General features: G+C 40.3%; 1 pseudogene; it reads left to right on the plus strand.

The window, feature by feature from the left end:
* The first annotated feature begins 22756 nt into the window (after positions 1–22756).
* Positions 22757–24461, plus strand: LOC147463276 (uncharacterized; annotated as a pseudogene).
* The last annotated feature ends 47628 nt before the right edge of the window (positions 24462–72089 follow it).

The following is a 72089-nucleotide window of genomic DNA, read 5'->3' on the forward strand; positions in this document are numbered from 1 at the left end:
CCAAGCACTCTTGTAATTCTCATTAGGAATGTATTATAATGAAATGCCCACTATGTTCATGCTAATTTCTGCTACACACAAGTTTTTAGGCCATTAAATGTTAAAGAATTAATTATCTTTAGTCATTTCAAATTTGTCATAACTGTCAGTATTTCAAATTTGCCTTGTGGTTCAATTAGTCGCATTTGTTGTGGTTTGATTGAGTGGATTCCACGCAGTGTCCCAATCAGTGAGAATATATATTTGACAATGATATTGAATATTTGTCTATCTGTTGTCTGCAGCTCTAAGAGAAAATGGACGGTGAAGAACAAGATATTGGCACCCAATCACTGTCTGATGATCAACAACAAGCGGCTGTTAATGTATTTCAGCGCATGAAGTCTCTGGCATGTCCGCACAACAAGCGATGCGTACTGCTCGCCGACTCTCAAAGTGGGCAAATCCAAACCATATGCAATGGAAAGAGATCAATAAAGAAGTGACAAAGGATATGATCAAGACAATATGGCCATGTGAGGATGTAGAGATCAAGAAAGGAAGGTGGAAGGTTTCGAAGTGCAACCATGATGCGATCAAAGATAACGCTGAGAAGATTCATTTGGAGGTTTATGACCATCCCCTGCACAATGCAGATTGTGTGCTATATTTTACAAAAATATTATATGTTCACTTTGTGCAACAACGACTAGTAGACTTCTCGTCAAAGGAGACAACTGCTGCCACTCATGATTTAAGGGAGAGTTGTGTCACTTTCACCCGAGATAAGCTAGCATTGATAGTGGAATGTGCCGACCTACAATTAAAAAGAGAGAAGGATATTTACAGGCACAGTTGGCAGAGAAAGATGAAAAAATAACACGGCTTTCTATAGCCACCCAGACACCCCAACCCTCACAAGTCCGGATGGAGAAAAGCATTCACCGCTTAAGTCAGGACGTTCAAAATCTGGCACAGCGAGTGAATCCAACACTTGTACAAGGGACACACATCAGCCATCTTGTCATACATCTGGAGTTGGTCCCCTCGTCTACTTCAGATGAATCCTCATCTTTCCAATGTCCAGTTTTCTACAAGAATTTTGATGGATGGAGTGGATACTATACATTGACATGTGGTCATTATTATCATTTAGTTTGTCTGATTTGTTTAATGCAAAATAGTAGTCTATACGCAATCTATTCACAAGATATTCCACAAGGAATATATATTATGTTTGGCATGGCAAACAAATATAAATTCAACCAAGCACGCCCAGATACCCCTAGCACAATTACAAATCTGTTTGATGAGCAAGATGGTGCTTCAGGGCAACACAATTGAGATCGACAAACTATACACTATCGCGAACATGAAGCATTATAATTACTCAAAACACATTTGAATATAAGGTCTTTTACAATGGTTTTTGATATTTACTTGTTCTACTCTCAAGCTATATTGAATCAGTTGAGTTGTTATTTGGTTCTAAGTCTGAGTGTTGTGGTTCTCCTTGTAATTCAACCTCCACATCTATTATCAAATTCTCTTCTATTTCGTCTAGACTGCATTGAGAGACACCAACATTGAACTCTTCTTCATCTTCGTTTTGACAATCATACAACCAGGTTGGCATTTCCTCCTGGTATCCATCACTTTCGATGTGATTCAATATCTTTTTGCTGCAAAACATATACACTAATTTTTTTGCTCTGTCTGCTAATAGTCTGTTGCGAATAGCGCTGTGAACATACTTGTACATACTCCAATTTCTCTCTGAACTTGAGTTTGTTGCACATTGTGCGAGTAATTTCATTGCAAGGGGACGTAAGGTAGAGTAATGCTCTCCACCATTCATCATCCACCACTTCCATGTAGGTTGCTCTTTTGCCATTACTTGTACAAATGTTTTTGCAAAAGGACCTTCTTTTAATCTAAATGCACTCATTTCTTTGATGCAATCAATTTGGTCCTTAACGTTGGAGTAGAACGTATTGACCACGTGATAGAAATCACTTACCACCTCTGTATTGGACATCAGATCTAAATTCCAATACTCTGGATCGAGCATGTAAGCAACGCTATGGAGTGGACTATGAGCGCTCTTCCACCTTGCATAAAAATACTTAGCCAAAATTTTTTGCTATTTGCCAGAGAATGGTAATCGCCATGCCTTTTCTACTACAAACTCTTTCAGCTCTTCAAGATTTTCAAGACTCTATTGGACTGACCACCATGTCATCCACACTTTGCCCAAGTTTGGCGCCCTTTGATCAAGATTGCGGATCGCGAATATAACGGACATCATTACATGGTATGCATCCATTACACTTCTCCACCAAGCAACCTTGTTTACATTGCCACGTAGACATGTAATTTTATCTTTCACTTTTTATTTCTGCTCAAGCTACCATTCATCAAAGGCCGCACAATTGAATGCGTCAATCACAACGCATTTATTATGGAGAAGTGATTCCAAGGTATAAAAGTGTGTGCAAAACCGAGTTTCAGCAGGAAGTTTCAACATCACTGACATGCGCATTCTATACAAATCGAGCACTCTTTGTTGTTTCAAGATAAATTTCACAACCTGATGTGCTGTATCAATTACTTTGGTGAACCATGTGGTTTCTTTGCTAGTGTACCAATCTTTTAGTACCAAGTTCAAGTTGAGCGTATTACAACCATTGGCAAAAATGTGTGGAAAGCACTTCTTTATTAATTTACTGGCATTTTTACAATTCTTTGCGTTGTCCATGACTACTTGAACGACATGTTCAACACCAATTTATTTAATTACATTATGTATTTTCCACTTTTAATTGCACTAGAACTATCAATCAAATTTATAAACGTTTCTCCCTTTGGAAAAACCAGCATTATATTGATCAGCGGTCTTCTTTGAACATTTGACCAGCCATCACTCACAATCGTACATCCTGAAAGCAAAATATTCCCAAGTATTATTTTGCCAACACGCTCTTTGACTTTGATGTAACATTTGTCCAAGAAAAAATTTCTTATCATGTGATAAAAAGGAGCTGAAAATCCTGGACCAAACTCACCGATTTTCCTCGAAGCAGCCTTCCAATGATTGCTGTCTACCATGACCAAAGCACTTCCAATAAAGAATATTGCTTTGACGCGTGCAGTTTGTGCTTCTTCTAGAGACTGCACTCGAAAGCTTTGATGTAATGATTTTTGACGCATTTGACGAAGTCCACCTTCATTATGACGTTCAAAAGGAACACTGCCTAGAATTTTCTCTCCTTGTGCAGGTTGTTCTCCAAGGTTAGTTGGCGTCACTACAAGATCTGTGGAGTTAATATTTGGCTCTGGGAACTCTTGACTGGAAGTACAAAGCTATATATATGTTGTCTCTTGCCACCCTTTTTGGCGAGCTCTTCTCTCAAATGCTTTGCAACTGCAGGTGCCTGAGGATGTTTACATTTCTTACAACTGTTTTTAGCGTTACCCAGAAAATGATCCCTAATACGTGGTGCACCGCCTGATTTTGTTGTGTGACAAAATTTACATTGCCACTCCATATATTGGCCGTATATGTTGCGAGCATAATCCCACTCTTTGCAAGGAGCTTTTTTGTTCTTTGGCTTCTTCGTACCACTTGTACCCACATTTTGCTCCATTGCTTTTAAATTAAAATTGAAGACAAAAGAACAAGATGTTCAATTTTTGAAACATTTTTCTTATTTTCAATATATATTGTAATTAAAAAACCATTCAATATGAAAGTAACCATGATGCACAATATGAGATTTCCAATGCACGCTAGTCAATCCACATATCGATCACCTATATTGTGAGCAACCATACACATTGCAATGTAGTCTATGCATCCCATAATAACTATAACAATGCTATGAATCTCTCTATGCAATTATTATTATAATGATTATTTATATGTCCACTTTGATTTGCAAACAATAAGGCACATCTAATTTCATTTGCTACAAAAAAACAAACGAAAGCAATAAAATATATGATTAGTCATTTCATGCACTAATAATCTATTGTAATATATAATGCACTCTTTGTATAAACCAATGCATGAAATAATGCAAATAAATCTTCAATATAATCACTCAATTGATGACTATTTGTACCCAGTGAAGGATTCTAGCCCACCCATGCAACCAATTCAATATATAAAAGCTATTTTAACCTAATCAAGGATTATAGCTTTTATATTGTGGAGTGACAAATGTAAATATACTCAAATGCAAGACTTCAAGGATATTTATATGCCCGGTACACTAGTATAGGACATCCAACCCTTGACTATCGACTCGTCATTTACATATGCTCATCTTCTAAAATCAATTACGACCCTCATTTGGACCAATGGCTTCTTTGCAATGGGCATGATTCTCCAAGTTTTCAATTGTTTTGGTTTTGTACCTTTATGTCGGTAAACGGATTAAAACATTTTAGAAGTGGTTACCGAATTAAGAATCACGTTCGGCCCAAAAAAAGGACCTATGACTCTGTAAGCTTAGGTCAATTCACAAGGAGATGACTATACCCGGCACTCCAATACACTCCCCAAGGATTTGCCTAGCTAAAAGACCGCGGTTAGCATACTATTTACTATATATAATTACTCCGTCGGGCTTTTTCATTTTCCCGGCGGGCCTACCGGGCTACTACATATACCAGGCGGGTCCGCCGGGAAAATGAAAAAGCCCGGCGGGCCCCGTAGGAAAAAATGGAAACCCTGGAGGGCTAACCAGCTCTATAGGTTTTGCAGGTCAAAATCAAAGTCACGTTAACAATTAACGTGATCACGTGATTTTTTTGTGTAAATACTAGAGTTATTGACGTAATCACTCGATCGTGATTACGTTAATGAAATCCCTGCTCGCTTAAGCCTTGCAACCAACCCTATGTTTATGTCCGTCATGATGCTAGCACCATCAATGGAAATTCCAATCCTCTTCTGTGACTAACAATTATTCTAGGTTGGTAATTAGAGTTAATTCAGACCAATTATGAGACTTTAGATCAGACCGAATATAAACTAAAAGATAAGACTAAAACTCGACATTGGAACTAGAAAAGAGAATGACACTGGAACTAGGAACTGAAGCTGGAATTGTATATTTAGATTAGATTAGCACGGACAATACAATGATAAGATAAGCTCAGTGTGTGATTTTGATTACAAGAGCATTAACAACTTCGAGATACACAATACAAGGGTTTAGGATTTAGGAATAGTCATCATAAGTTAAGGCCAGATAAGATAAGGCAAGATAAGAATGAAGTAATGGCCCCTATTTATAGGCTTCTAACTAAGATCTGACTATTTGTATATTACACCAGTTTACTATGGTAAATTTTTGTAATTACTATCTCTGGAAGCTTCTAGTCTAGTCGTATATCAGCCGCCTGTTAAGGGTCATTCCTGCCATCTACATTCATTCCCTCCTTTCTTGAATTTTGGTGTATACCAAAAATTTTAGCAATCTTCAACAATTATCTAGTGCTGACCTGATTCTTCTTGTATAATGCCGTCTTCTTTGGCGGTTTGTGTGGTAGTTTGAATGACCATGTAGTACTTGGACTAGAATTCTCCTTTTGAATTAATTGATACATGGCCTCTTGCTCTAGTTGACCCTTTCTGATAGTCTTCATTTCAAACTTGCATGGAGTGAGAGTATTCCAGGTTTTTGTGGCAGGGTCATACAATATTTATTTGCCTCCCTCGGTGAGCCGGGCTCTAGTTAGCTTGTGACAATATGATGTAGTGTGCATCCATACCTAAGGCAATGGATGATGATTGCATTTAATTTTGGTTTCAAATAGTATTTCACCCATCTCTTTGAATTTGGGTTTAGAGGATGGTTTTTAGCTAGTTCCTTCTCAAGGATCTTGGAGGCTTCTACTAAAAATAAAAGTTGGTTTGTATTCTTTATCAACCAGCAAAATTTGAATCTTCCATTGGTCCATTTTGAATTGGAAATTCTTGAGTCCTTTAATCAGGTTAGCTGGCTGGTCCTTCTTCAGAGCGTCACTGGCCACCTGATTCTAGGCTTTCCACTCAGTGTTGGCGAACTCATATCAGTCTTGGAGCTTGTCCATGATCTTGATATAACTTTCTTGATCTGTTGGTTCAAGATGTGCACAATAGAGCATTGGGCTTAGATGGAATGGCATACACCAGCACTACAGAATCTGGAACAACCTCCAAAAAGTTCAGGACCATCTAGTTTTCCTCTTGCATCATTTCCTAGTAATGTAGACCAAATGAAATAAACTCTTGAGGTTTATTTCTTGTTCCCTTAGGATCATCCAAGTCTTTGGCCCTCTACTATTGGTAGCATTATTTTGAAGCAAGGCCTTGATCCATTAATCTAACACACCTCTGACATTTGCATTTGAATTAAAATTTCTTTGATTTTTACCCACATGTCCTTTATACATTGGTAAGTGGGTTTGGTGCTGAGTAGTATTTCTAACTGCAATCCCAGGGATTTCAGCTTATCACTGATAAAGTTGTTCAGAGCAGGGTTAATTGCCACATCATCAATGGTGATACATTAGTCTAGGAAGTTTTCTAGTACTTGTACACAGCTTGGATGTGGAGGCAATCTGCATACATGTTGATTGTGGTAGCTCATTGCCTTCCAATATGAATAAAAAATCTCATCATGTAGAAATTCTTGGATCTAGAGAGTTTTTTGTTTTCTCAAGACTTTGTTGAGTGTCATCATTTCAGTAGAATACGTATGATCATACTCAAAGTTAGACTCAAGGACAATATTCTTACCCTTGTCTACTAGATGATAGTGGGCCACCTATTGTCTACCCTGTTGGAGTTTGCTCCTAAGAATCAACACCTTCAGGTGGTCCTTGACTATCAGTGTAGTCATCTTCGCTTGATCTGAGCTTTGAACTCCAATGGGCACAGAACCTCTTGCAGCTGAGCCTAGAGCATCATCATTGTCATCATCATCATCATCCTTATGGTGATAATGGTCCGCTGCTTCATCCTTCTGCTTGTACTCATCTTTATCATAATCTTCATCATTGTTTCGCTAATTCCTTAGATGCTCAAAAATGTTCTCGTTCACCAGTGTCGTTGTGTACTCCTTGGCTTTATCTTGTATATCTGATTGGATGGATATGATGACCATTTACTTATCATTCAGATTTAGAGTAAGATTTTCATCCGCATCTACTATCTGGACCAGAGAATGATAGATATATTTTTCAGTGATGGCCTTTTTCATTAAATCATATTATTGATGAAGGCTCTTATAGTCCTTTTGTTTCACATTCAACATAGATTTGAAGCGTGTAGCTACCTGTTGAGAAATGCTATTTTCTTTGTCCATGACATCATTCTCAAAACTTAACTTATCAACTTTGTTATGGAAAGTTGCTATCTCTCGATTATGTTGTTGTTGTTCAAGCTATAAATTTAAGATTTTCTTATCCTATTTGTTTCTAAGTGTTTCCAGCTCAGTCTTAGTCTTTTGTAGTTCATATTTCAAATTATCCATCTTTGCACTAGAAACAGACACCTGAGCCTCCATCATCTGGCCAATGGAACTAACTATGGTGCTCTAGCCAAACTGTATCGCTATTGCACATCCTTGTGTGATGATATTGGGGTATGTCTGGTTAGTCTCATATACTATCATAGAAAATGGATAAGGCAATGAGGAAATTGATTTCTTTGACAAAGATCTCATTACTTTATACATGATATGTTGAAAGTTTTCCAACCTAAGAATTGGGATTTTCCCATCTTGGGATTGGGAACTCAGTTATCGATCCCCAAAAGTGAAGTAATGGGTCATATTTATAACTCTCTACTGGCTACTGATTGATTGATCCTTGTGTTGGTTAATTTAGTAATTGATCCCGATAATTACTAGCCTAGGTACCCTAGTATGGTAGCCTTTCCCACTGTTTACACTCTTGTCGATTGTCACCATCTTTCTACTTGAAGAATGAATTTGTGACATCATATTGTGCTTGATTACTCTCATGGAAAACTCCTTTACAAAATCGTGTAACAATGCTTCTATGTTTCTATATTATTCCTGAGGTTGGAAATAAGTAAGGGCCGTGCCTTCCAAGACTAATCCAAAACCTTCAAACTGGATGTGGAAATTTGTAACGTACTTAGCTCTCAATACCTACTTGAATGATGATGAATGTTAATGGAGATCTCTAGATCTGTTGTACTTTGATGCCATGCATTTTGCAACTTGAGAAGGACGCATGGGCCTCGGCTCAACAACCTATCTCATCACCCTCAAAGCTCTTGAAAAGTCTTCCTTGTATGGAGGTGCTGACATTCTAGGTGTAGCTATCGATATTTCACTCATAGTAAAAATGGCCTTACTCGCTTAGTATGGTGTGGCATAGATGGCCATGTAATGGTCGTGTAAATACCTCTAATAGGTTTTGGTTCTGACAAGTGACTCCTTCTCATCCAAGGGTGTGTAATTTTTGGTGCTCTAGGTCTTGCTCTACGGGTACTCTCTACAAGGGGTGGAATTTTTTGAATCTATCCATAAAACTTATTTCTTTCTCAATCAGCTTTTTCACAGGGGGTGGAATCTTCGTGACTCTATCCATAAAACTTATTTGTTTCTCAATTAGCTTTTTATGGACCATTTGGTTCAAATAGATGACATAAAACGGTTCTTCCCAACAAGACATCTTTTCCATGTCTTTCATATACGCATACCTATACTCATGCCCCTTGTTGTCCACTAAAATAGGTCGTTTTCTTGTTTCAAATTGGTAGACACAAGTACATATGATTGGTGTCAATAAGTTCTATTGGACTCACGTCTTGCTGATGTAATAGTTTTCCCCTTCTTTGGTAATTAGCTTGTATAACCCCACTCTAGGATCATCTGCAAGCACTCTAAGATCCTAAGATAGGCAACCCCTCTCTCGTCAATGTATTGATCTCCATTGTCTACAACCTCAACTTGCTTTCAAAACTGAGGGTTTCCGAAGTCTTCGCTAATATATCATTTATGATGGATGAACACATAAATCCATGCTCCCTCGCCGTTTTTATAATGGTAGTAGAGTTGCATGGTTAGTGGGATTTTTGATTCTTGGAGGTACCAACTTCTCATCTCTGCTTCTCTTTCATCCATAAGGATAGTGAAAGTTTGTTCAAAAGAAGTTTCAGAGATCACCTCTTCTTGAATGGTCAATAAGTGTTCTAAGTTAACCTGATTGACACTCTCTTCAGTAGATCCACGACTCACTTAATCTTTTGGTAGTCTAACATCTGATCTGTACCAAGCTCCTGATTTCAAGAACATGAACAATATGGGAATGAAACTTGACCTTTTACTTGGAAAACTTTGGATCCCTTGGAACTTCTACTGGGCTTCAACTCCCCTCGTGCACCAATCTAGTTGCCTATACAAGACTCAACATAGAGTAAAGCACTGATGGAGTTATGTCAAGCTAGCAACTGATGTGTACACAAATTTAGTGAAAACAAAAATTCATGCTCAATTTCCTTCTTATCAGGGCCTACTAATGCTATACAAATCTCACTTCAGTGTGTGGAGTGGAACCAAATTTTGTAAAAAAAATTGTGCTCTTTGCACTTTGTGTGGGAAAATCCCAATTTTCTCCTCCCTATTGGATTTTGAAATAATTTTCACTCCAATTCTCTCACATGTATACTACACACTCCTAAAAATTCAATCAAGCAACAATCCTAATGTTTAGGCTTTTCCAATAGTCTCAAGTGGTCACTTGACCCACTTTTGTTCTACTTCTCGGTTAGAAATTGGTCTGATCTCATGCACACCAACTTAATTCAAGATCTGACTCTAGGTATGTGTTCCTTGTATTGAGGTCTCCCTATGGTGCAAGTTTTAGTCCAAATTGTTTAGATAGAAGAAAATCAAGAGAAAATCACAATTTTCTCCCACCCTCATTGAAAAAATTCTCAATTGCTATGACAGCTGAACATGTGATTTTAAGTCTTGTTTCTTCGCATATGTTGAACTTGATCTTTAGAGGAGACAATTGATCTTCTTCACTATCCTTGTTATTCTCCTGATCTTGCGTTTGTTGAACATTTGATTTTGAGCAGTGATTTTCATATATGAAGAGTTTTGTGTGTATGTACTAACATTTGGATTTAATTTCTCATAGCTTGTAGTCTATGATGATGAGTTCATTCCTCATTCTCGTGGATGAGGCAAGGGAGATTTGGGAAAGAATTCCCAGGACCCTTGGATAGGACCTAGAAAGTTGGAGAATTTGAGCGCCCAAGTTTCCTTTCCTTTCATTCTAGCTTCTTTAAGGACAAGGCTGAATTTCCTCTTTTTGTATTGAAGACACTCTCAAGATATCTAGGAGGTGTGTCTATTGGATAGAACACAGACAAGGTCATGTTATTAGAGAACCAAGCAACGATTTCAATGTTTGAGGTTAGGCGTGACATATATGGCTGCCACAGTCTCTACTTTTGGACACATGTTGTGTATGGTCTAGCTTGTGGAATCACAAACCCATGTCAATTGGCACAATACGGAAAATATGATTTGCTCAAACATAAGCAGCCAGTACTTCAACTTATAGAAGAGGCCCCGCAATTTGAGGGAAATGAGGAGATTAGATTGCCCAACCTCAACGTTCTCATCGCAAATTGCAATAGATGTTGATGATGAAACACGGTACTCAAAAAGAGCAAGGCACAAGGAGGAGGGCCCTTTAGATAAGATCAAGAGAACATAGTAATTGGTATTGTTTTTTTATGCCTAAAATTAGTCAAAAATGTATGTATTTCATGTATCAAAGTGAGATTGATTTTGTATCAATATCTTGCAAAGTATTTTATTTTGTTGCAACCATCATTCACTTTATGAAAAGTTGAGATTACATAAATTCTTCTAGATACATTAAGGTTTTGTGTATGGAGTTATGGCACAACTTGCAATGGTGTTTTCCAAACCCTTTTTCTCACGTTGTTTCTATAGCCGCCAATCTACATGCCATCTTGTCATAGGGGATGACTCCCATATCTCCCTCCTTTGTCTTTTTTAAGCCAATCTCAATGAGTGGACAATTTGAATGTCTTTGAATTTCTCCTTGTGATGTGAACTATGTATAAGTTTTTGATACATCCATTGACGTAGCTCCTCTAAGCTATTGTCTTTTTCTACACCACCTCCATGCCGCGAGTATGGTTGAAATATCTAGTACGAGATTGGTAGTGGGTTTTCTCCATGCCCTGTGTAGACCAGATACCCAAGCTACTATATTTCCTTGCATGTAATTACAAATACCTTGTTATGCACATAGCAAGCACAAACATTATAAGGATACATATGTGTAATTCCAAATATTAGCATATCATCAAACCAATTACATTACCATGTAGTGAGTGATCTGCTGATTTGTCCATGGACTTATGAATGTCTTGTGAAATGTCTCCACAACTTCTTGGAAATTTACATAGTCAACTTCAGACAATGAGTTCAATTTACAAAACTTGAATATTGCATCCAAGGTTTTCCATACCTTTGCTTTGTGAGTCCTTGCTACACCAATAGAAAACTTCTTTAGAACATCCCTACCATTCTTAGACCTCTTTTCATCCTGATCTATCTTAACACGTCCTCCATGAAAACCCATCTCTGAGAAGAGTGTCTCCAAAGCTAAGATTTCTATTTGCTTTGTACGGAGAGGTTGAGTGGTCTAAGAAAAATAGATATAGAGAAACATTAGTTTTTCTATTATCCTACAAAGTGCATGTATTGTGCATATGTGCACTCTAGAAAGTGGAATATCCAAAATGGGTCAAAAGTCGGGGTCACAAAGATGCCTATCCAGTGATCTTCTCCAATATGTTATTCTAGGATGTGAACCCCTCCCATGAAATATAAGTAAGGGCTTTAGCTTGTTGCTCCTTTGGAGAAATTTTAGATGTATTTCAAGTTCTTTAGTTCCCACCATGTGCCACTCCACTATGTAGGAGCCCATGCCCTCCACATCCAACTTCTTTTCATTTCTTTGTTTGCTTATAATTTTTGGGATGCTAGTTTGATAGAAAACCCAATTCAAAATATAAAAGTTCTCAGTTGGCACCTAGAAAGATAATTTAAGCTTTTTGAAATGCACATTTTGAAGCAAACAAGTAAATCATAATTTTACTTGATCTTCAATCTAATGTTAGCTCATCTTGAAGGTTGCAAGAAAGAAAATGTTGTTCTCATATTGGAAACTAAAGTTTTTGGGATCATATGGTCCAATGCTTGCATCCAAAGCTCTATTCATGAGTGTGATTGCGACTTGCTCAACCTTCATCTCCTTTACAAGCTCACACTCATCTAGCTTGATGACAAACTTTAGGACACCGTTGCACTCTTTGGGAGTAACATCAAACAACTTCATGACGTATAATTGCAAAGCGATAAAGTCATTAAAAAATATCGTTATACTTTTCATGTACCATCTCCTCCCCTTTTGGCGATCTGCATGTAAATCAATGTGAAAAGGCCACCCAAAGTTTAAAGCACCTCCTCGTTAACTTCTCATCTTGTTTTTGGAATAGAGAAAGGGTTTAGAAGTAGGGTGTACTTGATATGAATATATTTAACTTGTTTCTACACAAACCTGAGTACTGAGGTGGTCCGGGGCGGGCAACAAGAGATTCAACATCTAAACACCCCTCAAAGCTCCCGTGCTGCTCAATTGGGACTGGGGAAACCACAAGCAAAGAACAACGACAAACCAACAACCAAACAAGTGAAGGGGCACCACCTAGTTATGGTATGCGAGCTAAGATGCAAGAGAGATTTTTTCACACCCAAGAAGATGCGGCACAAAACACACACAAGCAATCTCACACCAAGACACACACCAAATGGAGCAGAGAGAGCTAGAGAAAAGGGAAGAGAGAGAGAGAGGAATGGAACTTCCGTAATACCTTGTTTGTGACTTGCAAATGGAGATGGTTTGTTATGACGCTATCGTAGAGCTTGTACAACACTAACTCAATGCTTAGTGAATGCTAAACATTGCCAATACACACACACTGTCTTAGGGTGTGGGAGACCTCTCACCACAATACTCTCTTATAATGGACACAAAATTGGCAATAAAGACACACTAAAACACTTTCTTAAACAATATCAAATGATAGAAACTCAAAATACATGTCATCTTGAATTCACCAAACCGTATTGCATAAGTAGAAGGACGAAGATTTGAATGTCAAATCATGCCTTTGATACACCAAACCTCAATCATTGATGATGGAGGAACATATACAATAGTGGTCTTGAGATTTTGAACTCACTCTCTCTCACTTGCAATGTATATCTTGAAAGCTTCTCTCACACCAAAAGTGAAGCTCTTAAAGTGGTTGCTACGCCTAAGTCTCTCCTCACGCATAGAGTGTTGGGGTGCTATGTGAGATATTGGGGATTGTTTACAAGAAGGGGAGGGGCCTATTTATAGGTTGGATACCCTCGTTAAGATGATTAAAAATCCTAAATTACAAGCTAACAAATCGAGATTATAATTTTTTTTTAATATCAAAACATTGCGGGCCTTCTTTGTATGCTTGAGTCATGGATGTGGGCTCAAGAGAGTGCATTATTGATGGTAGATAAGATGAAAATAAAGTGTTAAGGGAAGAGAGAGAGAGAGAGAGAGAGAGAGAGAGAGAGAGAGAGAGAGGGAGGGAGAGTTATATTATATGTACATGTCTTGAGGGAAGGTGCTTTTTAGAGTTGGATTAATGGGTGTTTGTGTTAGTAGGTTAAGCGTTAGTGTTAGCAATTACTAGAAAAAGTTAGTAATATATTTGCAACAGGTAAAATGACTTGAAGGATGAGAAAAAAGGGGTGAATGACATGGGTGTACCCTTGAGATGGTGAATCCTTAAGGAATCTTAGACCCACCCATGCATATATTATTGAAAGTGACCGCCGTTCTTCTTCTTCTTCTTCTTTTCACGCTGCCACCATATTTGAATCACCACAAAGGCAATGAGGGTTTTGTTGATAAAAAAACCCCCATTTTGCAGAGATTAAGTATGATTAGGTTGCTTAGAATTTGTATGCATCCTTGAAAGGGTAGAATAAAATTGTAATATGGGAGTAATAGAGAGAGATATAGAGATGCTGGATGTAGGTAGAGCTTCAGAAGAGCTATGGGTGTGAGAGGGGAGGCTAATGGTGAAGAGGGTGAGAGAAAACCATGGAAGTTTTAGCTTTGAGTGAGAAATAGAGAGCAATGTGTGTGTGTGCGTGTGTGTGTGTGTGTGTAGAAGTAGAAAAGGAGGTGAGAGAAGACTATGGGCTATTTGTGAGAAAAGTGGGCAGACTGGGATCCACTCAAAAAATCCTATCTCACCAGTGGTAGCTCCAAAAATTTTGAGGTGATTATTCAGCTCTTGGTGCATATTTGGTCTTTTAACCACCACTTCAAATTTGGAGTGGAGATGGATATAAAAAATCCCACCAAAATGCTTATGTTTCTTCACAAAAAAGTCTTCAGTGGCCCCCCTTTTGTTAAGTTTGCATAAGGCTCCAAAAGTAAGCCCCTCCTTGCATGAGAGCATGATCTAATAGATTCTTAGAGATTTGAAAATATGCATGGTTGTGAATTATGCATAAATATAATATATGGATACGATGGATAAAAATAGGTTAGCATATATAAACAATTCATGGAATCTAGAATAGTGTGGCTATATATATATATATAATATATGAAAACATAGAGAATCAAATGAGGAGGGCCCTCATTTGTTTTTATTGATGTATATTTATTTACAAGAGGTAAGAAAAATACATGTAGAAAGTGAAAGGCAATGACTGATGGTGGAAGGTTTTTTTTTGAAGTTTTTTTTTTGGAGTGGATTCACACCAAAAATAAGAAAATCTTACATGAAAATATTTCTATATGGAATAAAGAGTATGCAAAATGGTAAGAAAATTTTTGGTAATGGTGAGTCAATGTACATAGGAAGAATCCCAATCTCCGAGCGAGCACTAAACCAAGCAAACAAATACAAAGACATTGAAAACATTTAGACACATATTTGTTGATGACCAATAGTTTCCAAAGAAAACCCAAAGGATTCACATAGCGAGCAAATCCGAGTGAGCACTAAATCGAGCAAAGACATTGAAAATATTTAGACACATATTTGTTGATGACCAATAGTTTCCAAGGAAATAAATTGGTAGTTTATCGTGCCCTTGACAAGGTAAACCCATATGATTTAGAGCTATGTTGTCGTATAAGGTAAAGCCAATATATTCAAAACCATGAACTCTCTTACCACGGTTGTTGGTAGTGAATGCAAAGACAATGTAGACATTCAAACACAGTGCTATTGATGACCTATAATTTTTAAGAAAATATAGTCGAGAGCATACTAAGTAACTAATCTCACGCAATTCCTTACAAGGTAAAGCCAAAAGATGCAAAAATTGTCAACTCCTAGGATAGAAGCTAATAGTAAATCCAAATGCCAACAAAAAATGACCACAATATACTAAATACATGGAAAGTTTATGTGTTCGAAGCCTTATATGTTCAACGTATCCCAAAAATTCAAAATTGCAACCTAAAAACTCCTAAGATGGTGATTGATAGTTAACGTAAATTCCCACAAAAAACTACTGCAAGAAACAAATCTGAGTGAGCACTAAATCGAGCAAAGACATTGAAAACAGACACATATTTGTTGATGACCAATAGTTTCCAAGGAAATAAATTAATAGTTTACCGTGCCTCTTACGAGGTAAACCCATATGATTTAGAACTGTGTTGTCGTACAAGGTAAAGCCAATATATTCAAAACCATGAACTCCCTTACCACGATTGTTGGTAAGGAATGCAAAAACAGTGTAGACATTTAAACACATTGCTATTGACGACTTATAATTTTTAACAAAATATAGTCGAGAGCATACTAAGGAACTGAACTCATGCAATTCCTTACAAGGCAAAGCCAAAAGATGCAAAAATTATCAACTCCTAGGATAGAAGCTGGTAGTAAATCCAAATGCCAACAAAAAACGACAACAATATATTAAATACATGGAAAGTTTATGTGTTCGAAGCCTTACGTTCGACATTTCCCAAAAATTTCAAAATTGCAACCTAAAAACTCATAGGATGGTGATTGATAGTTAACGTAAATGCCCACAAAAAACTACTGCAATGGTGTGCAGTATATAATTTGAACATCATGTTGTGTAAGTATCCTAAGGACGCACAACTGCCCTAGTTCCCCCCAGAGCCTGAAAAATTTCTACCTTGGATAAAGCAGCCTGGTGCATGAACTCATGGGCATGTGAGTCTAACCCAAGAATATGAAGAAATACATAGTACATGTGTTTGCACGGCACGTAGGTCTGTTTTTTTTATTCTCTCTTTTGGAAGTCCTCGCATGTGCATCGTGGAAAATCAGAGATTGTCACTAAGTATGTTATCCCCTTTGCCTTGGACCCCTCTGTACTGACATAGAAAACATGTGTTTCATTGCACACAATAATCACTTCTTTCACCAATTTTGCTTCAAGCGTTCTCCCCAAAGCAATCCTTGTATGAAAATCTTTTGTCAGCTTTGATCTCCACTTAACAATCTTCCCATCCCTATACCTAGGACGGAAGGCACTGGGAACACTGTTTCTTGATCGCAAACCACTACCTAAATTGGTAGCTTTTGTTGTTGATTGAAGGACAAATCCATTTGCTTGCAAGTGCTCCACCTCAACTGGCAACAATTGTGTTCTCTGCGCTACAGGCCAAACACCTGGTGCTGGCCCTGGAGCCCCTACAATCATTTCATGTATCCACCATGTATGCATGTTATTGAAGTTGCAAAAACACACAAAACCTTCCACTAAACCACCTGGATTTCAACCAGAGGCAGGATACTTTCTACGTCCCCAAAAGCATGGAGCAGCAGTTCCACGTGTGACATCGTCATTCCCTTCATTGATGTATCGTGCACATCTAACACTCTGATTATCAACCATCCCAAAGCAAGTCATCTTTCGACCAGGCTCAGTTCTTCTTATAGCCCAAAGTGTCTTTGGAACATTAACCTCGTGCCAATATTTGCCAACTCCACAGCTAGTCTCTAGATGCACATCTGGCCCTACAACCGGCTCTGTAACTGTCACAAATTCTGGTCTATGACTGTCTTCATCAAGCAGCTCATCTGCATCAACAAATGTTGGTCACTTCTTCTTAACACTCTTCTCTCGCAAGGGAGCTCTATTCATTTCAGGGCTTTGAAAACCCATCTCAGACATTGAAGAGTGTGTTAAGTCAATGAGGGATTTGGAAGCTGATGTTGTTGATGATCGGCCCAAAAATCGCTTTGCGAGATCATCGATCCCAGGACCAGTAGCAGACCTAACACCTTTTAGATAAGCATTGTATTTGACACTTTGTAGCACTGCTATTGCCATGTCTGCACCAATTGCCTCATACAAGCTAATTTTCTCTTTGTAACCAATAGATGCACGCATGCTTGCATGCTTAACCTCAGACAAGTTTGTTGTGGGCACAAAAATTCCAGACTCATCCTGTGTTACAAATCTCCCTCCCCAATGTTGTACTCTTACATCCCACCAAGCCATCCAAGTCTCTAAACAAGCCATCTCTCCATCGACAACATGCCCTGCCTTCCAAAATTGGCGTAGATCTTCTTTACAAATTTCTGCTTGATTCTCAGATGGTGCACTCCGCCATTTTCGGCACAAGATTTTGTGATCCTCTTGTCAAGATGGACGGATACATTTCACTACATGTCGAATCATGGACTGCTCCCAATGAAAGCCACATGATCGTTCTTTGGAAGGTATTTTTGTTTTTTCCCCTCCAAAGTAAACAGTCCGAACAGCAATCCAATTTGCATTTGCTACATCTGCCATAAACCCTCTGAATTCTGGCTTTTCATACCCTTGATCTTGCACCACTTTATTTAACATTTTCCAAAACTCTATTTGAGCAAATTTATTTTCAACAGTGAATTCACAGGTGGCAATTGTCATTAATTCACGCACAAATGGGTCGTAGACATGAGTAGACATTGTTGGCCACCCTTGAACACGGTGCACATGATCAAAGTGAACCCACATTTTCTCTAAAGTTCCTCCTGGACGCATCTTATTCACCAAGTCAACTCCCCGCCCTGGACCTATGATCGACATTTTGAACACATGTGGCTGCTCTGAACCTCCAAGCTGTCCAGGAAAAAGTACACTATGAATGAAATGATACCTACACCTGCTCTTGAGGTCTAGGACAGCTTCCAAACCTTTTGCACTGAAATGCTTTGACCTCTTGGAAATCTCTAAGCTCCTCTCTATTCTTCGCTTGTTAGATAGAGGAGTAATGGTATCAAGAAATTCTGAAAACTCTCCATCTTCAATAGAGTCATTTTTGCCAGCAGTTTCCATCACTAGCTTATCTAATATCACGTCTTGGGTAGCAACACGTTCTAATTGCTTGGAAGTTGTGAAAGGATCTTGGTTTGCCTTAGTTTGCAGAAGCGAATCTATCATTTGCTCAGCAGACCTATTCTTTCCCTGAACACAAGGGTGCTTATGCTCTCCCATATGAATAGCACATCGAGTAACTGTTTGCTTATCTTTTGGCAAACAATAATAAATAACAGCAGGACATGTTCCAACACAAAAAGGCATTTGATTGCAATGGACACAAACCACTGTCCCCAGCTCAGGTGTCAATATTCCAATGGAAATAACTTTAGAGAGACGACCACGCCATTGTGATTCATTATGAACTCTTGCTCGCAAATAGAAAGGACATGCATCATTGACACAACGGAGATGACCTGAACACCTACTGAAGCGAATGGCACCAGGAAAGAAATCACTACTACAAGTGACATATTCTGTCCACAAATGACAATCATGACGCTGCTCCATGCCAACCATTGTATTGTCGTTGCATGTTGGTGGCAATTCAAATGCAACATATCCATCGTATTGAGCAGGAATCTCCTTACACTGAACAATTTCATTAGTCTTCTTCAAAGCAGAATGAAGATTGTTTTTATTGGGCATTGATCTAATTATATCCATGACACTGGTCTGATTCTTTGTGACATCACTTGAACCAATATCCAGAACTATTGGAGAAGCTTCACTTCCCGGGGAGCCTTGATGTTCATGAGTGTTTGTTATTCGAACTTTAAAAAACTGGCACACTTCATGATCCAGTAAAAAGACCTCTTCACCAGAACCTGACCTCGAGGATTCCATTTTTACATGTTCACCATTCAATGTTAATGGGTGCAGAGTGAACGAACTGGTAAACAAGCCAAAACTTTCTCTCACTGACTGCAAAGGTAATTCATGGAATCTGTTTTCAAGAAGTAACAAAAGTTTCTGACCACGAACTGGACCATAGATAGTAATCTGACGACCCATTGTAGCTGCAATCAACTAGAATGACACAACGGCTTTCAAATATGACGATTCCCTTTTTAACAAATCTAAATATGTTTTTTAATGTTTACAAAAATAAATAAAAATGATTTAATATAAACTTTAATTTTTTTGCAACAAAAACATTTCATGATTCTCGTTTCATGATTCTCATGCAAATGATTATTCCATATCCTGCTGCCATAAATGTAGAATCGCACGTTGCAAATGATTATTCCATATCCTGCCCGCAATTCAAGACACATTAGTGACGATTTTCTTTTCAACATATTTTCAAAAAAATATATACAATTAGATTTAATATAAAATTTTAAAAATCAGCAGCGTGAACATTTAATGATTGAAAATTATTAAAAATTAAAATAATGAATGCACCAACAAACGTCGTTCAAGACAAATAACTACTCCACCAACTCAAAATCATTACTCCACTCTGGATTTCCTAGGAGAGCACATTAACATGCAGTTCTGGAAGCAGCTCTCAAATCTGCAACAGAGGCACACGCTTTGGGAGCAGGTGTCACAGCAACTCAAAATTAGTCTAACAAGATCTCTGGATTTCCTAGGAGAGCTTGATGTGAGCGCACATTAACATGCAGTTCTAGAAGCAGCTCTCAAATCTGCAGCAGAGGCACGCACTTTGGGAGCAGGTGTCACGGCAACTCTCAAAGAAACTCTAAACATGCATGTTAACGTGCAGTCTTTGGGAGCAGATCTTTGGGCGTAAAGTGGTGCAGGTCTCGATTGGAGCTGCTAACCTGTGCACACGTTTACGTGGGGCACAGGTCTTTGGGCTAAAAAAACCAAAGGTCTTTGGGAGCAAATCTTTGGGCTCAAAAAACCAAAGTCTTTTGAGGTCATTTCCAAAGTCTTTTGAGGTCTTTGTTTGATCGAAGATGCTGAGCAGTGAGCACACTATGCTGAGTTCATTTGTAGCTGAGCAGTGAGCGCACGTTAACGTGCGCTCTTTGGGAGCAGTCTCAAATCAGCAAATCAAGGTCAGTTTTCGGCAGCGCCAGTTTTCGGCAGTTCTCAGTGGAGAGCAAGATTCAAGATTCGAGCAAGATTCGAGCAAGGCATGCAGTCCCAACTCCTTCAAGATCCAAGAGTTGCAAAGGGATGACGTTAAACAGGTATAGCTCCACTTAGCTGGTTGTTACTAAGTTTCAAGGTTTGTAGATGAGTTGCGGTTATCATTCAACATGACTCTGTCGCAGAATTTAAGTCTGGGTGGAAATTTTTCCTGTCCAATTGTTGTGAGAGAGGTCCAGGGAGCCACGCCACACTCCCAATACCTGACTTCTGCAAGCCCTCTGCAAGCTGGAATAATCGTTTGGGATAGAAAGCAATCATAATATGCCTCTTTCCGGTTGTTGCTTGGATGCAGGCTGGACCCTACCCATTCATATTGTCTGATTGCATTTTCTATGATCCTATACTTATGTAGCCATAAGTTGTTTACCTCCCAGTCAGCCTCAGCATTTGTAGTGCTTCTTTAAGCCTGCCTTGAGAGCCTACTACATCGATTGATGTCAGCTTGGCTTGCAGCTCCATTTTTTCTTCTGGAAGGCAGTCACCATCCACGAGTTTTGTTAGGACATACCTTAAATCTAATTCAATGCCTTCTCCAATGGCGTCTCTGCCTCTGTACTGCGGGCCTACTGCATTTTCAATTAATGCTTTTGTAGTTTGCACCTCCAATGGAGTAATAGGTAATCTCTCTCCACCAGTGAATGTTGGTTTGGTTTGGATGCCCAATTCTCCTTCTGGACTAGAAGCTAGTGTCTCTCTAATGTCTTCTTCCATCCAGTTTCTTGAAAGAGAGATGATGGGCAGCATGTTGACTTTTAGGCATTACTATGAGTAGAATCACAAGGAACTTCTTCATTCACCATACCCCTTGACTGTGGTATGGTGCTAAACTGGTTTAGACCTGCTTGTTCATGAGCCCTTGACATGAACGGCTTAGGGAGCCGCCACATACACGAGACAAAGAGGAGGTGCTCCTAAATGTAGAAGGCCATAAAGAGAAAGAGACGTAGCCTCATACACCTGACAATGGACAATCAAATTGCAGTGGTGCACAGAAAAAGTGTTGCCTAGTGAGGAAAAATACCAAGTGCTGCAACCGGATGTTGGTTGTTGCCTGTACAAGAGGTGCATCTTGGATTTGGGGGGTGGTTGAACCATCCCCTATCCTAGAGGCGATTCGAAGATGCACTCTTGCAAGATGTGTATTTCTCTGGTGTGTGGGTACGCTGAAAGGGCTATTTACAGCTTGAAGAACCCGATAGTGGCGTTTTTATCTGGTAATGTGAAGTCCTTCTTAGACCTGCGACCTGACCTAACCTGTAAGCATTAGGGCATGCAGCATGTTAACTTTTAAGCATTACTATGAGTAGAATCATTCTGGAACTTCTTCATTCAGTTCCAGAAGAAGTGATGAACTTGATGTTTTATATTTTATCACACCTCGTGATCATAAGGCTGCTGCTCTCTTACTATATGTGCTTTTGCTCTTTGCAGGGTTGAAAAATACAAAAACTTTTCTCTTGTTGCTGACCATGGAGATTTTATATCTTGAATGTTGCTATATACTGAGTTCTTATGATTTTGGAGAAAAAACTTATGCTTGCCTTTCTGTTTTCTTTTTGTAGACTTCAAGAGGGTGACAACGCTGTCAACTAAAAACCATTATTTCATTATTCCAGTGACATGATAACAGATAACGGATAGCGACGTAGTAGCCTCTAAAAATCTACTAGGCTTGGCATGGGAGGTATATTGCTGACAACAATGCGCAAGTCTTCCTTTGTGTTGCCATCTATGGAAAAAATATATATGCATGAATGGGCATATTGCCCTGTGAAATTAAACAATTCTCTCCACTCTTTTGTCTTAAAGTACGTTATAGTGTCAATTGATCTTCAGATTTTCATGTATTAGTCTAGGGTGTAACAAGTGTTTATATGAGGAACACTTTTTTGTTTGAAGGTAAATTGGCAGGAAATTCCGAGATTTCACATTCAGTTTCTTGAAAGAGAGATGATGGGCAGCAATTGTGCTGTGCTTACTGCAATTAAGGGCCACTAAATGTTGCTTCTCGGTTCGTTTTGGAAAACGGTTTATTTCGTTGCACATGTGAGCGTACGGTCTCTTGAGGCTTTCAAAATATGGTTATGAGTATGAGTTGCAAATGCAGGTGAGAAAGCACCTGCGAAGTCAGAGCGTTAGAGCATCTGTCATTCGAGTATTGATGCAGAGCTTGCATCTCCATGCCAACATCACCAAAAAATCGGAGAGGAGCAATGGCGGGACGTAAAGGACGCCCACCTGTTAGGTACATTTTCTAACCATTTTTTTGATGTCATTATTATACATGTAGAGGTGCCCGTCGATGTGCATGCCTAAAAGCAAATTGTATAAAAAATAATGTATATATTTTTACAAAAGCAAATTGCTTCTAGAACTACCCATTGACGAGAATGTTTATAGCTTGCTAAATTTTATTTAGTGTCTAAAGACCTGCATGTTAATGTGAATGCCTAGAGACGATGTTTACATATGAAAAAAAGCTTTCAAATCATCCAAGCTTTCAAGTCAATTAGTGTCTAAAAACCTGCATGTTAACATGCATGTTTAGAGAAAAATGATTAATGTTTCAAAAGAGATTATTTTTGTTTTTTATATTCAATATTAAGAAACCCTCATGTGAGGTGTCCATTGGATTATTATATTTTTTGAAATTTTGTTCCACATTCAAAGGAGGTGTTGTCCAAATATTTTCAAAGATTGATTGTGTATTTTATTGAAGGGAAACTTAAAGACCTGCATGTTTAAAACCAATGTTTCATTAGAGTAGCAAAATATATTGTTGTATTTCTAAAATTTATTTTTATGCACAAAAAAGGTTCTAGTCATACATGTTACATGTTAGCGTGCATCTTTACAAGCAATGTTTTGTTGGAGATAGTATTTATTTTTTGTCTCCTCCAATGGACTATGTAAAGATTAAATTCTTTTTGAAACATTGCTTATAGACATGCATGTTAACATTCATGTTTAGAGGCAAGTTTTCATTGCTTTTAGACATGCATGTTAAAGTTCATGTTTAGAGGCAATGTAGAAATTTTTTCAGATGTTGATTGTGTATTTTATTTGTAGTCCATCTCGTGGAAGATTAAAGAAAAGTCTACGTAATGACTGAGTCTACACAACCACTTGAAAGTAGTGAATAGGTGTCATCAGTGTCAGTAACAGAAATGTCAGAGTGTCATGGCATTGAAGAGGAAGAGATTCACTCTGTGGATGTTGACCAAGGGTCTATGCACGAAATTGATGACACATTGGCTCCTGAAGAAAACGAACTTTAAATTATCCCTTGGGAAATGCGAGATGAGGTAACTACAGCTGCAGAGATTGACGAGGAGCAAAATATTTTTATGCATAGAGGTGCCGATGTACTTCAGACCACACGTATGTTCAGTTGCTTTGACTGTCCTCCTATACCATTGTGTAGGTTGATTCCATATGCTAGAGTCAGAGGTTTAAGAGATGATTTAGGTGGATTAAAAATGGCTTTTGCAAGGGAAGGATATATGCAAGAAAAGGGAGCTTTCATTGTTTCACTTTGGACATTTAAGAGAGAGCAAACCATTGCTACAGGTAAGTTGAAGCTTCTTAAATTTGTTAAGTGAATTTCTATTTTAAAAATTATTTTTGAATTCACTAATTTTGGTTTCTTACTTCGAAGATGACATCAAGGAAAAGTGGGATCCTCTTTGGATAGAAATCAATGAGGAGTATGAGTTGGAGCTCAAAAGCCAACCAAGGTTTGCAGATCTGTCAGATCGCATGTTTTATGTTTGGGAGGGCAACCATCGCACGCTTGCATGGACTGAAGCTATCAAAGAGAAGTTTTCCACCTCAAAGGAGAGACATTGTAGGGTCCTTTGTACTATCATAGATCCCACCAAGGTTCCTGAGATTGCATTGCTAAGTAGCTTGCAATGAATGAATGTGTGAGTATCTACTAAAGCATATATCTTGTTGTTGAATACTTTATTATGGAAACAAATCAATATGGGTTTTTGCAGTATGAACATGCATGCTTTGGTGGCCACTCACATACGGGATGAGATTGTGAACACCAATCACATATGTGCAGCTGAACATGAAAGCTACCTAAAAACTCTCCCCGACAAAGACCAGAAACTAATTGCATCTGTGCGAAGAAAGTATGCTAAAGGTGCAGAACCTTGGTATCCACTCACACGACGCTACCTTGGCATGCTAGTTTATGATGTGAGTTTTGTTTTTTTTTGCTTGCAAATTATTTTTAAGTCATTTGAATAACTCTTAGACAAATTGATTTCTTTTTAAGATTCAAATAACTAAAGAGAAAGAGTCTAGATTGATTCAACTCAAGCAAGGAATGCTTAGAGGACTCCGTGAAGCCCTCGTCTCCAAACGCCGCATCAAATTTCTCGATAAAAGTCAAGACTTTTTCCGTAGCACCAAAGGTGCCATCGTAGGTAAGGAAAGAGATGCTCTTCCCTCCCTCTTTGAACTTCTTGAGCTTGGACAACCTCTTCCATGCGGCATAGGATTTCCTATGGCCTCTTATATTGGATGGTTCAAAGGTTGCACCATCACTTTCTTCGGATAATGAAGAATTTGAGGAAGATGGAGAAGACGGTGACCTCTTTCTTGCCTTTTTCTTTCCTTGGTCTTCTTTGTCTTCATTATCACTTTCATAAGAGGAAGAGGATGAAGAAGATGGAGAAGAGGATGTCCTCTTTCTTCTCTTGCTTTTTGTCATCCCTATTTGAAGTACCACTACAAGAGGTTGTGTGCTCTTGTGACGCTGTTAGCGACGCAAATACACTGGGTTTTTATAACCCCCGGCGTCGCTAAAACCGTCGCTACGAGCTTCGCTACGAGAGCGTCGCTATATGCGTCTCTATATAGCATCGCTATATGCGTCGCTATATAGAGACGCTCATAGTGACGCTTATAGCGACGTTTACACTGCAGACTATAGCGACGCTCATAGCGACGCTACAGAGCCATAAATAGCGACCGTTATAGCCACGCCCGAGAGAAATTTTTTTTGGTGGCAGGGCATTGAATGCCCTGCCACCCATCAACCATTAAAAAAAGTACAAGGGTAGATAATAGACCCAAAATAGTCACCCACAAGACGCATTGTTTGCAAAATTGACAATTGTACACATCATATGCAAAATGAATTGATTGGCAAATGTAATAATGACAATTGTACAACATCATAGGCATAAAGAATTGATTGGCAAAAGGAACTGCGGTGACAAATGTAATAATATACATGGTTCAAAAAGACGTATAAAATCCGTCTCATGATACATAAGCTATGAGAAACCCTAAACTAATGCTATCTAGCTACGGCTAAACTGACGTCGTCTAGTCAGACGTCTCATCGCGTCCAAGCGGCGTATCTGTCGGATTCTGCAAAAAAAGACAATAAGACAGCTTTCAGTAAGTATAAACATATAACGACATTTATAAAACAATACAAAAAATAAAAAAGAGTAAACCCTAATACTCATCTGGTGCTTACAGTAGTGTGTTTCTGCTTCTTAGTAGATCTTTTTAAAGAACGCCTTTTTTATTCTCTTATTATGCTTACCATGCCGCCGCGAGAACTGAGAATGTCCATCAGGGCATTTAAGCCCTTCCTGCCTGCGTACTCGCGCTCGTACGGTGTGGGATCACGTCCTGTCGTCGACCACTGTCAAAACATACAAAGATTTCATTATGTTAGAATTAAAAAACTCATAAACCCTAAACTATCGAACATAAAGAGCAATGTGAAAACACTTACAAAATCGGCCTCAAATGATGCCCATCCACCGCTCCCCAAGTGGTGCGAGCTCCCTGCCTCTACTCGCGCTTTGGCTGCATCCTTTTGTTGCTTCCACTTGTCAGGATTCTCGCGCGCTGCTTTCTTCGCATTCTTCCAATCTTCTTTGGCCAGCCAATCTGGCCTGTTCCACCCATTCTTGATTGCTTTTTGCACTTCGGAACGCTTGTGTTTGCAGTATTCGCGCATTCGAATCTTCATCAGGTCTTCATTGAAGCGATGATCCCGTGTTGGAATGGGAAACTCATCATGAAGTATGCTGATGACTCTGTTTTTTAAATCACTTGGTACTTCACTCCATTTGTTTAGTATGTAGTGTCTAAACAGCTGAGAGCAAAGACCACGCATGCGCGAGATCACCTTCTTGCCGTCATCATCCATGATGATGCCGCCGCTGAAGTCGATGGAGTAAGACAAGCCCTCTTGCCGGTGACGCGTGAACCTAGGTGTCCCGGCAGGGGTCTCTAGCGGCGTGTCGATGGGGGTACGGACGTCAGGTGTCTCCACCGGCGTCTGGGCCCCGAAGCGAGGAGTGTCGAGTGGGGTGGCTCCTGGCGGAGTAGGTAGAGGTGTGTAGCTTCTAGGAACAGTCAGCCGTGCAAAACCTGGCGTAGATGGCGATGCTGTGGCTGGTGTGGGGGCGGACAAACAAGGGGAGGGTAAAGAGCCTCGTCGAACACGAGGCGGTGTGGAGGCATCGGTGGCGGAATCCCCACAACAACCGCCACCGCCACCACTAGAGCGCCGGTGTCTAGATGAGTGTGAAGCTCGTCTCGTCGACGCCGAAGCTTCGGAGCGCGTCGAATGCTCCGAAAGAGAGGGAGATGCGGATGGAGTAGGAACGCGCGATGATGCGCCAGAGCGATGACGCTCCACGTACCACTGTCTCTGCTGCGGTGACAAAGAAGAAAGAAACTCCTCATCATCCATACATGCATTAAACACACGAATATTTAAACTTAATATTGAATGAATAGAGTAGACAATGACGCAAAGACCATTAAATACAATAAGTAATGACGCATATAAATACAATGACGCAATGAATTGAGTGATAGAAGAGGCAAGTCGAAAACTCAGAATTTTCAATCAAAAGATGTGAGCGCGAGTAGAAAAGAGCGTTATACACCATGGAAGGTACTTAGAGAGCCAGAGCTTTTACAACACGGAGCAAAATTGTTCAAATACAATATTTGTGGCTTTAAGAGATCTCTCTCTCATCCTCGCATAACTCAGCATAACTTCCTATATCTATATAAAGCTCTCCGTTTAAACACATATCCTCTGTTTCATTTTGTAGCTCCTCTGCATGCACCCCATATAGAGTAGTAGCATCTTGATGCTCGTCTGGCACCATCGCAGCGGCTTCTGATTGAGCATCTTCTCTGATCTCCTCCATTGATGCCGTTGTGATTGGCACATGGTAGCCTTCATACGTCCTTGCACTACGAGGGGCTACCTCTATGACGTACCACCAGTTTGATGTAGACTTTGTAGGATGAAATATTACCTGCCAGAGCCACATAACTTACATGAGAGCTTTCAAGCACATAACTTGTAAAAGGGGGATGTTAACTATTTACATACTTACTTGTTCACAATGCTCGGGTAGTACGAAAGTGTCTCTTAGGTCAATCCATTTCTTAGTAGAATCCACCTCAAGAAAACCAGACTCTCCTCTACGCACAGTAGCGTTGCGACCCTCCATGATTATCTTGAACCATTGCACGTCGAACAAGTCGAAAAAAAATCCTCTGTAATCGATCCTCAAAATCTCTTGCAGCGTGCCGAAGTAAGTGAGTTCCGCCACCACAGGATCTGCATCAGAGGAACGTCGTCGACTAGACTGTTCAAATTTTTCCATGATTCCACAATCTTGAGTAAAACGCTTTTTGTCGATTCGTTCCACCCTAAAATGTCGACCTTTACACCATGCTGCTGTGTATGACTTATACTACAACGAACAAAGATTATGAGTGGCCGTTCAAACGTTTATAAATAAAGTCACTTGCTAGTCGTACATTGCAAACTTACCTTGGTCGCGCAACCCCGAGAGTACTCCCACTCTTCCTCAGTCACTTCGTCACCGCATTGTTGTGCGCTTTTCAATTGGTTGTGCAACCATCTTAAGCTCATGAAGGTTGGTAGGCTCTCCAGAACCGCTGGATAGTGCATCGGTGGTCGTCTTCCCCGTCTCCACTCGATTCGTGCCCTTTGTCGCTCTTGCTTTGCATCCTCATATTGTGAAATCCACTTTTGCATCACTGGATTGTGAAGCATGCAAAATCGGTTGATTTTAGCCTCCAGATCTTCCGTCATCTTCTTCTCAACACCGAGATTGCACATGACAATCCCAGATATGCGCTCATCATCTATGGTTCGCCATAGCGTGTCCCGGGATTTATCAAATCCGTCTAGCCACTCTCCAATGTACACTAGGGACTATGATACCAACCAACCTTCTGCCATGCTACCCTCCGGACGTGCCTTTTGACGCACATATCCCTTAAGCGTTTTCATGAAACGTTCTAAGAAGAACATCCATCTGGAATGAACTGTGCCAGCTATTTCCACCTCATCAACTATGTGAACAAGAAGATGCATCTGAATGGTTAGCATTGTAGTAGGAAAATGTTTCTCAAACATGCACACAAGCTCCGTAGCATTTAGTTTGGCGAATGGTATGGAGTCTACGTTGATCTCCTTTTGTGAGATCCATTGCACCAGCTTTGCAAGTTTGTAGATTGTGTTACGGATGTCGAGAGACAAACACCCCTCAATGGCAACCGATAAAATAAACTGTAAAGTATGTGCAGCAATGATATTAAAGTCCACATTTTATGCAATGATATTAAAGTCCACTATGAACGTACCTGACACATTTTATGCCAATCGTGTGACTTCAAACCGGTAAGCTTTCCTTCTTTAGTAAAACACGTTCGGAGCGAGTGCATTACGCCAGTGGGGGTCCGCAAAGATCGAATGGTCTCTTTTACTTTGCGTTCTTGGGCTCCTGTGAAAATCCATGGTGCTTTAGGAAGTTTTATCGATCCATCAGACGCTGTTTGCGGCCAATATTGCTCCATACGATCCACATTTCTAAGGTCAACTCTGGCTCCCAAAGTATCTTTCTTGCCGGTCAGATGGTCCCATAGTAGATTACCCACATTCTTGAATATGTGCATTGGATTAGCCCGGGATAGTCATGCATGGTCCACATTAGAATGCCTCTGATCAAAGCATTCCGTCGTCCTGTGTGTCGGCTCATATCCACCACCTCTATGCCAATCCACAATTGTTGTAGCTCTTCCAATAGTGGACGAAGATACACATCCATATTCCCCACTTTATATCGCCAAGGCACAATCAAGCTTAGCCATAGGTGCCCCTTCTTCGTAGTCAACCACGGGGGAATGTTGTAGTTGACGATGACAACGGGCCATACACTGTAAGATGTTGATCTTTGACCAAATGGATTTACGCCATCCATAGCCAGGCCTAAGCGCAAATTTCGAGCTTCCCTGGCAAAATCCGACCATGTTCCATCTATATGTTTCCACGCTACGCAATCTGCAGGAATTCGTAGCACACCATCCGAAGATTTATTCTCCTCATGCCATGATGCTAGGGCGGCCATGGACTTACATTCGAAGAAATGCTTGATGCGAGGAAGCAGAGGGAAATGTCGCAAAACCTTTTGTGGAATTTTTGTCCTGTGGAGATCTACTCGATATCTTTCGGAATCACATTTCGGACACTTCTCCATGTCTATGTATTCCCCTTTGAAAAGAATGCAATCATTAGGACAAGCGTGGATAGAATTGTAATCCATCCCCAAGTTTCGCAAAATCTTTCTTGCTTCATCTCGGGAATCTGGCATCACATTGTCAGCTGGTAGTATGTGCTCTTTCAGCAATCTACACAACATAAAAATATGATACAGTCGTGTAAAAATCTATCAGATCATTATACATTTAGAGTTTTATTAAAGTAAACTAATTGTAATAGATCACCTGAAAAGCGCTGTGACGCTAGTGTCACTCCATCCAAACTTTGCCTGCATGTTGAGAAGAACCAGGAGTGCTTTCAATCTAGACATACGTGCTCCATTATACAATGGCGTATCGGCTTCACTTTTCATATCATCATAGATAAGCCTTTCTGAATCCATGATCGTCTCGATCATTTCATCAATCTCGGGCTCAAACATTGCCTCGTTGGGAATGTGCTCTGCATGATCATCCCCCGAGCTGTCAGAGGCTACATCTTGTGGCCTCACATATGCTGCTTGACCAAAGCGCCTGCGAACACGTCTATTGGGTTGCAAGATTGCTGCTTGTTGGCCAACGTCGGAGTCCGACGAGTTATAATTGGCAACAACTCGATCTATAATAGATGGATCAAACTAGCCAAATTCACGAACGTGCTGCAAAGAAACATGTCTTGTCCGTCGCACAGCATGCTTGCATTGATTACAAGGACATAAGACCCTCGTTGAGAGATAGGTGTTTCGGTTGGACGGTCCCACATCCTCGTCACTACTCATAATGAGGATAAAAAACTTATAACCTGGACAACAAATTTAATATTCTATTGGCATTCTTCGTCTTATCTCTCTCTCTCTCTCTCTCTCTCTCTCTCTCTCTCTCTCTCTCTCTCTCTCTCTCTCTCTCTCTCTCTCTCTCTCTCTCTCTCTCTCTCTCTCTCTACCTCACATCTCTAGTCATGTCCAATCCCCGCACACCTCGGTCTAGAGGTGCACGGAGATTAGAACCACCGGGTTATAATCTCGTCTTTATTGGTCAATACCTATATTTGTGGGTACAAGAAATCTACACACCCACGTCTACATGATACTGCATGTAGTGGACAAAACCCCTTTGCCTCTTCTCTAGCTGTAGCACTTCACAGCATCTTAACATCTTTTCACAGTAGATCTTTTCACTGTTCGTCTAACTCTAAACCCTAAACCGTAAGTAATTCTTGCGTGGACTCGATCTAACGTAAATAAGCGTAAATCTAAATAAACGTAAATCTAACTAAAAATAAACCTAAGTCTAATTTAACGTAAGTCTACATCTAACCTAATCTTTAACGTCTTTTGGGATAGTTTCCTACGACGTTAAAACTCTCTTCTTCTTGTGTGTGTGTGTGTGTGTGTGTGTGTGTGGGTAAACCTAAATAAACCTAAGTCTAATCTAATATAACATAAATCTAAATCTAACGTAAATTATGTTATATTAAAAACAAAGAACTAAACTAACAGGGATTATAAGAACCTTAAAACTGATTTAACACATAATTTTTCACATAACTCGGCAAGAGTTGGCATTCTCATCACTAAAGATGTGAGAGTTAACTTCCGACGGTGACGCTGCCTCATCTCCATCCACATCTGACGACAGCAATTGGCCCTTTAGATCGTTCTTGCTCTTGTTACTAACTTTGAAGTTGCTGTTGAATGACTAGAGGTTGTCTAGATGGTCATTGTGTCGGGGATGTAGTGACTCTTGCCGCCCTGAAGATCCACCTTCTTCCCTATCTTCTGAAGACATTTCGCCAGTACTTTTGGATCGACGGAGCCCACCAGGAGTGAAGGCATCAATACCCTATATTCCATTGAGGGCTTTCTTCACCCGCTTCATACAGGCATCGCAGTCTATGGAGACCTAAATCTAATCTAATATAACGTAAATCTAAATCTAGCGTAAATAAACGTAAATCTAGTTAAAAATAAACCTAAATCTAATTTAATGTAAGTCTACATATAACCTAATCTTTAACGTCTTTTAAGATAGTTTCCTACGACGTTATAACTCTCTTCTTCTTGTGTGTGTGCGCGTGTGTGGATGTGTGTGCCAATAAAAAGAGATAAATGGTATAACCTTTCTATAACCCATGCCAAGTATGATAGATTGATTATGCCATTTCCCTCTTGAATAATAGGTCTTGAGTTCAACTCCTCGTCGGCTAGATCTTTAGGTCTTTTAATTTTAATTAGTTTCCTACGACGTTAAATTAGTTTCTCTCTCTTTCTCTCTCAATGTGTGTGCGTTTTTTTGGATCGTATGCATGTTTTCTCTCTCTTTTCCTCTCTCAATGTGTGCGTTTTTTGTTTATGCATGTTCTCTCTCTCTTTTCCTCTCTCAATGCGTGCGTTTTTTGTTTATGCATGCTCTCTCTCTCTCTCTCTCTTTTCCTCTCTCAATGTGTGTGTGCATTCTTTGTTTATGTATGTGTGTGTGCGTTTTTGTTTTTGTTTGTACTCTTTCTCTCTCTCTCTCAAAAACACTATGTGTGTGTGTGTGTGTGTGTGTATGTGTGTGTGTGTGAGAGAGAGAGAGGGAGAGAGAAAGAGGGGAAGGGAACATGAGAATGAGGAGAGGGAAGGAGCATACCTGGCTCTCCTTCCTCTCCTCATGTGTGTGTGTGTGTGTGTGTGTGTGGAGAAGAAAAAGAGAGAGAGAGAGAGAGAGAGAGAGAGAGCGTTACCTGCTCCTTGCTTGAGGGCGCCGAAAAACTCAGATCTGAGATCTGAGTTTTTGGGCACGCTCGGTTATTTTTTTAGCCCAGCCGGTGTCGCTATGAGCGTCGCAAATTTACAAAGAAATTTGCGACGCTCATAGCGACGCCGGGAATTTTTTTTTTGAGCGTCGCTGTGTGAGCGTCGCTAATATGAATAGCCTCTTGTAGTGTACATTAGGAGAAATATGAACCTTGCATGGGCCTTGTAAGGAATCCTAATTTTTAGGGATTAAGGCTAATGTTGTGTGGGGTTTAGGGGGCAAGGGCATTGAAGAAGGTAGTTTTGAGTAGGATTTTCTAGCCTTTTTTTTAGACAAATGTAGGATGTGGACCTAAAGGGTTACTTTCTCTCTCTAGCTTTTTTTTAAAGTGAAGGAAGCATAGGGGTGTGTCCACATCAGCAAAAACGTGGGTCACAAAGAGACAAAATTTGACTTTTAAAAAAAAAATATCATTTTTACTTGTTTCTAACTTTAAACTCCCTCCCAACATATATACATATCCAAAAATCATTTTTTGACCCATTTTTTAACCCATAAGCTTAGAAAGTCCATTTTTTCAAAACTCTTTTCCCCCAAAAAGTAATAAACATTTTGTTCTCTCCTCCTCCTCCCTCCTCCCTCCTCTCTCTCTCTCCCTCTCCTCTTCCTCCCAGCCCCTACCTTACTCCTCCTCCCCAATCTCTCCCTCCCCCCCCTCCCTCCTTCTCTCCTCCCATCTTCCTCAACCTCTCTACCCTTCCCCCTCTATCTTTTCATCATTTGCTTCCTCACGCAACAGCTTCCATGGTGCTCACGGACATCATAAATTGTTTTCTTCCACCACCACGTACTCCGCACACCAAAAGCATACATATTCGCTTACCCACGGCATTTGCACCGAAGACCACTAGTGAAGGTGATCAAAGGTTATCACAGGAACGTCGCATCGCTTGTGAGACCAATGTTGACATTTGGGTGGATGGCCATTTGTACCCTTATGATCCTATAAGCTGCTTCCATCCACCGTTTAATAGCCTTTCCACATTTCTTCAATTTCTTGGCAGGGGAGAAGCAGGCTTGTTAGGCTATTGCAAGCGGTTGTGTATGAGTGCAGGTGCTTCTTTGCATATGTGGATGCACGAATGTTGAGCTCTTCACCTCAAAACGACGGCATTACAAGAGAGTGTTGCCTCTTCGGAGAGGGTAGTTAAAACTCTTGAACAACAAATGCAAGAAAATGAGTCCCACATCCAGAAGCTTACCAACACCATCACATACTTGAAAGAAACACCCCTTGGTGCAAGGGAACGCAAATGCACGTATTCATCCATTGAAACTCTTGCACATTCGGGAGGAGCACGCAAACGACCAGTTACAGCCACAAGGTGATTTGGTCTTTACTTGCATGATGCATTCTTACTTCACACTATTTTCTAACATTTATGTTTATTTGTTGCTAGAAACTTCATCCAGGAGGCATGCGGTGGAACAAGCCAAGATGATCGAGTCAACATTCTCACTAGTTGTCTCAATACCCAGAACGTGATTTCTATCTTACAATCACTTGGAGGTAAGCACATTAAGGATGCAGTCACCAAGGACCTTATGCGTAAATTAAGAAATGTGGTTAGTGATGATGACATTTAACAAGCTTGTGATGAGGTTGGAATCAGCACCAAAGCCTATCAGGCTATTTTCCAACTCCTAAAGGATGCCCTCAAAGAACATGACATTGTGGAAAACCTATTTCCCGTTCCTCACAAGGTCAAGCTCGCAAAGAAGGCCACAAACGAATATGTGTTCTCCCGCATTGGGACATACCTACACATTGAGGACACAATGCCAACTTCCCTTTATGCTTCGTGCGCAACAAAGACAAGGGGAAAAAGCAAGAAACAATCCATAAGACCTTCGGAGAAGGGCTTTTCTTACACAATGGGGAACAATATTTTCGTGGATCTTAGAAGGCTTCAAGAAGCCATGCTTAGATTTTACGAGTTACCTGAAGAAGGTGACACACTTTACTTTTTTCTTTGGTATTATTCTTATCATAGACTCTGAAGTTTAAGGTCTTAGCACTATTTATTTTGTAGTGCTTGGCACAAAAGTCGTTTTTGTGCTGAAACTCGATGAGTGTCAAATAGTGAAAGGCCGAAAGTTAGAGAGGCTAAGTGTCACTCTAATGAACGAGGCCCTTCTGCAAACCAAGCGAAGGGATTCAGTCGAGCAATCTCCCACCCCATCTTTTAGCGTGTAATCAGAGAAAGAAATTTGGTGGTTGAGTGCTATTGAGGTGCTCAAAGAGACCAATGGAGTACTTTCATGGAATTTTGAGAGAACTCCATGGATCACGGAAGTACTACAATCCCAAATTGCAGGTCAGAAGTTGGAGATTGAGGGTTTTGGTAGTTATGATGTGGAGTGGCACTTAGGTGGGGATTTGAAGACCATAAAGTGTTTGCTTGGCTGCAAACAAGGGGCTTCTTCTCTCATGCCTTGTCCATTTTGCACTCGAGGGTACAAACCTAATGGAAAAAAATCACATAAGAGCACTGCAAAGGCCGGTTCCATGCTTCCATGGCAAGGGCATGGAGAACAAGGGTTAGATTGTCGTGATGTCGGAGATGAAGGTAGAGAATGGGAAGCGTCTATTCTGAGATGTCCCATGCTCAATGCCCCAGACCGTGATCAAAAGGACTATGCTTGGAATCCAATCTTTCGATTTCCTCTATCGAATGTACATTTTTGTACATTACACGCATTCATGCGCATGTTTGATAGGCTATTGAAGCTCCACATTGACTATGCTTTCACAATAAAACTGTTGGAAAAGTCCCAGGAAGCGATCGAAAGAGTGGAAGTACTCTTGAATTCCATTGGCTGTCACGGTGGAAATGTGTCTATCGTTGTTGCAAAGAACACAGGGGAGACCCATGAAATTGCTCAACAAGTGTCAATGAGTGGACAAAAAGCTAGAGACTTTTTGAAGAAAGTTTCCCAAGGAAAGCCAAGTTGATATGATGCTCAAAACAGCTCCAACCAGTAGGCAGGTAACCTTTGGGAGCTTTGGTGTTGAGATGTAGAGAGAAAGAGAGAGAGACGAGACAAGAGACACACCATATACGCTCCCAAAGACTGATTCATATTGAGGACAAGATACAAATATATAGGTGAGACCAAGTTGAGTAGAGTGAGCCATATATAGCTCCAACACCCCCACTCAAACAAAGGTCTCTAGCTTTGGATGAAAAAACCCTTGGGGAGTTCAAGGGAAAAACCCAAGCCCCTATACAATGTGAAAATATGAACCAGCGATGATGATGTGAAAGTGAATTGTGCATCTATGTACAAATATTCAAGTGACTTAGAGATCACAATGTGCAAATGTGGAGTGTGCATAGTGCATGGTACCTAAAAGATTACAATGTCATATGTACAAAGCTATTACAATAGCAAAGAAGCTAATCTAGAAAGAGTGAGGTCGAAGCAACTCCAAGCTCCGAGCGCAAGAGGATGAAACGTGACTCGTTGAGGCCTTTGGTCAAAATCTCTGCAATCATCTGGTCACATGGACAGTGTTCAACCATAATGGTTCCTTTGCGTACTTCATACCTGACATAATGATAATGGACAACAATGTGCTTTGACTTATTATGTTGAACATAGTCTTTTGCAAGACTAATAGCACTTTGGTTGTCACACCGCAAGGGTGTGCTAGAAAGAGGAGAGTGACCAATATCAACCAGCATTTGTCGAAGCCAAATCAACTCACGAGCTGCAAGTGATGCCGCAACATATTCTGACTCAGTCGTAGAAACTGCAACACAACGTTGTTTCTTGTTGGTCCAAGAAACAAGACAGCCATTTATAAAGAAGCAATTTCCACTAGTAGATCGCATAGATAAATGTGAGCTTGCCCAGTCTGCATCTGTGTAACCCAAAAGAGAAAGAGATTGCATAGAATCCGATGTGAGTTGTCGTCGATAGACTAAACCAAAATCTGTAGTGCCTTTCAAGTATTTCAACACACGCTTTGCAGCAGACCAATGCTTAAGAGAAGGACATGCAAGATGTTGTCCAAGATAATTAGCAGAAAACAGAATATCAGGACGAGTGTTCATGCCAACAAACTGAAGACATCCAATCAAGTTATCATAAGGTTGATTTGTGACAAGTTGACCGCCATTGTCAGAAGTGTTCTTCGTAGAGCTCGCAAGACAAGGTGTGTTGGCTGAATGTGCAGATTCCATACCAAATTTTTGAATAGTATCTGCAATAAACTTTGACTGTCGAAGGAATAAAATACCTTTTGTACGGTTCCGTTGGATTTGAATGCCAAGACACGAGTGAATCTCTCCAAGATCCACCATATCAAATGCAGAAGACAATAACTTTTTCACTTGCTGAAGAAATCCCAAATCATTGGAAACAAGGATGGTATCATCCACATAAAGAGCAAGAATCACAAAACTGCTACCTTGGCGTTTTATGTATAAGTTGGGGTCTGACGAGCAAGAGATGAATCCTTTAGAGGTGAGAAAAAGATCCAATTTTGTATACCAGGCTCGCGAAGCTTGTTTGAGACCATATAGTGCCTTATGGAGTTGAGCAACAAGGTCTTCTTTACTTGGAATAACAAACCCTTCTGGTTGTTCCATATAAATTTCCTCTTCCAAGTCACCATTAAGAAAAGCAGTTCGCACATCCATTTGATGAGTTTCTAAATCAAATTGAACAGCAAATGCCAATAAAACTCGAACACTTGTAATGCGAACAACTGGTGAAAAAGTCTCTTGATAATCAACACCAGCTACTTGGGAGTAACCTTTTACAACTAAACGCGCCTTGAACTTGTCAAAAGATTCATTTGCTTTTACTTTTGTCTTATACACCCACTTACATTTAATAGTTGTATGACCTGGAGGTAATTCAGTTAGTATCCATGTACCTTTAGAGATAAGAGAATCGTACTCTGCTTCCATAGCCTCTTGCCATTGATCCTTCTGTGGTGAAGAGATAGCTTCATCATAAGTAATGGGATCTTCGGAAGTAGAAAAAGCATTATCAGCAATATCGTCATCATAAACATGACATGAGCCATGTTCAAAATCAATAGGCAGATCAACAAAAATATCAATATCATCATTGGCAACATTCGGAATGGATGGTTGTGAAGAGGAAAGTTGCTCTATAGGAAGAGTTTCATCTTCTGAAAGAAATGGAAAAGCCTGAAGCAATGATTTAGTATCATCAGAATCATCCATGGACCATGAGCCTCCCATAAGCTGTTCGTTAAAAGTAGCATCACGATTCACAATTACTTTCTTAGAGGAAGGGTCATAGAATTTGTAGCCTTTGGAAGTGTCAAAATATCCAATAAAAATAACTTTAAGACCAGGAGCATCAAGCTTTGTTCGTGTTTCTTTGGGAACATGAATATAAGCAATACATCCAAAGATTCGAAAATGAGATATAGAAGGAATGTCACCTGTCCATGCTGTGATGGGTATCTTACCAGAGGGTGCAGTAGTAGGAAGATGATTCTGAATAAATACTACTGTCAAAGTAGCTTCAACCCAGAAAACACGAGATAATCCAGAATGAATCAGTATACATCTTACAGCATTGAGAATAGTGTGATTCTTTCGTTCAGCAACACCGTTCTGTTGAGGCGAATATGGAATAGTGTGTTCATGATGAATTCCACTGTCAGCACAGTAACTCACAAACTCTCGAAAAACATATTCGCCTCCATTGTCACTACGAAGCTTCTTAAGGCGATGACCAGTTTGAAGTTCCGCAGCCTTGTGGAATTGTTTGAAAACAGATAAGGCTTCAGATTTTTGTCTAAGTAGAAATACAGTCGTATACCTTGAGAAATCATCAATGAAAGTAATGAAGTAGCGATATTGTGATCTCGAAGAAGGTAAAGGTCCACATATATCAGTATGAACAAGATCCAATATGTCATGAGAATGAGTTGTATTTGAAAGAGGAAAGGGTTTGCGATTGTGTTTCCCAAGAGCACAAAATTCACAAATTCCCATATGGGGATGGGCTTTAAGATCCATGCTATGAACAAGATCACGACGTTGAAGATCAAGGAGTTTTGAGAAATCAGCATGAACAAAACGGTGATGCCATACTTTGCAATCATGATCACCTGGAGCAGTGACAACATTTGCTACAGCATCGTTGAGAGAGAGTTCAAACAAATTACCATTTCGAGGAGCAGTGGCTATAGTCTGTCCATCTTTCTCAATTCGGCATTTGGTATGATCAAATCCAACAAACAGACCAAGATCAACAAGTCTAGCAACTGAAAGAAGATTACGTTGAAGATCTGATACATGTAATACTCCTCGTAAAATTCGAGTGGAAGAAGATAAGGTACCAAGATATAAGTCTCCAATACCCTTTACTTGACAAGTAGTATCATCAGCAAGATAAACAACACGTTGAACTGGCAATGGATGATAGTTATGGAGCCACTTAGACTGATATGTCATATTTTCGGTAGCACCAGAATCGACAATAAAAAGTGATCCATCGCGTACATGAAGTATTCTGTCTGGAGCAACTGAACATAGGACGCAACTTGTTTCTGGTACAATGTTGTTTCGATGTTCAGTAGCATATGCTCTATTCCGATCTGTGTCGAATCGACGCTTATAGCACATATGAGTGGGATGATCAGATCTATTGTCAACAATATTCACAAGAAGAAGAAGAAGAGTCTCTAGATAAACGTGGTTGTTTTGTGGTAATATTGTGTTCGTGACGGCCACCTTTGCGGTTTCCTCGTTGAAATGGACGCCTTCGAGCATAAAAAGCCCGTTCCATCTGTTGTGACTCAGTCTCCTCTTGTGAAATCATAGCTGTATCATGACCAGCATTACGACGTTCTGTACGTTGAGAGTATTCAATTAAAGACATGCAGGCTTGGTCGAAATCAAGACCATCTTTATTAGAGAGAATAGTAACAATGTTATCATAAGAAGAGTCCTTCACCGTATCAAGGAGAAGTGTAATCAGTTGCTTTTGTGGAACAGGATCACCGGCAGCAGCAAGTTGATTAATAATAGATTTGAAAGATTCAATATGTCCCGTCATGGCAGTACCAACTTCATATTGTAACTTGTTAAGCAACCCTCTCAAATAAAGTATTTCTGTGACAGATTTCTTCTAAAAGTTTGCAATAAGGTACTTCCATACGTCGTGGGAAGTAGGAAGTTCATACATATCAAGCAAAAGGGAATCAGTAAGAGCAGAAAGAATATACTGACGAGCTGCTTTATCACGTCGTCGCCAATCCGTATACGCAACATTCAAATCTTCAAATATAGGTCCTTCAGTGATAAGCACGTTATCATTATCCGTATCAACAGGCTGAGGCGGACAAACACGATTTCCAAGAACAACATTGGAGAGTTCATCGCCTTCAAGAATTAACAACATCTTTGCTTTCCAGCCTGGAAAACCTTGACCTTGGAAAGGAGGAACAGAACGCTGGCCAGAAGGAAAGCCGTTGACGAGAATATTCATAGCCATATCTTGTTGCGAGAAGACGTATAAGATAAGATCGCAGAATTTGCACACCATATATGGTGAAGGCCGCAATTAAGAATGAGAGAGATATGAGGACTGCGTTCTGTCAACGATAAACGTAAGAAGGATGCTCAAGGAACGTCCAAAGATGTGAGAGACGTCACCCAAAAAAGGCAGGGTAAAGGAGACGTTAATAATAAAAGAGTCCTCAAAATAGAGTGGCGTGAGACGCAAGATTGACGGCCACAATACGAATAGCAAAAAGCTAAATCTTCTCGAAAAATTTAACGCCAAAATAAGAAAAACGATCGTGGACGCTTCACGAAGAAGTAGGACGAAGAAAGCTGCGTCAAGCTCAATTGCAGTAAAAACAGCATAACTTTCTACTGCGAACTCCGATTGACGCAAACCTAGAACTCAAATCGAAGAGCTTGAGGAGACGAACAAGTTTTGGATGAAAAGTGCCATTATACTTTGCTCCATTGCGCTTTTCCCGTTTCTCCAAATTTTGAGCAGAACAGCAAGAAAAATTGAGATGAAGTTCAGGGTGTCATCAACAAGAAAACGTAATCAACGATTAGATTGATTAGCAATAAACGCCACACAAAACACTAATCATATTCTTCTTAACACAAAACAACCACAGTTAACAAGAATCAATGCTCAAAAATAAAATTTGTAGCAATTTTTGAATCTTACATGCAAATCGCATACACATACTGTTGAATCGGCGCGTGATCGTTACTGCTCTGATACCATGTTGAGATGTAGAGAGAAAGAGAGAGAGACGAGACAAGAGACACACCATATACGCTCCCAAAGACTGATTCATATTGAGAACAAGATACAAATATATAGGTGAGACCAAGTTGAGTAGAGTGAGCCATATATAGCTCCAACATTTGGAAGGAGTTATGCAAAGCTACTACCGACAATGATTCAAATGGCGAGGTTGCAAACAAGCGCAAGCAAGTTTGGGCACATTTTGATAAAATGGTCAAGCTTATGGGCCTTAACAGCATAACATAAGAACAACGCCAATCATTTCAAGAATCCTTGGCGGATTTTACCAAGGTCTTCACCCTTTCTTGGGGTAAAAATAACATCACACATTACATGGTGTATTCATTACAAGGGATTGTTTTTATTTAATAATGTGGATCGTTTACTCATGTGAACAACATATCTTGTTTGCGCATGGTGCATTTTTTATGCACAAGTATGGATCGCTTGAAATTTTTAGCACTCAAGGCATGGAGAAGTCCCATTATCGAGCAAGGGGAGTGTACTTCAAAAATACTCGACATGGTGGTGGAATGGTGCAATCCAATTATTTGGAGGAAATGTTCAATTGGTTTTTTCGCACAACATTTGCTCGTAAGCTCACAATGGAGCGTGCGTGACAATCCAAGATTGCTATTGAAGTGCGAAAATGGAGTCTTCAAGAGCATAGCAACAAGTGGCAAATGTCGCAAGGTCCCACCAAGCATGTTTCATGGCGGCGATGCAGAGTGCGACAAGGATCAAAGTGGATACTACGCGAGTCACTAAACGTGAACGCAGGGTCCAACTCTTAGCAACATGTTTATTCAAAACATAATACTTTTTAAAAAAAATTTAGTGTGAATAGGGCCCTTTTTAAATGGGCCCTTATAAATATTGCACGCTCTCATAAACCACTCATTTCTTAAGAACAGGTGAGCTCTTACCAACGAAATGGCGCGCACCAAACAAACCACGAAAGAGCATCCGCATGCCAACAAAAAAACCCTCCAAGGATGTGAGAAGCCGTCATGGCTTAAAGGCACAAGAAAACGGCCACGAACGCCTGGCCGTTCCAGGAACTCATCTGGTAGTGGGCATGGTGGTAGGGCACAAGAGTCATCGAGGACTGTTGAATCTCCACCTCCTCAAGATATAACACCTAGAAGGAGAATGAAGCAACGTGCCCAACACTGGAGAGAAGAAGAAGGCCAGCAAACAACAGAGTCCGATAGGGAGCATCCGTCGTGCCACCAATCACAAGCAGGACCATCCAGGACTCGGGTGGTCCATACAGACACTGAATCGAGAGTGAACCACCATGGCTGCGAGATAAAATACCGCGCACACATCGGTGGCCGTTGGGGGGAAGACATTGCCTGGAGGCCAGGGAGCTCTCCCCACACGACAAGATCGGCAGCCAAGAGAAGAGGAAGAATCAGAAGAGGCTGCAAAACGAGCCCCTAAGCATGTATACAGGTGCAAGTCTAAGTTTTTCAAGAAGCCTAAACGCCGCCCGCCAGCAAATGTGCAAGTGTCCCCAAGACAACCGCAGCGGTACCAAAAAATAGCAAGGGCATTTGCAAAAATCCGCCACTACCAGAAGACAGCGGAGCTTTTGATTCGACGCGCCCCCTTTGCTCGCACTGTGAAGGAGGTGCTTCAAAGCTATGGAAATCAGTATAGATTCAAGCAATAGCGCTAGAGGCCCACCATCCTGTCATAAACCGATGAAGGTTGAGAAAAAAGACAATGAAGATAAAATAAAAACATGAAATTTAGGATACAGTTTACCTCCTGCTCCTTGTCGTCCTCCTCCCTGTTTCCCTTTGCATCCAAGTCAATGCTCCCATGCACCACAGATACGACCTTTGGATCATCAGATGGGAGGTTGCATACTGGCATAGGCATCCTAGCAGCCTCAACCTTGGCTTGCGTGGCTTGGAATTCTTCATCAGCCATGTGCAACTGCTATGCTGCCAGGACCTCCGTACACACAACTATAATAGTGTCAGCAACAGAGTCCCCATCTGGCAAGAGCTTGCTTTCTAGGGCATCTGGCGTATTGTCTAAGGGACATTTGGTGCTGTTGCATAGCACGCTCAAGCATTCATCCATGCACATGCCAAATGCTTTCTCCAAATCATGCAGGAACACATACTCCTCCCCATCCACTAACACTGAGGAGAAGCGGCTGATTTCTACCTTTGGGATAGCCACATCCGTCAGTGGTAGTGGCACTGGAGTGTCACTAGGGCCAGCCGCAACTATGGATTTCTCAACCACTTCCTCAAGACCCCTAGGGTACTCGAGCCGATGTGCCTTTCCTTCCGCTGCACGGTTCATGGGGATAACTTGCTGCTCCTTGGTGTCCTTGATAAAGGAGCCAACTTGAAGGTGTGGTAAGCAAAGCTCCTCCAAATCAGGTTCCTCGCTCACCAAGAAGATAAATGTTGCGAGCCAAGAAAGGTACTCCACCCCCAACTTGCACTTCTTGAGCGCTGACACCCCTGGGGCTTGCTCGTCCAAGTAATGGCCTGCATCGGTTGCAATTTCTTGGAGTCGTTGCAACCGCTTGGAGAATGGGCGATCACCTTTGTGTATATAGCGCAAAAGATCGCAAGACACCCAGATCCCTACATGTGGGGGGATAGATACAGAATATTTTATGATGTGCTCCTCCATGAACGCAAAAATCTCGGCAAATGCATCCATGTGAAGGGCAACTGTGGCATCAAGGTTAGGGAGACGAGTAAAAAAGGTGTGGAGGTCCAACTTCCCTTTGTATTTGGTGTCCTCGAGGAAGAGGATGAAGCGTGACAAAGGGGTGGATGTGGCTGCAGATGCAGAGGCTGTGGAAGCATCCATGTCTAGCCTAGGGTGTAGATAGAGAGTGCAGGAGCTCAAGAGTTGCAAAAGTGAAAATAGTGAATGAGTTAGGTGGCCCCCCTTTTATAATGGACCCTTTTTTTAAGACATTAAAAAAAAGGCACTTTCACCAAAAAATGATTTCTCATCCCAATGCAAAAAATTATATTCAAACGCATGATTTGTCGAAGCAAATCATGTTGATTACAGGGGGGATCAATTTGAAAATTGCAAGAGTTACAAAGTTATAAGATCGATAGCATAGTTCCATCCATCCCCCAGTCCTCCTCGACCTTCAATTTTTCTTCCATTCTCTTCCCAATCTGCGGACATTCATTACAATAAGCATCCAATGATCAACAAACCATAATGTATTGAAAATGTGGTGGAAGGATTCTCACCTTGTGACCTTGTAAACAAAATTGTGCTTGTTGAAAGGCAGTCTAAGTGAACAAGCATTGGACTCTCAAAACCCATAATAACATAACTGAGAGTCCAATGCTTGTTCACTTGGGCTGCCTCCAAAGCATCGTTGGGCATCTTCACTGCAATGTCAAAGCTTGCAATAGTGCCGTCTACACTCTGTAAGGGAGTTCACACTCCAAGCTTGCACATCCAACGATCATAGTGAAATCGTATGTACAAGGAGGTGCGGGATTTCAAATAGCACATTCCAATACCTGAAGCTCCAACCTTACAACGGTACCGGTCCCCATTGTGCATTCCCTCCACAAAACCCCAGTCCTCTTCTAAAAGCCTTCCTAATTTCTAGTAATGCGCATCTTTACATACAAGCATTGTGGTAGTCTCCACAAATCCAAACTCTTTAAAAATGTGCACAAAACAATGAATAGGCAAACACCAACTCAAGCCCACAGACCTAGAAGCTTTAGAGTATTTCAAAGAGTTTTGGACATCCATTATCATCTTTTGCTTGAAAGATGCTACCGACCACAAATCTGGCACCGGCCACTCCATACTTAATAAGGAAGTTACTTTGATGGGTTCAAGCGTTCCAAACGCTTGTGTAGAAGTAGGGACAATATAGGAGTGAGAATAGAAGAAAATCCTTCTTTGAACCAGTTTGGTTGGGCAAAGATGTGAGAACATTATTGCTCCAATATCCGCATGTATAGCATTGAATGTGCCGGAGAGACTATGTAGTGGCTGCTCCTCCACCAACGTGGATGGAAATATGACTATAAATGCATGACAAATCTTAAGTCTGAATCCATAATAACATTACACTGTGATTTCACACCTAGCTTTGTATTCTCAAAACATGTACTTACAATGTGTTGGAAATCGAGGTGGTTGTTGCAAATGCATGGTTGACATTGAGAAAACATGTTGCACAATGGCTACGGTCCCTTTGTCTTTGCGGTTCTTGAAGCCAAGGAGCTTTCCTTTCCAATGAAGATCCAAGTTTGCACGATTCCGCACACGATGAGGGCCAATAGCAAATGGTTGCATGTATACCCAAGCACCTTTGGTGAAATCTTGTGGCACCCACTCATCATCTACACCTCTAGTGTCGTGGCATGCAAGTGTTGTGACCTCATCCTTTGGCCGCCTTTGCGAAGTAGAGTTGGCCATGGTTGAGCAAAGAAAACTAGGAGGAGGAGAAGGACCTTGCTTGTTGCTACAATGTAGGTGGGATAAAGTGATATGAGAAGGTGGTTAACCCTTGTGGCAATGGGAGGAGAAGGTGGATAGCCCTTGCTTGGTGTGGCAATGGGAGGAGAAGGTGAATAACCATTGCTTGGTGTGGCAATGGAAGGTGGTAGGGGAGGAGAGAGGAGCTTCCTTGCTGGAACAATGGAGATGGTGTAGAGAGAGAGTGTTGGAGTAGAGGATAAGTGTGATGGTTGCAACCAAGGAGGGGTTAGAAAAGGGGTTCTAGAGAGAGAAAAGCACTTTTTGCCTAAGAACTACTTTTGGGGGAGCTCTAGATAGCAAAAAAAGATTTTTCAAAAGTTTTTTAAAAATTTTGAATTTTAGGGTTTTTGGGTCCACGTTTTGACCTTTTGAGGTCAAAAATTTCTTTTTTGATCATAAAATAGTTTTAGGGAGGTTTTAAGAAGATGAAATTTGAGTTTTAAAAATTTTGAAAAATTTCAATTTTTTGGAATTTTTTCAAAACCGGATTAAAAAGGAAGGAAGTTGGAGGTTCCATATGGCCCACCCCCCCCTCCCCCCCCCCCCCGCCCCCACCCACCCCACCTTCTCACTAGGTAAGAGACCATTTAAGAAGTGTAAGACTACTTTGTCCCCCTACATTTTTGAGGGCATAGAGTGTGTCCACCACCCTCTTCTCATTGGCTGGCCTCTAATTAACCTTAATCCCAAAGGGCCCCTAGAGGGTTCATATTTTTCCTAATGATGGTGTGGAGAAGTATGCGATGGTCTTCTCCGTTTTGGAGGTGATGGAGAGCGTTTAACCCGCCCTCTTTGTGGAGCCATCTCCACCGAGGTGGCAGGAGACTCACGTCTTTCGAGTTCCTTTGGTGGGGGCTCTTGAATTCTGCTTTGAGAAGGAGATGCATCATCAAGGAGCAAATTTCTGAGCCCTTCATATGGATCCTCTTGTTGTTCCCGAATCGGAGAGAGGCCTCTTTTGGAAGTCTTGCAAGGAAGCTTCCTAGGTGCTCTCTCGTCATGGTGGGGAGCTTGGAGAATCCCATGAGCACGAAGTTGCCGTTGCACTTCACTTTAGAGGGATGGATTGCCCATGGCTTGTTGAAGCTTAGAAACAAGATAGCTAACAAGCATTGGGGCATCATTAGTAGCTTGCTCATTAGCAAAATCAAAGCTATCAACATTAATTTCACTCTCTTTACTATTGTCAGCCATTCTAACAACTTTTAGGTGTAAACTTTTTAGGTGTACTTTGGCACTTCAAGCCCTAGTTGCTACTCCTCTTTACCCCTTTAGAAAAAGCACTCAAGCTACTATACCCGTGGCTCAAATACCATTAATTGCAAGGAATAGAAGAGAGGGTCGTTCAACACCAAAATAGCACCGGCTCCTGTCAAGCTTCTAATAGCTCAATAGTGGTTAAGCCATAGGCAAGTCCCGTAGGACTCCACTATTAAGACCATAGCTATCGACGGTGATGCCCCGTTCACTGCACAAAGGTAAGCACACTGCAAGGTTGAAAAATCCCTATTCTACTTACTCACATGCAATTAATAGTACTAACCTGGCTAGCTTGAGGACCTCTCTTCTTGAGCAAGAAAAGAGAAACCTTGTGCTCTGATACCAATGTAACATTTAATGGTCTAATAACTTGTGTGTAGCGGAAAGTAGCATGAACATAGTGAGCATTTCATTAGAATAGCTTCCTAATGAGAATAACAAGAGTGCTTGGGTGGAGAGAGCAACAAAAAGTATAACACCTAGTTAGAAAGCATGAACAATACTTCAAAAGAGAGATAAATTAAGCAATTGACAACAGTTGAGGACCGGATTTGCATGGAGCCAGTCCCCCCTCGAAAAGGCTTTTTATTATGGTTTCTCCCATCAAGAGAGACATTTTACAATACAATTCTTTGTGTTCATTCAATACTAGCTAGTGCAATGAAGATGGAAACTTCATGCACTAAGCAAAACACTTATCAAACACAACATCAATTCCCTCACGGTCTCATACCCAAGACCTCACACACCTTTGAAGATGGTGAGAGCTAGCGGGGTATGAGAGTAGATTCAGAGGAAGAAGGAGTATTCTTACGAGAAAGATGCACACCTCCTCACATAATCACTCATATTAGCATAGCTTAGCTTAGTTTTTAGCATTGTAGAGGAGATGAGCATGCATTGAAGCTTGTCTCTTGGTTGGATTTGCATCACAAAGCCAAGAGTTGTTGGTGTAGGCCTCCCTGCTCACTGCTTGTAGAGGAGATGAGCATGCATTAAAGCTTGTCTCTTGGTTGGATTTGCATCACAAAGCCAAGAGTTTTTGGTGTAGGCCTCCCTGCTCACAATCTTGGAGTAGGTGGTAGGCTTTCCATTAAAGCTTGAGAAGGAGAGAGAGTCTTCTTTGCTTCACACATGAGATTGTGTGAGTCTGTGTGTGATAATGCCTTGCAAAAATCAGTCCCCCTCTCTCTCTTGGTCGACCCCTCTTGCTATTTGCTCATCCTCACACCTCATTGGACCTCCCCAAGCCTAGCCAATGGAAATTAAGCAGCATAAGTGATAGTCTTCTAATATGTGTCCCCCTTTCCCCTTTTGTGAGAGCTTTAGGTAATTACTTAATTCAACTAAACTCTCATTGGACCTACCCCTTTGCTTCTTGGACAATAGGAATCAGGCAAGCCATTGGGCTACTGAATGCTCATTGGAGCCCTTGGGAGACTGTATAATAGTCTTCTAGAGAGCTTAATTCTTATTGGTTCTTTTATTAAGTGTTTTTAAATTAATTAAACTAGATTTACTCTAGCTTAATTCTCATTGGTCCACCTGGTCCACCTCCAAGGCCATCGAATAGGAATTGAGTACACCTTGTGGGCAATTGGGCTAGGGAGCTGACATGTGTCCCTCATTCCCTTTGTGTAAAGGGAGCTTGTGTGTGTGAGAGAGAGAGAGTTTCTCTTTCATCTCCTACTTCTAGGCTCGCCCCCTCCTATATAGGGATGGCTTTGAAGACTTTTGGGATACACACAAAGCATCCAAATTTCCTAAGCTTTGACCTTTGGACACAACCTTTGAATTTGGAACGTTAGCATTTTGGAAGTCTTAATGGGCTGAACCTTAGGGTCTTTTAAGCCCATTGTTGCACATTGCTCTTTTGCAGATGCCCGCCCCTTTCCCTATTGTGGCCAGTCTGCTAGCTTAACCAATATTCTAGCTTTTTCTCCCCGGGCACTTCCCTATATTAAATGATCAGTTTAACATGAGAAAATCATTTAGGAGAATTAGATATGGACTATTATGACAAGCTCACTTTGTATGACAAGTGTGGACAAAATTTTGCAAATGCAGTTGCAGATTCAAGAGCTATTTTAGATACAAAACTTTGGCATGCATGTTTTGGGCATCTGAATTTTTCCAGTTTGCTGCGTTTGCACAAATCTGATATGGTTGCTTCTTGGCCGCCTCTTGAAGCACCTATCAAACATGTTTGTGAAGGCTGTATTTTGGGTAAATTGCAACATTCTAAGTTTCCAAAGCATGGTTCCGTTAGGGACACATGCAGGTTACAGCTTGTGCATAGTGATGTTTATGGGCCCATGCAAACTCCATCCTTGGGCAATTACCTGTACTTCATGAATTTCATTGATGATTACTCCAGGCATGCATGGGTATATCCGCTTAAAGCGAAGTCCGAAGTCTTTATGTGCTTCAAATAATTTCTGGCTATGGCTGAAAATGTATTGAAATGTACTATGGGCACCCTCCATTCCGATCGAGGGGGGAAGTATATGTCTCATGAATTTAATGCATTTCTGGCTAGTCGTGGGATAAAACACCAATGTAAAATTCCGTATACACCTCAGTAAAATGGTGTTGCTAAGAGGAAAAACAGGTCCCTTACGAAAATGGCAAGATGTATGGTCAAGAGTCAAGCTTTACCACATTTTTTTTGGCTCGAGGTTGTCATGTGTGCCATTTATATACTCAACAGGTGTCCTACGAAAGCGTTGCAGTCTATGACTCCATATGAATCATGGCATGATAGAAAGCCATCTATTGAGCACATGCATATTTTTGGTTGTTTGGCTTATGGTTTAGTGCCACAAGTGCAGTGCAAAAAATTGAATGATAAGGCTGTCAAATGTATTTTTGTTGGTTATAGTGCTAAAAGCAAAGGTTACAGTTGTATCATCCACAAACAAAATGTACTTTGGTTTCATGAGATGTAGTGTTCGTGGAAGATTCTGTCCAGCCCTTGCTGTCACGTACTAGAGACAATAATGTAAGCTCGCAGGACATTTATGACACTTTGTTGCCTCTTTTTAGTGGTGGAAGGTCGACTGTAAATTCCAATGAGGCAAATGTATAGCCTATGGGGGTTTCCAAAAATATTATAGATCAGCCTATTACTGATGCAGATGTACATGATGTACTTGATGAGTAAAGGGCTGAAAATGAGTAGGCTAGAGGTATGCCAAAATGGCTGGTGCACACTTTGCGTGATAGTAAATTGGATGCACCTTTGTCTAGTCGTACACGTTCAGGCTCTCGCCATGCATCTTATGCATCAGATTGTTATGCTTTGGCTGTGTCTAGCTTACATGATGTTGAGGAACATCTGTCTTTTGATGAAGCACAAAATTCAAAAAATTGGATGGCTGCTTGCAATTAGAATATGATGCACTTATAGAAAATGACACATGGACTTTATGTGATTTGCCTCCTAGCAAAAAGGCCATTGGTACAAAGTGGGTTTACAAGTTGAAACGCAAGCCGGATGGTGAGGTTGATCGCAATAAGGCTCGACTTGTTGCAAAGGGTTATGCACAACAAAAAGGCATAGATTATGAAGAGACTTTTGGTCCCACTTGTCATATGACTACTGTGCGTTTTCTATGTGCATTTGGTAGCTCATTTGGGTTGGGATGTACATCAATCAGACATTGTTACTACTTTCTTGAATGGTGACATATTTGAGGAAGTTTATGTAGCGCAACCTCGCGGTTTTGTCAAGAAAGGACAATAGGAGAAAGTGTGCAAATGTAACAAGGCTTTGTATGGGTTGAAGCAATCTCCTTGTGCTTGGTATGAGAAAGCTGACACTCATTTGGTCAAACAAGGCTTTCGTAACAGTCCAACAGAAAGCATATTGTATGTAAAGCATGAGGGTCATGTGCTTCTCATTGTGGTTCTTTATGTAGTTGATTTGTTGATCACTGGACCAAATGAGATACATATTGCTAAATTTAAGGCTGATTTGAATGCTACTTTCAAGATGAAAGATTTGGGGATGTTGCATCATTATTTGGGCATATAGTTTAAGTAGTGTGATGGTGGTATTTCCTTGTGTCAGAAAAGTTACATAGAGACATTGCTGTGTAAGTTTGGACTTGAGGATTGCAAACCTATTGCCATTCCCCTGGAAACAGGTTTGAAATTGAGTCTACATGATCCTGGCGATCCTGCTGATGTCACTCTTTACCAAACTGTTGTTGGCTGTCGCATTTATGTATACAACACAAGGCCGGATATTCAGTTTGTAGTCTCACAGGTTAGCAGATTTATGCATAGCCCAGGGTCTAAGCATTGGCAGGCTGTCAAGAGGATTTTCCGCTACCTTAATGGCACTTTACATCTTGGCTTATTTTATCCCAAGGGGGGATCATTGCCGCTAGACTTACATGCTTTTTCGGACTCAGATTCGGCTGGTTGTTTTGACACGCAAGTGTCCACAACTGTTTTTGGTTTCATGCTTGGTAGTTCATGTATATCATGGTTGAACAAGAAGCAAACTATTGTGGCCACTTCGAGTTCTGAGGCTCAATACAAGGCAATCTTCACAGGTACGATTGAGTGTGTATGGCTCAGACGCCCAGATTAGAAAAAAGAACATCATCCTCCAGATACATCCTGGTTATAGGAGCTTGTTGATGTCTTAGCCTCTTGTTCAGTGTGATGAGTTGTAATGAATATTGCTCATCACCTTTCAAATCCTCAGTCACAGCTTTAGCTTTTCATTTCACATCTGAACTGTGTTGTGAATGGTATCCTGGGGAATCTTCAGTGTTGCCTGGTTGCTGATCATCAGCCCCTTGGTCTCTCGACTATTGATCCTGATACTGGTTTGGTTGGTCTGTGTTGGGCTGACTGCCCCCTCTGGCAGCTGATCCACCAACTCCAAATCCTGAAGGTGGAGATGGAGGAGAGTATTTATCATCATCATGTTTATCTATTGGTTCATCCTCCCTCTCTTCCTCCTTCTCTTTTGCTTTGTCAGAATCCTCATCGAGGTTATTCTGCTTGTCAATATAGTCCAGAATAGTTTGATTTTCCAAATCACTGTTATATTCCGAATGTTTATCCTGCAAATCACTCTGCATTGTTTCCATGAGCGCCCTCACATTATCCATATTGAAAATGGCATTTCCTGCTAGATTCAATATATCAGCCAAGTTATTGTATATGTATCTCTCTGTTAAAGAGGCCTTCAATGTAGTGTGGCTGGTCAGTAATGAGTTGAAATCAACTCTCTTCATCCTTAGCATAGTTTTGAATCTGTCAGCAGCTCTCTCAACCTCTACCTTTTCTTCATTTTACTGCCTCATCTTACTCTCAAGCTTTGACAGCTTACTTTCCAATGTCTGAATTGTTATGGCTGACTAATTTGCAAGAACACTATGCCGCAAGGATTATGCCCCTATATCCTATTTCAACTTCTAAACTTTTTGCGCATTGTTCCTCAGTTCAGCTTAACTTGGTCACTTCATTATTAGATGATCAGGCATCCATCATTTGTCCCAAAGCATGGACAATCGTATTCCAGGATGATTGGATAAGCATTGAGCAACCATCCATGATCGTTGTTGGGTCAAAGGCAACTGGCTCATAAATTGTAGCAAGAGCCATATATGGTAATGTGGTAAAGTCAGGTTTGTGCAAGACTGATCGTCCTGTGAGAGGATGAGTCTGCAACTGTTGTAATCTGTCCTTCTTGGTTAAGGCTAAATCCAATTCACTAAAAGGGTTAGGAATGTTACTAACTGGACTAACAGGTGCCGGAACTTTTTCCTTATCAGTTTGGGTTGCCGACTAATCAACACTTGTCTTGTCTAGCTAGTCCTGTCCAACACTAGTGTTTGCTGAACTCTACCCCGCTTGCTAGCTGGTTCCAACAGTAACCTTGACTAGAGGCTGGTTTACCTGGCCAACTGAAGTCTGGTCTACTAGATATTTTTCAATAGATATAGTTTTGACCTGACTTTCTAACTACTTCAAGAAAGCTCTTGGCTAATGTAGTTTTTGGTCTCTTAGAGCTACCAGCGTCCACTTGTGTGGCCTTTCTCTTCTGTTCAATGTGCGAGCTGACTGAGTATTTAGGGCTTCTTCATCTAAAGATAAGTCAATATCATTAGTTGTTGGGATGGGTTTCTGACTCCAAGCCATCCGTACTACCTGGTCATGAGCATTAGGAGACGTTGCCCAGTAAAGAAACTGCCAGACATACCAGGCTTGAAAATAGTCTGGGATTTCAACTTGGCAGTCTGCTGAAGCACATTATGTGACAGAATCTGATATAAGTTGATTAAAGTTGTGGCATCTAATTTCTTTGCCAGTAACATAGCAAACAGTTTCTCTGAAACATATGTAGGGTTAATTTTCATCCTCATTTAGCCACAAACCGGTAGGCAACAGAGACGTCCAGACTTGCTACTAGAACCCCTTGTGCACTGGCCTTGAGTTTTTTCTTGGCTACGTCATCTTCCTTCAGGGCTGCACTTATTTGTTCGGCAATTGCAACAGTCATCTTTGGCTCATTTGGCATCTTGAAAGCATAAGCAACGTTGATGACGGTAATGCTGTAGTATATGGCCGTCATCAACGTTGAAGGAATCAAGAACCTACCTAATGATAGTTGTGTCAAACTCTATTCTTGTGGCTTGCACAACCACATGCAAATCCCACAATCGTAGCAACGCTTTTGTTTGCTTGATAAACACTTACCTCTATATCTTACTATGGGGAATAAGTGGTAAAGAAGCTTTAGCAGCGACAATAAGTGCTTGGGTTTCCTCTATGGTTTCCTGCATCTTCTCCGACATTTTCTTCCTACCCATGCACTATGAAGACGATGAATCGGTAGAAGAATAAGACTTACTTGAATCTTCAAACCTCTTCAAACCCGTATCTAGGTGTGGCTGGTAAAGACAGGCATCAATCAACAGTTGCTTTGGACAAATAAGTTTGTGGTTGTAGTGAAGAAGCTTCAGAGCTTGGCAATGGCGAATGTGTAACAGTAGGCAAACGTCGCGCAAGAGACTTATGAGAAAATACGCCTACTCGCCTTACTGTTATACGCGTTCTCACCATAAAAGCTCCACTACTTACCGTTCCTAGAGTTTTGTGCACCGCTAATGGCGTGGCATACATGCATTGGCTAATACTCTCTATATTTCTTGAAATGATTATCACAGACAATCCGACTGGCCCTTTTCCCCATAAAAACTGATACTGGCTCTGACACTTGACCGATTCTGCAAAACTGACATAGTTTTGTCGTGCTGAGACTTTCTGACCCTTGGGCGAGCTCTTTGACCAGCTCTGGTACTGGCTGTACATGATAAAAGCTTAAAATAACCGATTCTGAATTTTCTTGGTCTTCAGTTCCCAGGATACCAGTATCATTATCCTTGGAAGTCTCTTTGTCATTTGAATAATATAGCTTGATTTTGGCTCCATTATACACACCTGGCAGTAGTAATCCAGATAAATCTTTCAGCCTTACTATGCCGTTAGAAAATACCCAATCAAATTCATATGGACCAGCCGAAGCTATCTTTAAATTTGGTTTCTTAGGACCCATCTTAGATTGATAAAGCAGAACCAAATCTCCTTTCTGAAATTCCCTAACTTTGATTCTTCTATCATGCTAGTGTTTCCTTCTTTGCTGAATAATTTCTTGTTCCAGCATAGCCCTGTGTCTTAACTCATCCAACTGTGTTAACTCCTCCACTCTCTGTTTAAGATTGTGGTTAAAATCCAATCCATATTCTACTACCATCCTGAGATTGGCAATTACAAATTCCATAGGCATGAGGACTTCAGTGCCATACACCATTTTGAATGGTGTTAGTCCAATGGTGACCTTAAAGGTTGTTCTATATGCCCAAAGAGTAGTCTAGAGCTTCAGATCCCATTGGTGTGGCTCCTTTTGCAACATCTTAGTGAGAATGGTCTTGACAGTTTTGTTACTGCTCTCTGCTTGCCCATTACATCTAGTTTTATATGTCCATAGTATCATTTATAAAGTGTGTTCCCTGATTAGATACAATTTCCATAGGACATCCATAACAACAGATAACATTTTCAAATAAGAATACAACAATGGACTTTGCGGTGTTGTCGGGAAGAGCCTTAGCTTCTACCCATTTGGTGACATAACAAGTGGCCATCAATATATACCAATTTTTCGTGGAGTAATTTTCTTGAATGGACCCATGAAATCCAAACCCCATTTCATAAACACTCCCAGTGGCTGGACTGGAGTTATAGGAGTCATATCTGCTACTGTGGGTCTAACCCATCCTCTGGCATATTTCACATGTTTTACAAAATCTTTTAACATCAGCTATTAAAGTTTGCCACTACAATACAGCCTGCAAAATCTTCTTGTAAGTGAGATCAGTAGAGAAATGTCCTCCAAAATCCCCATCATGTGCCTCTAAAATAACTTGCATTTTGCCTTCCATAGGTACACATCTTCAAAGAACCCCATCGACTCCCAGTCTGTAGAGTGACCTGCCAATGATGGTGAACTTTAGACTACTAATGATTAGATCCTTTTTCTGATTCTGAGTCAAGTTGTCTGGGAATCCTCCCTTAGAAGAAACCGATATACGTCATACAACTGTGTTGTTTCTTCAGTTGTTATCTGAAATAGTTTTGCATCCACTGGCTCGTCTCTCAAAGATGCCTCAGAGTAGCCATCCATACTTCTGGACAAGAAATCAACACCACAATGGGTTTTACCGAGCTTATGAAAAATACGAAACTCAAATTCCATCAAGAACACCATCCATCTTATCAATCTTCCTTGAATAATGACTTTGTTGATCAAAAATAAAAATGCTTGATTATCCACATAAAAATGCCTGATGATCCACATAAAAATGAAATAGCTTGCCCAGCAAATAGTGTCGAAATTTAGTAGCATTGAAAACATTCCTAAGGATTCTCTTTCAGTAGTGGTATATCCTTGTTCAGCCTGAGTGAATCCCCGACTGGCAAAATACACTGGATAATCAGTCGTCCCTTCTGGCTGAGCTAAGATTGCTCCCATCATCAATCTTGAAGCATCTACATGTACATAAAAATGACATCCCAATTTGGTTGTCAAAGTACTGGCTTACTAACAATGGGATTCTTCAAATTCTGAAAGCTCTCCTCACATTCAGAAGTCCAATTGAACTTGTTGTTCTTCTTTGTGAGCTCGTACAAAGGTAATGCATGGGAAGAAAATTGATGCACAGATCTTCTATAGAAATTGATATATCCCAAGAAAGAGCTTAGTTATGATGCATTACGGGCTGCCTTGACCTGTTAGACACACTGAATCTTGTCATTAGCCATTTCTATACCATTGTTGGACACTACATGTCCCAATAGTTGTCCTTTCCAGACCAAGAAAAAAGATTTGAATGGGTTTAAACAGATCCACTTTTCCTGACAACGCTAGAAAACCATTTCCAAAAAATGTAAATGCTTATCCTCCTCTGAATATATAATGAAGTCATCCATGAATATAGCAAGGAATCGGTGGAGAAATTCACTGAATATTTCCATCATACATTGTTGGAAAGTCGCTGGAGCATTGCAAAGACCAAATGGCATAACCAGATACATGAATGCTCCCCACTCAGTAATAAAATTAGTTTTACTCCGGTCCTCACGAGAAATCGTAGCTGGTTATAACCAGTATAACCATCCATAAAGCTATACATCTCATATCCTGCAATTTCGTCAAGCAGCATGTCTGTAAATGGTAATGGAAAGGGATGCTTAATGGTCTGAGCATTTAGCTTTCGATAATCCACACAGACTCTAAGCTTTCCATTCTTCTTAGGTACCACCACAAGGGAAATAACCAATCACTACTGGCTACTTCAATAATGAATCCAGCCTTTAGAAGGTTATCAATCTCTTCCTTGACCTTCTTAGCATAATTGGGATTCATCCTGTACCTTTGTAATCGCACTGGTTTGGCATCTAGTTTCAATGGTATTCGATGTTGACATACCTCTGGATCTACTCCCTTGAGATCCATATGTTCCCATGCGAACACATCTTTGTAGTGCTTGAACATGTGTTGAGCCTTCTCTTTCATTACTGGATTCAGATGCTTGTTGACTTTGATCATTTTAGGATTTTTCTATGAACCCAGATTCCATTCCTCTATTTCTTGATCATCACGAAGTAACCAATTAGGCCCACCCCCTTTTATTTTGGTTGACTCTTCAGCGTAATCCCAAGACGGTCCTTTGAGTTTTGAACTGCTATAGAGTGTACTTGTTCAGAAGCCATTAGCATACTGGGATCAACTTAGAGGTATGTCGAGTGAACTGCAAAGTTTCAGTGACTACTACAGAGTGTACTTGTTCAAAAGTCGTTGGCATACTGGGATCAACTGGGTCTTTTAGCCTTCCAGTTAGCTAAACTGATCGTTCCCCAGAATTCTTTAGTGAACTGATCTGGAAACTGCTTCTTTTGCTTTTCAGCCTGATCTTTGTCTAGTAATACTGCATTGAGATCTATTTCAGCTAGTGGAAAAATATTCATTGCCGCCAGCATCCTCTTAATTTTCTTCACCTTATACTTCTGGCAAAGCTCTTCTGGCCGCAGCTTCTTTCTCCAGATCCTAGTGTTGTTTGTCTGAATCTGAATTCTGCTACTGGCACCTTGTATTGTCAGATTCTTATTGGCATAGTCGTGAACAGCCTGTGCTATTCGCAACCATGGGCGCCCCAGTAGCATCCCATATGGGCCTTGCACATCTAGTACTAGGAAGCTAGTTTTGAACTTTTCTTTGCCTACTATTATCTGCATACTTTCTATCATTCCTGTTGCCGACACCACTCGATGATCCACCATTTGCACTTTAAAAGGTGCTAGTTTCAAGTTTGTGATACCCATTCTTTGTTGAAGGTGTGTCCCAATGATATTTACTCCTGCTCCTCCATCTAGTATGACACCAGATAGTGGATCCCACTGTTTCCTAACCTTGTAGTCTACCTGGATCACCGGAACTTCATCATCTCTGTCAGCGGCCAAAGTGACTGCGTTGGCTCCGCTTCAGCCTTTCTTCGTTGTTTGATGAATTTGGCTGCTTCTAGCAAAGTTTTTCTAATATCATCTAGCTCAACTGTGAGTTTCTGAATCCTGTCGCAAATCTTGACATGAATTTCTTCTCTTTCTTGATGAGAGTTATTGTCAGAACTTGAGGAATCGAAAATATCTGCACATTGCCATTCCTCTGTTCTGGTGCCTTTAGTGCCTCTTCCAGTGTTTTTTGTTGCAGTTATATCTTATTTAATGCTCCCTAATTCCTCCATCAGTCCCTGAATTGCAGCCAACATAGTCTCAAGAATCCTAGACCCTGACTGATCTGGTTGTGCTTTCTCAAAAGACTGGGTTGGTATCTTTTGAATGACCCGGGCATTAGAACTTTCAGGCTGCTTTGGCAACTTCTTGGCTAAATCTTCTATGATCTTAGCCGCCAGTTCCCTTTGCGCCTGCCATTCATCATTTACCTTTTCTTTACCCTTCATCTGACACACCTCTTTGTGTTGAGCCCATGAGAGGTGGTCCTTACCTAATGGTTCTTGCAAATATCCAATGGTCATTGTAGAAGGGCTAGATGCCTCTCTAGTAAGAGAGATGGAGAGGGAGAGAAGGTAGAGATAGAGAGAGAGGAAAGAGTGGGGTGGGGAGAGTTTTTTTTTACAATCCACTAGCCACTGGCTAGGTTATTAGGGAAGAGTGGAGTTCGGAGCATTTACAAGGGGTTTTGTTGATGGTTCGGGTGGTCGGTGTGAGGTTTAAGGCTTCCGGAATTGGTATTTGTTGCGAGAAGCCGAGATGCTACGTGCTACTTCCTCTCGGTGCCGGCCGGGGCGTGCCTTCAGCACCACTTCTTGTTTTGGTGTAGGCGGCGCGCGAGTTGGCCGTCTTCTTTTTTTTGCTACTTTCAGAACTGACTGGTTTTGATGGCTCATCTGGAATTTCCTCAATGACCACCCTTTTAATGCATGTAACTGCTTGAACAGGAACTAGCTTTGGGGCCTTCGCCTCAGTAGCCATAGTAGTAGGCATTTTTAAACACTGAGCCGCAAAATGCCCATACTTTCCACAAGTAAAACATTTCAGACTTTGGTTCTTGAAATTACCACGACCCCGGCCTCGGCCAGTACCCCATTGGTACCTACCGCGCCTAGTACCAGTACCACTGGTACCTGATTTCTCTTCTTGGGATACACTAGTAGTCTCCACTCTGACTGGTTCATCATTGGTAAATGCCACTACCGACATATCTTTTCCCTTCTTGAAGTGATGAATGAAAATGCCACAATTGTTCCATAAATGACCATATGCTTTGCAATAGGTACATTGTGGAATTCATTGGAAACATGATATTTAGATTTACACTTTGGCACTAGGTTTCCATTCTTCTAATTGGTTGTCTGGTCTGGCTGATTTCAGCAATCTGTTGGGCCATCTTATCAATTTTTCTGGACCAAGACTCTTTCTTGGCCTTGTCTTTGCTCTTTTCATATGAGCTGCTTTCAGAGCTACTAGAAGTCTTATTGGAATCAGAATTCTCAGTAGAACTGCTACTACTGGACCACATCTTCTTGTGACTCCTCTCCTTCTTTGCCTGTTGTTCAAGCTTCAGGGCTTGCTATACCAAATCATTGAATTTCTTTGTTGGTGCGGTCATCTCTTGTTCCCTAAGCTTTTTACTGTGGAACCCATTTAAAAACCATGCTCGCAACCTCTTTTTGACGGTGGCTCTTACAGCTGCCGGTTAGCTCCTTAATTTTCTCTGCATAACTTCTGACTAATAATCTCTCTTGCTTTATCTTATCCACCTTGCAGAGGATGTCATCATCACCTCTGTTGGTAAAATGGTAGTACCATTTCCTTGCTGCATCCTTCAATGTTTGAGGAAAGTACTCCTCCCAGTCATCTTCATCAATATTCTTCAGCTCAACATACTATTCAAAAGCTTGGATATGAACATCTCGATCATATTTCTTCCCACCTTTGAACACTGGGAAAGAAATTTTTAATGAAGAGGTATAATCATGCCGATCAGCATCGTCTCGGCCTCTTTTGACCTTAGGAACCTGACTCCGTCTTGAGTACTTCTTGTAATGGTTTGTATCAATGTCCCAATCAATTTCTTTGTCAGTCTCAATTTTTGTCTCTTCTCTGGAACTGGGACAACTACCCTTGCCGCCTTTGGCCCCATCATCCCTATGTGTGGTACAAGAACTTCTGGCTTTGCGTTCTTCCATCTCAGCCCTTCTCCTTGTGGACTGACTGGAGTGTTGAGAGTCCTTGGCCTCATCAACATGAATCTTGAGCCTCAGTCTCAGTTACTGGTTCCTTCTGGGGATTAGAGTCTTGCTATGATTCCTCAGGAATAGGGTCAATGCGGTGTGACAGTTTAAGACCACGACTGGTTTTGGGTGCCATTACTACAACAAAAATTTCTAACTGGGAGACAAGAGTTTTCTGTTCAACAATCAGTTAGCTCTAACCACCGTGATTACCAAAATGGAATCGGAGCTGATCTCTTCAGATGGCTGATTCCAGTGTTAGAATATAGAGCTACTGGTAAGTCGTCAATTCAGTCGATAAAACTAGAATAGAGACTAGAGACTAGAGACTGGACTGAAATAAATATCTAAACTGAAATAGTATACTGAAATGAGAAACAGACTGGACAATTGGAAAAGTGTTTGTAGTTTCAAATTCATAGTTCAAGAACAATCAGTACAAGGTATAATAGATTGAAGCTCAAATGATTACAGTAATTATTACAAAGCGAAGTTACAGGCGAAGAGATTGTAGCTCAGGAAATACTTGGAAGGCTCAACTAAGAAGTAAGAAGCAAGAAGCCTGATTACAATGTAATAGGTTCTTTTTATAGCCTTCTAGAAGTTACCATAGTAACTGTTGTGGTAATTACTAATGTGTGAATGATCCATTGTTCGGCTTTCCTGGAGACAGTTCCCGCCTGTTGGGACTGTCTTTGCCCTCTACATATATTCATAGACCAATAAAGACAAGATTATTACCTTGTGGTTCTAATCTCGGTGCACCTCTAGACAGAGGTGTGTGGCAATCAGGCTGGCTAGAGAATGTGAGGTTGTCATATGTAGTTAGTAGTATGTAGTTATAACAAGAGAGTTTTAATTATTTTTCGCATCATTGGTAGATAAAGTATGGACGATAGGATGGCGTGTTCTTGTGTGCATTTCATGCATTAGGTTTTTTTAAAAACAAAAAATCTGCAACTAGCACATACGCAATCACGATCTCTTTTTGATAGAGCAACTACAAGAACTACGTTATTGATCTCATGGTCCAGAGACAATAGATCAAACTCCGCAAGTAGATATTGCTCCACCTTCATCCCAGAGAAGACAATTTTCAAACGAACAGCCATCGACTAAGTTCTCTCAACCAATACATGATGTGGCATTTTAAGAAGTAGAGATGGAGTAGATGTTAGACGCGTTCTTTGACATGGATCCCATCACTGAAAACATACAAGACGACAACATTCAAGGAAATATTGCCAACCAAACTCAGCCATCCCGTCCGTATCAATGGCATGATAGCAATGATAAAGAGGGTAAGATGATGCAAAATCTTACATGCATGTCACTTTACAATGGTGCAAAATCTTAGTTCTCCATACCACTTTGGCAACGCTTAATTTGCAGTCTGTCTACGAGTGGTTTGACGCCTCTCTCATAGAGATTTTCAGGTAAATACATTGTATCCTAAGCATGATAAAGTGAAAATTAGAGTTCAATAATGTGATCAAGGGACTGACTTGTTCATGTAACGACATGTTGCTCAACGAGCAAATCTTACTAGAAGAGAATAACATGCCCCTACCTGTCCCACCGCAAAAAAGGTTATGAGATTTTGCCTTCTCACCTCAGATATCATGCAAAAGTGGCTAGAGATGTACGAAGGGAAAAAGAAACAACGCTTGACAGATCGCCTGTAATTCAAGCGCAATTGTGCCACTAGAAACCTTCCTTTTCCAGATCATCTTCAGAAATTGCCTGACTTTCGAATTGGGTGGTGGTTAGATGCGACAATCTCAAAGGCAAAGAGGAATGGAGTGTTGATTTACTGAAGAAAAAGAGGAGATGTCAAGGGGTTTCGATTGGCATGTATATTTTCACAAATTCCTTTACAAGCTCCACATGATCACATTACTTTAATAACTTTAAGTCTGTTTATATTTTGTGGCTGCAGTATCACAAATTTGGAGCTTTGTGGTCGCATGGAAAACACTTCAGAGTGCAACGGATCGATGAACAAAGGGTCACTTTCAACAGTGGTGCTAGGACAAGCTTCGTCCAAGAAAGTAGAAGTAGTGCCAGGGATGAGAACAAAGAGACTAGCCAACTTGAATACTTTGGATTTTGATGGCTGACGGATAATATTGAGGCGGTCCGGGGCAGGCAACAAGAAGAGTGGCCTCTAAGCACTTTTCTAGGCTCCCGTGCTTCTCAATTGGGTTGGGGTTGGAAAAAACAGCAAACACACACAAACCCGCAACCTAACCCTACACAAATTTGGGGCACCACCTAGTTTTGGATGCGAATTAGGACGCGTAAAGAGACAGAGAGAGAGAGAGAGAGAGAGAGAGAGAGAGAGAGAGAGAGAGAGAGAGAGAGAGAGAGAGAGAGAGAGAGAGAGAGAGAGAGAGTGAGAGAGTGCTCGGGCTGCTTTGAAATGTTCAACAGTGATCAAGCAAACACAATTATATATGTAAGAAAAAGAGGGAAGGGGAAGGGGGTGCTTGTTGCACTAATACCTTCTTACAAATCTTGTCATGACCAATCAAAGTGAGATTAGTATTTGTTCAACATAGCTTGAATAAATTAAACCACAACACATCACAAGAAAATCCACCCCAATCACTGTCTTAAGGCCAGGGGAGTCCTCTCCACCCTGTCGCCCTCTTACAATACGTGGGATTTATGGCTAAATTGATGACAACACCCAGAGACAAGCTATCAAGAACTTTAAAAAAACACCAAGACACTTACACATCATTGTTGTCCATTACTTCACGTTGGAAGAGAGACAAAGTATCCAAGCTTACTCCAACTCCACCCTCCTTGTTTCATCAAATGTTGGGCTTACACTAGTAGAAGAAATGATAGATTTCCTACTCTCAATTGAATGATCACTCTCTCTTACAATGGCATAGAGTTCCCTTGCTAATCACCCCTAATACAACACATGCATATGCATAAGACAATGAGCTTCCACTCAAGAGCTCCTTCTAGAGAGGTTGATTTTGGCTTCTCAAGCTATAGCATAGTGCTCTTGCTTATGGCTCCCTCCTTTTTGTGCTAGCTACACCCTCCTTTTATAGCAATTTTGAGGGCTAGGGTTACTCCTCTAACCATGGTTGGGTTAGATTTTCAGCACTTATCTAATTTATTTTTCTTGGAATTATCAAGAAGTTGGTGGGGATAGATGAAGAAGAGAGAGATGGAGGTGATAGGACTTTTCATAGTAGGTTAGTGTTAGTAAATTAGTAGAGTTAGTATTTTTATTGATTTACAAGTGGAATTGGATATTTACAATGGGAGTATCCATATAGGATACAAATAAGGAAGAAAAAACTCTTAATAGGTAAGAAAATATGGATTTCTTACAATGTTGATCTCCAAGTGTCTTGAGTAGGGTCAATTTTGACGCTTGTTGACGGTCCACTAGCTTTGACGGTACGTTTTTTCTCCACTCTTGACCTTCCTTGAGAGCCAAGGTAAGTGAACATGAGTAATCAATCACCATGATGCTGTCTTTCAAGAGAAGAGGCTGAATTTTGTGGTTTTTTGAAAGATATGGGTAATATGGATGATGAAAAATGAGACTAGGTGGTCAATTTTGGAATGGAAGTGTGTGTAGGAGACATGAGTTCACCATGGTTTCTCTTATTCTTCAAGGTTGAGAAGAAGGTGAGTAGGGTGCAGAGAGGAGTGGTGAGAGAGGTGGAGATGATGAGTGGAGAAGTGTGTGTGAAAGAGGAAAATGATAAAGTGGAAGAGGAAGTGTGGCTGTATAGCATGAGCAAACTGGGGTCCACCAATAAAATCATAGCTCACAGCTTGTAGCTCAAAAAAATATGAAAACATTTGAGGTAAAAGTTCAGCTCACGAGCTACAACTTTTGTTTGTGTCACCTTTTCAAATTCGGGGAGCATGTGATCTTTAAAAATTCAGCAAAACCGACTGTTTGTTTTCCACTGCACAAAGTCCTTGTGAGGTCCTTCTTTGGATGATTCTTTTGAATACCTCCAAGAGTGAGCTCCCCATGGTGCATGCATGCATGCCACATACCCTTAACCTTATTTGGTAGGTCTATAATTGAAGATATTGTTGAGATCATGATATAAGTGAATAGTACATCTAAGAAAATCAAATATTGAGGGATCTAAAAAAATATGTACATGTCAAATATAAATAATATAGGTGGAAAAATTATAAAGGGGTCAAAATAAATCTCTCTCATTATAAGTCTACCATAAAAAGATGAATATTTTTTGTGGTCTAATTTATGAGAGTAATAGAGAATAGATGTAGGAAGGAAAAAATCACAATAGTGAGAAACTATACACATAAATAAAACTAGTTTTTTTGGATTTTTGTTGGGATGGAGTTACACCAAAAATAAGAGAAGCTTGCATGAAATTATTTTTATATGGAATAAAGAGTATGCAAAATGGTAATAAAAAATATGATATCGGTGAGTCAATGTACATAGCATAAATAACACACCATAGGTAGAAATATTTAAATAAATACCAAAATAATTATGAAAATTTTTTATTTAGGCCAATGAAATATTTACACACAAACGGTCCATAATATACTTATATTTTTTATTTTTATTATTTTTTTGGCTCAACTAGCCCAGTGACTAGCTAATTGAGGGTTTTTAAGAAGATATGGGAAAAATCCCCTAACTCACACACTCCTATGTAAATACAATGAAATGGTAGGGATAACCAAAATGTTTGAGTGATTTGATAGGGTGAGGTAGCTTACTATGGCAATTATGGAAAGCCGAAAAATGGCTATAATTAGCCCCCCCCCTTGATAATGGTACATTCATGTACCATTTATCCGACCATACAACATGTAGATTGTGTAACATCTGTCTTTGTCTGCTCTCATCTTTGAAGAACCTTTGTTGTATGATTAAAAAACCTTGTGTGATATAAAAGGTTCTCAGAGCCAATAGAAGGATGTAATGAAGTGACTGAGTAAACCTCCTCCATTGAGAAAGTTTCCATAAGGACTCCCCAGGATCAAAGATCTTGAAATATCTTTCCCAAAGAGAGATGTATGGTATGGAATCACTTACTGATTTTGGTTGAAGAAACTTGTAGATTTTATTATTGTCCATCATTGCATCTATCACTATGAATGTGATATAAAAGATTGGTTTCTCTTCCTCCTGTGTAAAGTTAATGTATCTGCTACGATCTTCAAGAGCTTGTATGAGCAAATTCCTGAACTGTAGATCATAAAATTCATTCAACCTGGGTAGGCTCATCAAGTCAAAAATTCTATGACCTTCATGATTTATGAAAGCTTGATCCATGCTTCCAACCGCTATTGGAAGATATTGCAAATAGTTTACCACATAAGTAGATAATAGACGAAGGTTTCTATTGCTTCCAACACATTGGAAGAGAATAGATTTTGGTACTGATTGATGAAATATCCGCATGTAGCAATCAACAAGTTTTTCATCTATGATGAAGACCAGAAGCATCACAATGTGCGACCTCCATACACCAAAGAACCAAATGAAGAAGGTTTGGAAACATCCGTTCATCACCAAGTATTCATGTCCTCTTCCACTTAAGAAGGTATGGTTCCCCCGATGAAAGGTATATGTGAAGAGAGGAGAAGTTGACTTTGAAGAGGTGAAACCCAATGTGAAGATGATTTGGGCTTCAAAAGCTTGGATTTTCTTGCTAAGAGATTGTCCCATGAATGAAGAGCCACCCACTAAAACACCATTGGAGAGAATGATACCCTTCTGATAGTTTCCTTTTATGATTTTATTTTTTACTACACTTCCATGTTCTTTATCCCCTTCTAAGCCCCCTCTTTGGCAAGGTTGTAACTCCTCACATTGTACCACCTCAAAGGTTGATAGATTACTGTTTGATTTTGTGAAAACTTTGGCTTCTTGCATGATAGGTTCCTCCATGCTTAATATACATGGGTCATACCAATGCTTTTCAACATCCTCAAACACTTCTTGAAGATTATCCTCACATGGATTCAACTCACACTCTTCTACTTTGTTTTGGAGTTGGCATTCCATGTACACAATCGTCTCTTTATGATCAATGTGGTCCATGATCTCCCCACCTATGATTTTATCTTCTTCTTCACTCTCTTCTTTTAGACAAGATACACTCTCAGAACATTCCATAAGATCAAGGTTACCTTCAAGGTCTTCATTCTCCATAGAGTCATGTTGCACAAATGATTCGTCTACTCAGACTAGAAATTGATCCTCCGCCAAAAGGTTGGATGTATCCATTATTGAATCATCATTGCCATTTGAGATATCTTGTGTCGATTTTTGCATGCTTGTGATAAAGGTAGAAGAAAGAGATTCCACATTTGATTCTTGGCCACACACTTTAGCACTTGAATAATCAGTTGGCATGTAAGTAACTTCTTCAATATTTGTCGGAGTAGAAGGAGACAAGTATGGCAAAGGAGATGACTCCTTGATAGAAACCTTTTCATGATGGTTGGTTCTTCCAGCATGATGGAAACCATTTTTGATGTAGAAGTACTTGTGAAACTTCCTTCGGGCAATAGTGACCGCTTCTTCAAAGGTAGAGGGTCCACTACAAGTAACCTTAGTCTTTAGGAAAGGAGACAAACCCGAAATAAATTGCTCCATTTTTACATAATCTGGAAATGTAGAACTAAACCCATATCCTCCCCATTGACGAGAAAAAATATCCTCATAAGCATAGTAGTCTTCACCATGTTGTTGAAGTCTCCCTAATGAAGCCCATGCTTTCTTCGTTGTTGGAAATTTAGAGAATCTGGTCTTCAAAGCTTTGGAAATTTGGGTATACCCATCTTCAATCTGAGAAGACATACTCCAAAACCATTGCTCAGCGTTGCCTCTAAGGCAAAGCAATAGAAAATCCCCTTTTTCAATGTCATCCCTTTCACCAAGGATACGACAAACCATTCTAAAATCAGCAAGAAAATCATCAACATCTTCTTCTAGATTTCCGAAGAAGATTGGGATATCATCAAAGGTATAGCGTGTCATAGTCTCTCAATGCTAGAACCACACAAAGATTAGTTCCAAACAATCACTTTCTCTCATGACATCAACTAGCTACACAAAGTTTTGAAAGGTCTTTCAACATGAATTCTAGATTCTTATGTGAAAATGTTTTTTTCCTTTCTTATGTTATGCTAATCCAAACCATATTCTAGATCAATTTTTGTTGCATTGAAATTAAACTCTGTCATACAAGTTTTCATGATTCATATAATCTTCTTGATTATGCTAAAATTCAAGCATTCATGTAATACAACAACACTAAGCACAAAGTCAGTCCTCAGTGGGGGCACCAATTTGAGGCGGTCCGGGGCGGGCAACAAGAAGAGTGGCCTCTAAGCACTTTTCTAGGCTCCCATGCTGCTCAATTGGGTTGGGGTTGGAAAAAAAAAACAGCAAACACATACACACAAACCCGCAACCTAACCCTACATAAATTTGGGGCACCACCTAGTTTTGGATGCGAACTAGGACGCGTAAAGAAAGAGAGAGAGAGAGAGAGAGAGAGAGAGAGAGAGAGAGAGAGAGAGAGAGAGAGAGAGAGAGAGAGTTCTCGAGCTGCTTTGAAATGTTCAACAGTGATCAAGCAAACACAATTATATATGTAAGAAAAAGAGGGAAGGGGAAGGGGGTGCTTGTTGCACTAATACCTTCTTACAAATCTTGTCATGACCAATCAAAGTGAGATTAGTATTTGTTCAACATAGCTTGAATAAATTACACCACAACACATCACAAGAAAAGCCACCCCAATCACTGTCTTAAGGCCAGGGGAGTCCTCTCCACCCTATCGCCCTCTTACAATACGTGGGATTTATGGCTAAATTGATGACAACACCCAGAGACAAGCTATCAAGAACTTTAAAAAAACACCAAGACACTTACACATCATTGTTGTCCATTACTTCACGTTGGAAGAGAGACAAAGTATCCAAGCTTACTCCAACTCCACCCTCCTTGTTTCATCAAATGTTGGGCTTACACTAGTAGAAGAAATGATAGATTTCCTACTCTCAATTGAATGATCACTCTCTCTTACAATGGCATAGAGTTCCCTTGCTAATCACCCCTAATACAACACATGCATATACATAAGACAATGAGCTTCCACTCAAGAGCTCCTTCTAGAGAGGTTGAGTTTGGCTTCTCAAGCTATAGCATAGTGCTCTTGCTCCTTTTTGTGCTAGCTACACCCTCCTTTTATAGCAATTTTGAGGGCTAGGGTTACTCCTCTAACCATGGTTGGGTTAGATTTTCAGCACTTATCTAATTTATTTTTCTTGGAATTATCAAGAAGTTGGTGGGGATAGATGAAGAAGAGAGAGATGGAGGTGATAGGACTTTTCATAGTAGGTTAGTGTTAGTAAATTAGTAGAGTTAGTATTTTTATTGATTTACAAGTGGAATTGGATATTTACAATGGGAGTATCCATATAGGATACAAATAAGGAAGAAAAAACTCTTAATAGGTAAGAAAATATGGATTTCTTACAATGTTGATCTCCAAGTGTCTTGAGTAGGGTCAATTTTGACGCTTGTTGACGGTCCACTAGCTTTGACGGTACGTTTTTTCTCCACTCTTGACCTTCCTTGAGAGCCAAGGTAAGTGAACATGAGTAATCAATCACCATGATGCTGTCTTTCAAGAGAAGAGGCTGAATTTTGTGGTTTTTTGAAAGATATGGGTAATATGGATGATGAAAAATGAGACTAGGTGGTCAATTTTGGAATGGAAGTGTGTGTAGGAGACATGAGTTCACCATGGTTTCTCTTATTCTTCAAGGTTGAGAAGAAGGTGATTAGGGTGCAGAGAGGAGTGGTGAGAGAGGTGGGGATGATGAGTGGAGAAGTGTGTGTGAAAGAGGAAAATGATAAAGTGGAAGAGGAAGTGTGGCTGCATAGCATGGGCAAACTGGGGTCCACCAATAAAATCATAGCTCACAGCTTGTAGCTCAAAAAAATATGAAAACATTTGAGGTAAAATTTCAGCTCACGAGCTACGACTTTTGTTTGTGTCACCTTTTCAAATTCGGAGAGCATGTGATCTTTAAAAATTCAGCAAAACCGACTGTTTTTTTTCCACTGCACAAAGTCCTTGTGAGGTCCTTCTTTGGATGATTCTTTTGAATACCTCCAAGAGTGAGCTCCCCATGGTGCATGCATGCATACCACATACCCTTAACCTTATTTGGTAGGTCTATAATTGAAGATATTGTTGAGATCATGATATAAGTGAATAGTACAACTAAGAAAATCAAATATTGAGGGGTCTAAAAAAATATGTACATGTCAAATATAAATAATATAGGTGAAAAAATTATAAAGGGGTCAAAATAAATCTCTCTCATTATAAGTCTACCATAAAACGATGAATATTTTTGGTGGTCTAATTTATGAGAGTAATAGAGAATAGATGTAGGAAGGAAAAAATCACAATAGTGAGAAACTATACACATAAATAAAACTAATTTTTTTGGATTTGTTGGGATGGAGTTACACCAAAAATAAGAGAAGCTTGCATGAAATTATTTTTATATGGAATAAAGAGTATGCAAAATGGTAATAAAAAATATGGTAATGGTGAGTCAATGTACATAGCATAAATAACACACCATAGGTAGAAATATTTAAATAAATACCAAAATAATTATGAAAAATCCTTTTATTTAGGCCCTATATACAATGAAATATTTACACACAAACGAGCCATAATATACTTATATTTTTATTATTCTTTTGGCTCAACTAGCCCAGTGACTAGCTAATTGAGGGTTTTTAAGAAGATATGGGAAAACTCCCCTAACTCACACACTCCTATGTAAATACAATGAAATGGTAGGGATAACCAAAATGTTTGAGTGATTTGATAGGGTGAGGTAGCTTAGTATGACAATTATGGAAAGCCGAAAAACGACTATCAATATGTTTGGATTTTGAGTTGGATGTCAATGGTGAGCATATGCCTGAACCTAGAGATAAGGTGTCAAATATTGAAGCTAGTGCGGAGAGCGGCGAAGAAGTAGAATTAGATGACGAAGATGCAGAAGTACAGATTGAGATAGACATCTTTGGTGCATCAGATCTCATAGAAGATAAGATAGTAACTAATGGTTTTTGCTAGGAACTCTTTTGTAAAACTCTTTTTATTAGTCTACAATACACTTTAGATTCATTTATTTGTGTTGGGGGCGATTCGTTTATTTGTTATTTGTATTGATTAAGCATTTCTTCTGTAAACTAACATATTTTGTGCTTGTTATTTGTGTATATGTAGCCATGGCTGATGACGATGATACATACTCTCCTAGTTTTAGTTTTCCTATCACTCCAGTCGGCATCTCACCCAAGAAAATGGGCTTATTTTTGACACAGTTCACATCAGAGCAGATCGTGATGGCACAGAACCTTTGGGCAACAAGTTCCTCTAGACCTACTATGGCCAACCCTACATCTAGGACTAGTAAGGTCCCTACATCGACCGGCCCCACACTCAATCGGTATGCCCCCTACGCCTAGGATGAAAGGCCAAAGGGTAGACTAGCGTGTGGTTCTCCTCCCAACCTCCCTACTTATAGCCCTTGGCCCTTCCAAGTAGGTCCCCTTAACTCATGCCTGGCCCTCAGCTCCTAGGAGTACTGAGCCATTCAGTCCCTTGCCCTTGGCCTGCTACTTGGACCTACCATTGTCTTGACATTACTTCCCCCTTGGAGAAGCATTTTCGTCCTCGAAAACACAAGTGATGGTATCTTCATAAGAACACTAATGTTTGCCACCGTGGCATCCCGCATGGATCCAACTGTTCATTAGAGTGGAACCTGGTTCCATAGGAGGTTCAATGAAATCAAGAATAACATCTTGATTTTCCACATTGTTGTCCCTGTGCAACCATCTTGGTTAACCAACGCGTAACCAACATAGCTTGAAGACTCCATGTAGAACTCACTTGAGAATGCTAAACGAGTTATCACAACTAAGAGGTGTCTAAATACAAACCCAGGTTTCAAACTTTGGAAATACAAAGAAAAATGCAAGAAAACCTTGGTGCAACTTTCCATGCAGTTGTGAGAAAGATTTCCAACTCGCGTGAGTATCTTGAAAATCTCATAGCTACTAAGGGATAGAATAGGGAGTGTCCTCATGTCAGACTTCTGAACATTTTGGAACACAGAAAACTACCTATCCACCCTTAATGTAGGTTACATGCTAACATACTTTGTCAGCACACCTACTAAGTCCTTGACGTATGAAACTATTGAAACGGTATCCAACCCCACCACAACAGGTGTTCAAATCTAAAAACGTAACCTAAGCAAATTCTAGAATAGGGAGCGAATCATTCATTCAGAATGCGTTGTGCTAACGTATGCGCTTAGCAAATCCTTTAGCAAAGAATACGTGTAAGATGTCCATCCAACAGGAAATGAATAGCAGCAGTAAGAGTGAGGTGCTTTCCCCCAACTACTTACACACAATATTCCACGACTGACGATAAACTATGACTCAACCATTGAGTATCCAGCCATATACTTGATATGGAATGGAGACAAACAACTAGGTTGAAAGTGGGTTGGAGTATGGAGTAAGCTCATAGAGTTTAGACCATCCAACCACAGATATCCATCCTGAGCCATTACCTTGTATGGTAGGGTGTATACTCATAATAAAGTTGCTAGGAAGGTTGCACTTGAAGTGCAAAAAATTATAGAAACAAGAAAGTCCATGAATTTGCATGTTGCTTCGAACAAATCTGCGCTAAACACTAGGGCC

Source organism: Adiantum capillus-veneris, chromosome 2 (genome assembly GCF_014529385.1).
Source record: "Adiantum capillus-veneris isolate H3 chromosome 2, ASM1452938v2, whole genome shotgun sequence".
Taxonomy (NCBI): domain Eukaryota; kingdom Viridiplantae; phylum Streptophyta; class Polypodiopsida; order Polypodiales; family Pteridaceae; genus Adiantum; species Adiantum capillus-veneris.